Genomic DNA, 72,089 nt, shown 5'->3' on the forward strand with positions numbered 1-72,089 from the left:
AAGATTGCCAGGAGAAATATCAATAACCTCAGATATGCAAACGACACCACCCTTATGGCAGAAAGTGAAGAGGAACCAAAGAGCCTCTTGATGAAAGTGAAAGAGGAGAGTGGAAAAGTTGGCTTAAAGCTCAACATTCAGAAAACTAAGATCATGGCATCTGGTCCCATCACTTCATGGGAAATAGATGGTGAAACAGTGGAAACAGTGTCAGACTTTATTTTGGGGGGCTCCAAAATCACTGCAGATGGTGATTGCAGCCATAAAATTAAAAGACGCTTACTCTTTGAAAGGAAAGTTATGACCAACCTAGATAGCATATTTAAAAGCAGAGACATTACTTTGCCAACAAAGGTCCATCTAGTCAAGGCTATGGTTTTTTCAGTAGTCATGTATGGATATGAGTTGGATGGTGAAGAAAGCTGAGTGCCAAAGAATTGATGCTTTGGAACTGTGATGTAGGAGAAGACTCTTGAGAGTCCCTTGAACTGCAAGAAGATTCAACCAGTCCATCCTAAAGGAAATCAGTCCTGGGTGTTCATTGGAGGGACTGATGTTGAAGCTGAAACTCTAATACTTTAGCCACCTCATGCAAAGAGTTGACTCATTGGAGAAGACCCTGATGCTGGGAAGGATGGGGGGCAGGAGGAGAAGGGGACGACAGAGGATGAGATGGCTGGATGGCATCACCAACTCGATGGGTATGGGTTTGGCTGGACTCCAGGAGTTGGTGATGGACTGGGAGGCCTGGTGTGCTGCGATTCATGGGGTCACAAAGAGTCGGACACGACTGAACGGCTGAACTGAACTGAACTGAACTTTCTGGCTTGACAGTCAGCCAGCTGATTACCTTTGGCTACTTTACTCCCATCCCTGCTGTGCCCTTTGCAATGCATAACAGCTACTTCTTTAGGACAATATATAGCAGTTAAAAGGCGCTCGATCTTTCTGAAATGTTTAATAGGTTCTCCTGTTGCTGTTTTAAACTTTCTTTCCATATTGCAGTATGAGCATGTAAAGTCAACTAAGCACTGGTTCCCTGGGGGAGAGATTTTCTTCTAAAACCTGTTCAGCCATCACCACGGCGTAACCTGCTTTATGCTTCCCATCCTGAACTAGACAACTGCCATCTGTAAATATTTCCATGGCAGGATTGTCTAATGAGGTATACATTAGATCTTCCTGATCTGCATAAAGTTAGAAATTGGGAACAATTGTGATCAGGTGTTTCATTTTCCTTCTCAGGAAGGAAAGTGGTAGGATTTAAGTTTCCACAAACTTTAAGTTTAGTTATTGGTCCTTCTAACAACAATAACTGATATTTAAGAAGCCAACTGTCTGTCATCCAAGTATTAACCTTAGAGTTTAAGATTCCACTCACATCATGAGAAGTACAGTAAGATTTCATCCATTAATTATTTTGAGGGCTTCAGGTGTTAATAAAGCCATTGACCCAATTACTCTTAGACAGTGTGGCCATCCACGTGAAATTACATCTAATTCTCTACTTAAATAAGCAACAGGTTGCTGGTGAGGGCCTCGGGGATGTGTTAAAACTCCCAAGGCCATACCTTTTCTTTCAGTAACAAACAAATTAAATTCTGACCCTGTGGGCAAGCTCAAAGCGAGAGCTTGCAGGAGAGCAGTCTGAAGAGGCTTAAAAGCCTTTTGAGTATCTGGAGACTAAGCCAGTTTGTCGGTTTGGGCCTGCTGAGTTTCAGTTATAAGTTTATATAAAGGCCAGGCAAGTTCCCCATAACCTGGGATCCAAATGTGGCAGTGGCCTGTGATTCCTGAAAATCCTCTCAACTGTCTTAAAGTCATAGGTAGGGGGTGCTTTAGTATAGGCTTAATTCTCTCAGGGGCTGTGGCCCTAGTCCCTTCTGATATGATTAGGCCCAGATATCTAACAGATTGTTGACAAAGCGGAGCCTTTTCCCTTGATGCCTTGTAACCGCAGCCTGCCAGAGAGTTTAAGAAATCTTCTGAGGCTTGTGAACAAGCTTCCTCTGTCTTAGCACAGAGCAGAATATCATCTACATATTGTAGTGCCACTGCTTCCAAGCTATTGAAGTTTTGTAGATTTCATGACAAACTTTGCCCAAATAGGCGAGGGCTGTCACGAAATACCTGTGGCAAAAATGTTCAGATTAACTGAAAAGCTGGTTGCATAGGGTCTTCAAAGGCAAATAGAAATTGACTTTCCTCTGCCAAAGGCACTAAATGGAAAACATCTTTTAAATCAATTACTGAGAAATATTTGGCTTGTTCAGGAATTTCAGACAATAGAGTATAAGGATTAGGCACCACGGGTGTAAAGGAACTGCAGTCTCATTTATTATTTGTAAATCTTGAACTAGTCTCCATTTACCATTTGATTTCTTTATACCCAAAATAGGAGTGTTGCATGGACTGTTACAGGGAATTAATAGCCCCTGCTTCCTTAAATTCTCAGTGAAAGGTTTTAACCCTTCCTTAACCTCAGGTTTCAGTGGATACTGCTTCTTATATGGAAAGAAGTATGCCTTCTTTAAGCTTTGGGGATCAAATCTATCCCAGTTTTTCAGGATACATTTCAAAGGAGTGAGGCTGGAATTGCTAGTTCCCATCTGTAAGAGAAAGAAAAAAGCATTGGAGACTCCTGGCCTTCCTGCCTGTTACCCTCTCAGATAGATGGATGGATGCGTGGATGGATAGGTGGATGGATGGATTGATCGGTGGATGGATGGATTGATCGGTGGATGTATGGATGGAAGAAGGCGTAAACAGAATGTGGTCCATTCACACAGTGGACTATGATTCAGCCATGAAAAGGAGCGAAGCTCTGACACAGGCTACAACGTGGATGGACTTGAACACACAACTCTCAGCGAGAGCAGACACAGATGGACGTGCTGCCTTAGTCTGCTTGGGCTCATAGCAAAATAGAAGGCTGGGGGCTTCAGCAAGAGGAATGCATTTCCTACAGCTCTGGAGGCCAGACGTCAGAGATCAGGGTGTCAGGATGGTCAGGTTCTAGTGAAACTCGGTTCTTGGTGGGGGCCATAGTCTTCACTGCATTCTCACATGCAGGAAGGGCTGAGGAGGCTCTTTGGGGGTCTGTTTCATAAGAGCATTAATCCCATTCATGAGGTCTCTACTCTCATTACCTCATCACCTCCTTAAGGCCCCCCCTCCTCACACCATCACCTTGGGGGTTAGGTTTCAACATGTGCTTTTTGAGGGGGACACCAACATACAGCCCAGAATAGTCACAAACTATATGATTCCACTTATAATAAACATCCAGAACAGGCAAATCCAGAGACAGGGAGTCAGTAAGTGGGGCCTGGTGCTGGGGGAGGGGAAGGGCAATGGGAGGACCTGAATGAACCCTGCCCTTTAGGATGTTCAGGAATAAGCCAGTTCTGACTCCCTGTTGGAACTGTATCTTTGACTTGCTCTCGATTACTTTGTTACTAAAATCACACATAATGGCCTGCCTCAGAGAATCCTGCCCCTCTGCCTGACTGTTAAAGTGCCTTTGTTCAGAACCCTGTCCACCTGTGGATGCCAGGAAGGAAGAGATTAACACATCCCCCTGTCTGAGGTTTGGCATTCTCCCAAGGTATTTGCAAAATTAACAGCTTTTTTGGTTTGTTTCCTCACCTACTCCTCTAATTCATAAAAGAACCTGGCAGCCAGAACCCAACAACAGGGTTATTTGGAGGCTTTAATCATCACAATTTTGGTCAGCTGGCACTTAGGATGCAGTCGTATTCCTTGCCTCAACATCCAGTGTCATGTGGCGGGCACAGCAAGCTTGGACCCCTGACCCCTGTCCTCAGCTGATTTTAATCTGCATCCTAAGCAACTCTGTGCCAGCTGCTAAGAGAGGGAGGCTGTTCACACGCCCCTCCCAGGGCACGGAGCTCACATGGGCAGACCCCTCCCAGGGCAGGGGGCCCGTCTGGGCAGGGCTCAGCACACAGGAACTGTGCATGTAACCCTCATTGCAGAGCGCCCCCAGGCCTCCTCCCGGTCAGAGCTGGCCCTGGGCGCCTCAGAGCAGGACCTGGGCTAACAAACAGCCGCTCCTGGGCAGGTCAGTGACCCTGGCTTCACTCTGTGTGGCCTCTTTCCGGCAGGCCTTCCAGAGGCTTCCACTGCACCCAGGGCCCTGGGCCCGTCTCCACCCGCCAACCCTCCTCTCCCTGACTCCTGGGTTCCTCTCTTTAGGAGAAGATCTTCTTGAAATTCTCTCCCACTCATGGGCCAGAAAAAATGATTAGAAATCAAACCAGAGCTGCAGCCCATTTCTGGGAGGAAAAGGAAAGAAGAAAGGAGGTAATCCTTTTGGATTATCCATTTAAGATACAGATTTCTGTGTATGTGTTAGCCCTGACCTCCTAATTCACCACTGCTCTTTCAACTTTTTTGGATCCCTCTGTCTGTGTTTGAATTCTCAGAGTCTCTTTTTGTGCTGTAAAGTAGTTTGTCTACTTCCTTTTAATTTTTGCCTAGTATTCACATCATACACTATTTTCTCCCTCTGTCTGCCTGACTAATGTCTGACCCTCCAAGGGCCATCCTTGTGGTGACCAGTGGAATAATTTCACAATTGCAGTGGCGGTTTCTCATGGTTGAGTTGTGGTCCATTGTATGTATGAACCACATCTCCTTTAGGCTTTAATGTGTCAGTAGACATTTTACTGGATCTGTGTCTCGGCTACTGTAAGTAGTGCTGCAGTGAGTGTTGGGGTGCATGTGGGTTTTTGAATGATGGTTTTCTTGGGATATAGGCCCAGGTGTGGGAATGTCAGATCCTAGGCTTAGCTTTCTGGAAAGTTGTTGTTGTTGTTGTTTCCCTGACACAGGGAGGCTGTCCTTTCTAGTGGCTGTTACCAATGTCCATTCCCACGTACTGGGTAGGTGGGTTCTCTCTCCTCCTGGCTTGCTCCTACATTGTTGTTTGTGACATGTGAGAATGGCCATTCTGAGCAGTGGGATTTGATTTGTCATTGTCACTTTAATTTACATCTTCCTGTAATAATTAGGGATGTTCAGCATCTTATCCTGGAGAAGGAAATGGCAACCCACTCCAGCATTCTTGCCTGGGGAATCCCGTGGATGGAGGAGCCTGGTGGGCTGCTGTCCATGGGGTTGCACAGAGTCAGAGGCAACTGAAGCGACTTAGCATGCATGCATGAATATTGGAGAGGGAAATGGCAACCCACTCCAGTGCTCTTGCCTGGAGAATCCCAGGGACAGAGGAGCCTGGTGGGCTGCCGTCTATGGGGTCGCACAGAGTCAGACACGACTGAAGTGACTTAGTGGCAGTGGCGGCAACATCTTATCCTGTTGCAGAGTGGGAATTCCCACCCCCATCCCCCTTTATACTTTTCTTTAAAGGGTGTCAGGAAAATTTACCTGTTGCAGTTGGCTTCTTGAACATCCGTTCTGTTTGGAATTTACGTCTGCAATGTCAGCCCCAGATCCTTTCCTGAGGGCAGCTGTCATTCACAGCCCCACAGGCCATGGGAGGTGTGAGTAAGCACAGCCGGTCAGGTTGTACTTACCGGAAATGTCCACATGGCGGCAGCACTGTTTCATGCTCAACTCTCGTTTCTAGGGCAACCAGAGCCTTAGGGAATGTCTGCTTCCTGGGCTGGGAGTTAGAGGACTGTGCCTGAGTAAACACCCAAGGGCTGTGTCCCCCTGCCTCTTCCTCTAACGCTTCACTCTTCACCGTCCGAATCATCCCTGTCTCACCCACAGAACCCTGCTGAGGTGCCTAGGAGGCTGCACCCCCAGGACAGAGGATTGAGCTGGGGACCCCAGCACCAGTCGCCCTGCAGTCTCGGTTACTTTTCAAAGTTCAAGGCCAGAGGGTCAGGCGACCATCCTTTGGTTAAACGAAGGACTCTGGTCGCAGGCAGAGCAAACCTCACAGTACAGGTTCAAGACGGGGCTCAGTTAAGGGCACCCTGCCGGGCTGTTCAACCCTACTCCTGGCCAGTCACGGATCCAAGGCCGTTCAGACTCCAGGGATGGGATAGCAGCCCAGGTCCGGGAGGTGGGTGGAAATTAACTAGGCTTTGCTTTTCTTTAATCTAATGGCGATAGTATACGGGAGTATAGTTGACCCGCCATTTGGTGCTTGTCGTCATATACAGCCACCTGATTCAGTACAACATATATTAACATACAGCGTATCTGTTCTTTTATGGATTGTTTTGCCCTAGAGGTTCTTGCAGAATTTCAAGCAAAGTTCCCTGTGGTGAACATCAGGTGTTTGTGCAACATCTATTAGATATACAGATTTCTGTATAAATGTGGATAGGAAGGAAGGAGATAGTCCTTGTGGATTACCCATTACAGATAGAGCTTTTTGGGTATATCAACCTCCTAATTCATTCATGGTGTTTCCTTTTTTGTTTTTTGAAGTTCTTTGTTTTTCAATTCTCAGAGTCTCTTTGTGTATGGTAAACTACTTCCTCTGTATTTCTTTTTTTAAATTTTGCCTAGAAGGGACATCTCCTGTTGTTTTCTTCCTCTGTTGCTGACTTCACTTAGTATGTGATCCACCAAAATTCATCCTTGTGGGTTCATTTTCAGAATTTCATAATTTCAGTGGGAGTTTTTCATGTCTGAGTAATAGCTCATTGTATATATATACCACATTTCTTTCAGATTTGATTGTCCATGGACATTTCTTAGGTCTGTGTCTTCGCTATTTGAAGTAGCACTGGTGTGAACATTGGGGAGTATGTGTCATTTTGAATTATGGTTTTTTGTAATATAAGCCCAGGTGTGGGTATAAAAATCCTAGGCTTAGCTCTCTTGAAATTTTTTCTTCTGGACCGTGGAGGCTGTCGTTTCTAGGAACTGTTACCAAAGTCTGTTCCTAGGGAAGGTGTAGGGGGATTCCATCATCTCCCTGCTCTTTTCCCCCTTTCCTGTTTGTAGACAGATTCCCACTCTGTCAGATGGGATTAGATTTCTTGTCATTTTGATTAGCATTCTTCCTGTAATAACTCAGAATGCTGAGCTTCCTGTCCTGTGGCCGTTTGTGGTTTGTTTGTTTGTTTTCATTTCTTTCTCTTAAAGGGAGTGAGGTAAATTTACCTTTGCAGTTGGCTTCTTGAAAGTCAGTTGTGTTTGAAATTTATTTCTGCGATAGCTGCCCCAGGTCCTTTCCTGAGGGCAGGGGTAATTAATACTTCCAGGTGAAAGTGAAAGTCACTCAGTCATGTCCGACTCTTTGCGACCCCCTTCGAATTCTCCAGGCCAGAACACTGGAGTGAGTAGCCTTTCCCTTCTCCAGGGGATCTTCCCAACCCAGGGATCGAACCCACGTCTCCCACATCATGGGCAGATTCTTTACCAGCTGAGCCACAAAAAACTCCAGAGGCCTTGTTAATTGGAGGTGCTAGTAAACATGCAGTGGGCCAGAATGCTCAAACTACCACACAATTGCACTCATCTCACACGCTAGTAAAGTAATGCTCAAAATTCTCCAAGCCAGGCTTTAACAATGTGCGAACTGTGAACTTCCAGATGTTCAAGCTGGTTTTAGAAAAGGCAGAGGAACCAAAGATCAAATTGCCACCATCTGCTGGATCATTGAAAAAGCAAGAGAGTTTCAGAAAAACATCTATTTCTGCTTTATTGACTATGCCAAAGCTTTTGACTGTGTGGATTACAATAAACTCTGGAAAAAGAGAAGGGAATATCAGACCACCTGACCTGACTCTTGAGAAACCTGTATGCAGGTCAGGAAGCAACAGTTAGACCTGGACATGGAACAACAGACTGGTTCCAAATAGGAAAAGGAGCATGTCAAAGCTGTGTATTGTCACCCTGCTTATTTAACTTATATGCAGAGTACATCATGAGAAACGCTGGGCTGGAAGAAGCACAAGCTGGAATCAAGATTGCCGGGAGAAATATCAATAACCTCAGATATGCAGATGACACCACCCTTATGGCAGAAAGTGAAGAGGAACTAAAAAGCCTTTTGATGAAAGTGAAAGAGGAGAGTGAAAAAGTTGGCTTAAAGCTCAACATTCAGAAAATTAAGATCATGGCATCTGGTCCCATCACTTCATGGCAAATAGATGGAGAGACAGTGGAAACAGTGACAGACTTTATTTTTTTGAACTCCAAAATCACTGCAGATGGTGATTGCAGCCATGAAATTAAAAGACGCTTACTCCTTGGAAGGAAAGTTATGACCAACCTGGACAGCATATTAAAAAGCAGAGACATTACTTTCCAACAAAGGTCTGTCTCGTCAAGGCTATGGTTTTTCCAGTAGTCATGTATGAATGTGAGAGTTGGACTATAAAGAAAGCTGAGGGCCGAAGAATTGATGCTTTTGAACTGTGGTGTTGGAGAAGATTCTTGAGAGTCCCTTGGACTGCAAGGAGATCCAACCAGTCCATCTAAAGGAGATCAGTCCTGAATATTCATTGGAAGGAGTGATGTTGAAGCTGAAACTCCAATACTTTGGCCACCTGATGCGAAGAGCTGACTCATTTGAAAAGACCCTGATGCTGGGAAAGATTGAAGGCAGGCGGAGAAGGGGATGACAGAGGATGAGATGGTTGGATGGCATCACCGACTCAATGGACATGTGTTTGAGTAAACTCCAGGAGTTGGTGATGGACAGGGAGGCCTGGTGTGCTGCAGTCCATGGGGTCGCAGAGTCAGACACGACTGAGTGACTGAACTGAACTGGGCAAGTTGTAGTTACAGGAAATGTCCACAAGGCGGCAGCACTTCTTCATGCCCAACTCTGGTTCTACCTCAACCAGAGCCTTAGGGAAAGTGGGCTTCCTGGTCTTGAATGAGAGTGAAATGTGCTTGAGCAAACTTCCAAAGGCTTGTGTCTCACTGCTTCTTCCACTTAAAGTTTCACCCAGTCTCCCCTCCAGACTCACTCAAACCTGGGGCACTGCTCCTGCTGAGGTCCTGAGAGGCTGCGCTCTTAGGAAGGAGGCTTCAGCTGGGACTCCAGCACCAGTGAAACTGGATTCTTGGTGATTTTAACCTGGTCCTCAAGGCCAGAGGCTCAGGCCACCATCGTTAGGGGGCAGTAGGGATTCTGGCTCCAGCCAGGGCAAGCCAGACAGTGCAGGTTTAATAGGGGTGTCAATGAAGGGCACCTCCTGGCCTGTCGCGACCCCACCCCAATCCAGCCCTGGGACTCAAGTCTACTCAGGTTCCAGGAATGAGATATCAGCCCAAGTTAAGGAGGTGGCAGGGTATAAACTAGTGATTCCTTTTCTTTAATCTCATGGGTAGCTGTGCTGGGACAGTTTTCTGTTTTGTGCTTGTTGGCAGTGTACAGCCACCTGAGTCAGTTGGGACATATACAGACAGCTTATCTGTTGTTGTTGTTGTTGTTGTTTCCATTCTTTTTCCGTAGAGGATATTGCACAAACTCAAGTAAAGTTCCATGTGATGATCCTCAGGTCGTTGTGGAGTGTCTGTTAGAGATACAGATTTTCTGCACAATGGACGGAAGAAAGGAGATAAAGCCTTTACTCATTTATTTTTTTGGCTCACTTTGTGTTGGAAATCTCAAAGTCTCTCTTTGTCTTGTAAGTTAGTTCCCTGTATCTGTTTTTTTCTTTTGCCTAGAATGCTATTGGACAATAGCATATGGACTCATTTGCTGTGGTCTCTGTCCGCTGACTTCACTTCGTGTGTGATCTTCCAAGGTCCATCCCTGGGCTAGCAGCGGGGTTACTTCAGTTTCAGTGGCAGTTTCTCTGGGGGAGTAACAGTGCATCATCTACATGTCCCGCACCTTTTTTAAGTTTTAGCCCGTTGGTGGACATCTTGCTGGTTCTGTGTCTTGGCTATTGTAAGGAGTGCTGCAGTGAAGGTTGGGGTGCATGTGCCGAATCTTGTTTTTCTCAGGATATCAGCCCAGGGTGGGAATGTCAGATCCTAGGGTTAGCTGTCTGAAGGGGCTGTCTCTACCCCATGCTAGTCCTTCCTTCCTTTCTTATTTATCTTTATCTTTTTTTGGCCAGATGTGTGTTTCAATCCTTACCAAATTTTTTGGGGGGTTGTTTGGTATAATTTGAGTACAGATCCCTTATCTGATATGTGGCTTGAATACAGTCTCTTCCAGTTTGTGGTTCATTTTTTGATTTTCTGAATAAGGTGTTACATAGAGTAGAAGTTTTAATTTTTATAAATAACTTTATAATTTTTAATTTTCTGAGGAAGGTTTTAACTTTCTGAAGAAGTTTTTAATTGTATGAAAGTGAGTAATTGTATGGAAGTGAGTAGTTCTATGAACATTATTAATTATGAAAGATTTATTTTAAGAATGTTAATAATTTTATAAATTTGTTCAATTTATAGAAGTTATGCAAATTTTGATATTCAATTTATGAAAGTTATTAATTTTATGGAAGTTTTAATTTTGTGGAATATTTATCTACTGAGAGATATAAATATCTATCTACCTAGACATGTAAACATCTATCTACAGAGAGATAAACAATTCTCTATATATTGAGTAAATATCTATGTACATATCTGTTTATATTTTTTGGCCAGGTGTGTTTTTCAATCTTTATCAAATTTTAAGGAGCTGTTTGGTACAATTTGAGTACAGATCCTTTCTCTGATATGTGTTTTGGAAATAGTTTCTTTCAATTTGTGGCTCATCATTTGGTTTTCTGAATAAGATGTTTCATGTCATGGGTGCAGTCATCATCCACAGTGATTCTGGAGCCCAAGAAAAAATCTGCCACTGTTTCCATTTCTTTCCCGTATATTTGCCATGACATAATTGGACCAGATAGTATGATCTTAGTTTTTTGAATGTTGAGATTTATCCCAGTTTTTTCATTCTCCTCGTTCACCTTCATCAAGAGGCTCTTTAGTTCCTCTTCACTTTCTGCCATTAGGGTGGTATCATCTGCATATCTGACATTGCTGATATTTCTCCTAGCAACCTCATTTCTAGCTTGTGATTCATCCAGCCCAGCATTTAATATGATGTACTCTGCATAGAAGTTAAGTAAGCCATGTAGCAAGACACATCCTTGACATACTCCTTTCCCAATTTTGAACCAGTTCATTGTTCCATATCCAGTTCTAACCGTTGCTTTTTGACGCGCATACAGGTTTCTCAAGAAGCAGGTAAGGTGGTCTGGTACTCCAATCTCTTTAAGAATTCTCCAGTATGTTGTGATTCATAATCAAAGTCTTTAATTCTTTTTTAATTTAAGTTTTAAGTTTATGAAAGTTTTTAATTTTATGATATAAAAAGAGATACCTATATTTTGTGACATATATACCTATATTTTTGCATATGAGATATGTACCTACATGGTCATATAAGAGATATATACTAATATTTTCACATGACATACATACCTATATTGCTATGTATGAAATATATAACTTTATTTTCATATATGAAATACATGGAATACTACTCAGTAGAATAGCAAAATAAAAATGGGAAAGTTTTAAAAACAGGAGATGGCCTCAAGAAACAGGTTTTGATGAGATTTTTAAAAATCACGTAAAATTGTTTTACTCTTGATTTTTGCTTTACAAAGAACTTATCAGTCAAGTCAAGCCAATTAATATAACTACAGGATAAATATGTTTTTTTCAAACTTAAGTTGCTTCTGTCAATGTTCTCTGACAAAACATTTTATTTTCATTATTTTTCATGCCTACAAATTGATTTCAGTTCACAATGCCCTATAAGTAGAAGTCATTTAGCAATCTTCTAGCTTCAGATTAAGACTTTTGTATGTATTAAGATGGAAGACAGTATACTTAATTTGGAAGGGTTATCTTAAGTCTCTAAAAGCATTACTCAAAAGGCACAATGACTTTCATTATGGTCCATGGACTGGTATTTGCAAATCTATTAAATCAGAAGCTCTGGAAATGCCATCTGATGATTTTAATAAATAAGCCACCAGGTGAATCTGAAGCACTGAAGCAAACTGACTTTTGAGAACTTCAGTTTTCAGTTTTTGCCCTGAAAATCCTGGCAAAATACACATTTACAAAGCCCAAGTTGTAAGAATTAGTATCACTAGAAGTTATAGTAAAATTTTCATCCTTTTGGTTAAAGAACAATAGCAAAGGAGTGCACTCTGCAAATATATGTACATATATTTTCATATATGAAATATATACCTATGTTTTCTTATATGAAATATATACCTAGGTTTTCATATATGAAATATATACTGAATACTACTCAGCTAATAAAAAGATTAAAATAATGGCATTTTCAGCAGTATAATCCTAGAGATTATCATAATAAGTGATATAAGTAAGAAAGACAAAGAAAAATCCCATATAATATCACTTACATGTAAAATAGAGAGTATAACACCAATGAACTTATCTATGAAATGGAGACAGACCCATGGTTACCAGTTACCAGTGGGGATAGGGCAGTGGGAGGGCAAGATAGGTGTAGGGGATTAAGAGATAGAAACTACTATGTATAATATCCATAAGGTATAAGGACATATTATACAGCATCAGGAAATATAGCCTTTACTTGTAATACTTTAGATGGAGTATAATCCATATAAATATTGAATCACTATGTTGAATACCCAAAACTAATATAGTATTGTAAATAAACTACTTCAACTTAAAAAATTGTTGATGGCTATCTACAAAAACAATAGTCAAAAATTTTTAAAAAGTGAAATAAAAATGGGAAATTTTTAAAAATGGAAGCTTCCATCAAGAAATTAATTTTGATGAGAATTTTAAAAATCACCTAAAATAGCTTTACTGTTTTACTTCTTTCCAAGAATTTATTAGTCCAGTCAAGCCAATTAATCTGTCTAACACTAAAACTTCCCAAGCTAAGGGCAGTAAGCACATTTAGTCACCATGCTTTTCCAAGAAGCCTCTAGTTGGCAAAGGTTTTTTTTAACTTTAACCTTTCTTGTCACTAATTGTACCTATTTCAGGAGCAATATTGTTCTGCTGGCAATATCACATGGTATAACAGGTCCTAAAATCACATTACCAAGGGTTTTCTTTTTAATTGAGCAACTTTTTAAAAAGTTGTGCTGTACTTCATCTCTGAGTGTTAAATTCTCATTGGAGAGGAAGTCACTTGTGAATCTGTTAGCCCCAAAGCCTTCTGCTCTCATCCTAAAGTGCGCCTGTGTTGCCTTATTAGGAATCTGGGATCCTCAAAGTGAAGAGATTACTGTGTGGAAGGAGCTGGGAAGTGGCCCGTATGGAGCGGTTCCTCCTAGAGTATTCTGTAGGATCAACAGCCCTCTAATTGCAAAATCTATGTGATGACAGCATAATTGCCAGAGACTGGATGAGCTACATAATTGGGAGGGATCAGCACAAAATGAAAATGTCAGAATCCTTGTGTAAGAATTATTAAGAATTTGGATGGTGACAGCCCGCCTTAAACCAAGCACGGAGCCCTTCTAAGTGCTGTAATCAAACTGGGGGAGGGCCTTGATGTCAGAACAGAAAAATCCGGCAGAAACTGCCTCAGGCTCACGGTGTAACCCCCAGGTCCTAGTGTAACTTTAAAAACATATATTTTGCTAGTAGAGGGCTGTTGATCCTACGGGATCCTAAAATGTCATTAACAACTCACCTAGTCATACAGAAAGAGGTCAAGCTGTATCACCAGGGCGAACTGTTATACCGCAAGTGGAATGGTCAGTCTGCGGCCTGAGATGTGGGAAATGTCAACTGACACGGTGGTCTCATCATGCGCCCCTGGGCAGTGACTGAATGTGCTCAAGGAACAGCATTTACTGGGAAGCAGACCTTGGTCCCAACACAAGCCTTCCCTGTATAGGGAGCATGCAGGTCTCTAAAACTGCTCAAAGATGCACATGTGTGTGTGTGCGTGCTAGCTGCTCAGTCGTGTCCAACTCTGCGACCCCATGGACAATAGTCCACCAGGATCTTCTGCCCATGGAATTCTCCAGGCAAGAATACTGGGTAGCCATTCCATTCTCCCGGGGATCTTCCCAACCCAGGGGTCGAATTTGGGTCTCCTGCATTGCAGGCATAAGCAAGCCCATTGCCCTAAGTAATATGATAATGAGTGTCCCCTATAGTTAGACTAGGAAGACAGGAAATAACTAAATATTTAAGAAACCCTCATCTGTGGTCAAGTTGACAGGTTACACTTAACGTACTTCACGTATCTGAAAATTAAAGAATCATCCTGTAATGCTCCTCATTGTTAATTATTAGAGAAATGCAAATCAAAACTTCAGTGAGCTACCACCTCAAACTGGTCAGAATGGCCATCATTAAAAAAATCTCCAAATAACAAGTGTTACAGAGGGTGTGGAGAAGAGGGAACCCTCCAACAGAGTTGGTAGGAATGAAATTGGTGCAGTCACTGGAGAGAACAGTATGGCAGATCCTCAAAAAAAATAAAATAGAGTTACCATGTGATACAGCAATCCCACTCTGTCCATACAGACTAAGCTTTAATTTGAAACGATACATGCAGTATTCTAAAAGAATTTGTGCTTACAAGCTGCAGATCTGATAAGAAACCTTTATTCTCACATCTGAGATATCAAATTTGTCTTCACATATTGCTTGCTATGGGAGAAGGCAATGGCACCCACTCCAGTACTCTTGCCTGGAAAATCCCATGGACGGAGGAGCTTGGTAGGCTGCAGTCCATGGGGTCGCGAAGAGTCGGACATGACTGAGCGACTTCACTTTCACTTTTCACTTTCATGCATTGGAGAAGGAAATGGCAACCCACTCCAGCGTTCTTGCCTGGAGAATCCCAGGGACGGGGGAGCCTGGTGGGCTGCCATCTATGGGGTCACACATAGTCGGACACGACTGAAGCGACTTAGCAGCAGCAGCAGCATTGCTTGTTACATATAGACTCTTGGTTCATACTCCATGTAATCACACTCTGTCATAGTTTGAATCTGTCCAATTTGAGTTTTAAGATGTGGTTTCTCTCCAGAGCATAGGAGCATTCCCTTTTCTCCAGGCCCTGTTACCTGGCATGACATTTCAAACCTCAAAACTGTTACTTGTTGCTATGAGCATCAATTTCATTTTAGCTCAGTTTGAACAGAAAAGCAAAAAATCAGGGGGGCCTATGTTTTCTGTTTTCTGTTTTGTTTTGTTTTTTTTATGTTTTCTGTTTTCTTCATGGAGAAAAATGAAACTGTTAGAAGAAAAATTCCTGCAGCTCATGTGATCTTTGTCCCTGTTGGCAGGGATTTTCTTTTATTTTTAAGTGTGACCCTTCATTCATATAATAACAAATAACAGAATTAGAAGAAAGTAGTTTGAAAAGATGGCTTGAAAATCTGAACCAAAGGAAACAATGAAAACCACAAAGATCAGGGTGCCAAACTTTTAAGAATATTTTAGGTGTGCAAATAGTAATTAGTACACTTGCAATTTCAACAATATATTTTTATTCTGGTAAGGAATGTATTTTTCCAGAAGATTTCCAGTGTGACCACCTCCTGCTGGAAGCCTGGGATGCTGGAATCAGGCCACTTCCTGTCTGTCTTTACAGGACACTGGGCTGCACTCTAAGAAGTTCCTGGCTGTTCCCTGGATCCTGACCATCATGTGGCCAGAGAAATCGGTAATATTGTTGTTTTGCCTGTTGAAATGTGTAATGGGACAGATTCTTTCAGTTTCCCCAGTGATGACTTCTTCCTAGTTCCCACATGAGGGGGAGCCCCCATCCGACTCTGCGTGTGTGTGACCTGTGCCTCCTGGGAGACCAGCCCTCAACTCATTTGAACCTGACCAAGCTCTGTCTACATAGTAGATTTAGCCCTCTCTAAGTCCTGTCTACACCGATGATGTTTAGATGACCCTGTGTGCTTTCTCAAGGAAAGTTACATGGCTCAAAATGGCCTGGAGTTAAACTCCCCTCCAGGTCCTCCCCACCATTCTATGCAAAACAAAGAACTCTCTCATCTGAAGGAAAAAATGGACATTAAGTTTGATTACGACCAGCTCCCAGTCAGTCCAGCCTCTGGCTGATCTCCAGAATTCCTTGCCCCAGCCATTGAAGAGATAACTACTCCGAGCAAACTTGGAGAAGAACAGGCCCCCTTAAGACAATAGATTTCCACATACATGCCTATATATACTTACTCTTTTCCTGGGTTAGTGCAGCAGCTCGCTAATCTGATGGCTGCCTCTTCTCGCCTCTTTAAAGGTGATCTGTTCCTGTAAAGTGCCAGGCTTGTTCCTTTTCTGAACCTCGCCTTCTCTAACTCCATTCCCTACACTTTCTGCAATGAGAACATTCAGACCTGACCTTGTACTCTGTGCATGAGGACATGGAGACCTGGGTAGAGACCTGGTCTGGTTTCTGTTCTGGAAAACTCTGTGCCTGCGTCTGAATGTCAGTGCTCAGATGTCTGGGGTCTGGGGCTGAGGGGGCCTTTTCTGGGTAACCGTGCTCTTCTCTGGGTTCCATGGCCCTCCCGGGGTGGGGGGGGCTCTTAATCTTTCCCCCGCCAGGTTGACCTTCCCTGGGGATCTTGGAGACTCCTCAGGTGGGCTACCTGGTAATTATTCCAGTTTTCCAGCACATTCGGATTGAGTAGAGAAGCAGGTTCACCTGGTGAGTTGGTTCCAGGGCACAGGGATAGGGCAAAAAGTCAATGGGCAGCAGGTGAGGCTGTAGCTGTGAACTCCTTCCAGCTGACTCTCTCCTCCAAAGAGAACAGAGCAGCACCTCGTCTCTCAGCCCAGCTCTCCTGTTTTCTCAACACCTCAGTGGGACAAGAAAGATAGGGCCTGCCAGAACCAAGGTACTGTGTTTAACTCTCGCATGAGCTTCCAAACCAGTAAAAAAAAATTCACACAGAACCAAAGTGAAAACAGGAGGGCCCTGACTTCTCAGGGACAATTGTGCAGAGAGGAGACGGGCCCTACACTTCTTTCTAGGGTCCCGGGGGGTCCCACAGACCTGGCTTGTTTGCACATCGGGGTCTGGCTGACCACAGCCATGGTGTCCTGATCGAGGGGGCACATGAGCCCAGGTGGGGAGTCTGGGGACTGTGTGAGTCTCACCCCATCTGCACGGGTCAGGATCACGTGTGTGGGGGGAGGCCACACACACAAAGACAAGAAAAGGAAAGAATACATGAGAGCTTCACTTGTGTTTAGGAATCAGTACTTTATGGAATTCACTTTATACAGGCCTGTGCCTGTTTGCCTCTTTACCCTGCGAGGTTCACCCTCCCTGGGGCTCCTGGAGACTCCTCGGAGACACCACGCCCTAACCAAGGGTCGTGGGACCCCAGGTGCAGGCTCTGGGGATCGTGTGGGTCTCCCCCATCCACGTGGGTCAGGACCCTGTGTACACAGAGACCGCACATCTGCTCTTTGCCTGCAGTGCGTCCTGTCCCCTCGGAGATTCCGAATCTGAATTGAGGGCGTTGCCTGATCAACCTCTGGTCCTTTTCCTTCTCTTCACGTTGTCGCGTTCACACAAGGTCGGGCACCTTTGGGTGGGTTGCTGCTGCGTGCTCTGCTGAGTGACAGCCTTTGGTGGTGTTATATTAATGTCAGAGCAGATCACAGGTCTAGTTCATAGGTCACCTCAGCCTGGTGTCCCCTTCACCAAGCTCAGGTATTTTATTGTTATTTTCTATTGGAGTAGAGTTGCTTTCCGATGTTTTGCTTGTTTTAGGTATAAATGAACTTGATTCAAATCAAATAGATATACATAAATGTATATCTATTCTTTTTTTGTTTTTTTCCTCATATAGTTTATTACATTTTTTCAGTTTCCTGTTCTACTCAGGAAATTGATATATTACCAACATGATATATATTAGTGGGTATATTTTCATCCCAAACTCTTAATTTATCCATCCCTTCTAACTTTCTCTTGAAAATCGGAATTTGGTTTTCTAAGGCTGTGAGTCTGTTTCTGTTCAGCACATTAGTTCATTCGTATGAATTTACAGATTCCACCTGTATGTAGTATCTTGGGATGTTTGTCTTTTTCCATCTGACTTGCCTCATTTAGTGTGATGATTTCTTGGTTCATCCACGCTGCTGCCAATACCAATATTTCATTTTGCTTTATGGCTGAGTAGTATTCCAGTGTAAAGAAGTACCACATAGTCTTCATATTTCTGTCAATGGTCATTTTGGTGGATACTATGTCTTGGCTATTGTAAATAGTGCTACCCTGATAATTGAGATGCATCTGTCATTTTGAATGATGATTTTTTCCTGGACCTAAGTCCAGAAATGGGATTGCAGGACCATATGATACCTCTATGTTTAGTGTTTCAATGAACTGCTATGCTGTTTTCCATGGTGACTACATCATTTACATTCCCACCAAGATGGTAGTAGGATTCCTTTTTCTGTACATTCTCAATGGTATTTATTCTTTGTAGATCTTTTCAATGATGGCCATTGTGACCAGTGTAAGGTGATACCTTTTTGAAGTTTTGATCAGCATTGATTTAATAATTATTGATGTGGAGTATCTTTCCATGTGCTTTTATTATTTTACACCTTGTGAGAACAATTTACCTCTTGAAACTGACTTCTAGAAACTTGGCCCTGTTTGGAATTCTTTTTTTTATTATTAATATTTAACTTTTAAAGAACCCCCCTCCCACGTCCCTCCCCATCCCATCCCTCTGGGTCATCCCAATGCACCAGCCCCGAGCATTCTGTATCATGCATCAAACCTGGACTGGCGATTCGTCCAGGAATTCTGGACAGGAATTCTTTTGTGATGACTTACCCCAGGACATTTCTTGATGGCAAGTGTGCCATTTAAAGCCCTATAGGACTTGTGGCTATTTAGAGCCTTGTAGCACCTCTTTGGGGGCTCAGCGGTAAGGAATCTGCCTACAGTGCAGGAGACTTGCAGAGACATGGGTTCGATCCCTGGATAGGGAAGATCTCCTGAAGAAGGAAATGGCAACCCATTCCAGTATTCTTGCCTGGGAAATCCCAGGCACAGAGGAGCCTGGCAGGTTCATAGAGTTGCAAAGAGTTGGATACAACTGAGTGACTAAACAGCAGCACCTGTTTTAAGGTGTATATATTGATCTGAACCAGCTAATCACTTCCTGCCCCCCACCACATCTTTTTGGGTAACCATAAGTTTCTTTTCTGTGAATCTGTTTCTCTTTTGTAATGAAGTTCATTTGTACCCAGTTTTAGATTCCACCAGAAGTGATATCATATGACATTTGTCTTTCCCTGTCTCACTCACTTCACTTAGTATGATCACTTCTGGTTTATTCCCTGTAACTGGAAGTGTCATTATTTCATTGTTCTTTATTGTAATATTGCATTGTTTAAGGGTGCCCCATCTTCTGTGTCCATTCATCTGTTCTTGTATACTTAAGTTGCTTCTGTGTCTTTGCTATTGTACCTAATGCTTCCATGACCTTTGGGATGCAGGTATCTTTTTAAATGTTGGTTTCCTCTGGATCCACACCTAGGTATGGTTTTGCTGGATCACTTGGTACTTCTATGCTTAGTTTTCTAAGAACCTCCATAATGTTCTCCCTAGTGGATGTACCAATCTACATTCCCACCAACAGTGTAGGAGGGTTCCCTTCTCTCCACACCCTCTGCAGAATTTACTCTTGTAGGTTTTTTGACATGGCCATTTAATCAATGTGAGGTGATACTTCATTGTGTATTTCATTTGCTTTTCTCTAAGAACTAGTAAGGCTGAGCATCTTTTTATGTGCTTTATAGCCATCTGTATGCCTTCTTCGAAAAAATGTGCATTTAGATCTTTGGCTGATTTTTTATTGGACTATTTGTTTTTTGATATTGCACTGTACAAGTTGTTTGTATATGTTGGAGATAAATTCCCTGTGGGTATCTTCATTTGCAAGAATTTTTTCCATTTTGAGGGTTGTCTTCTTTCACCGATGATTTTCTTTGCTGTGCAAATGCTTTTAGCATTTATTAGGTCCCATTTGTTAATTTTTGTTTTATTTTTCATGATTCTAAGAGGTGGATCAAAAATGCTGCATTTTATGTTAAAGTGTGTTCTATTTTTTTCTTCAAAAGTTTCACATTGTCTTCTTATTTAGACCTTTAATCTACTTGCAGTTAATTTTGTGTATGGTGTCAGGGAGCAGTCTAATTTCATTCTCATTTTCATGCTAAGGAACCTGCCCCGTGTCCTCCACAGTGACTGCTCCCAATTTCCATTCCCAGCATCAGTGTGGGAGGGTTCCCTGTGCTCTACACTCACTCCAGCATTTATTGTTTGTAGAATTTATGCCTGTGGCCATTATCATCAGTGTGAGGTGATACCTCATTGAAGTTTTGATTTGCATTTTTCTCATATTTAGTGATGTTGACATCTTTTCATGTGTTTTTTTTTTAAAAATAGTGTGGGTTAAACTTACTTATTCAAGTTAGCTTCTTGAATAATTATTCAAAACACCTTCCCTGTTTTGAATATTTTTCCAATGACCTCCCCTAGGACATTTCTTGAGGGCAGCTGTTTTTTACTCACAGCCCTGCCAGCCTTGGGAAAATTAAGTGCCCATGAGCAGTGGTTTCAAAGTTGTTGTTATGGGAAATGGCCACAAGGTGGCAGCGTGTCTTTTTGCCCAACTCTGGTCACTGGGGGAACCAGAGTTTGGGGGAAAGTCCTGCTCCTGCATTGACAATTTGAGTGGAATGGGCCAGAAGAAGCACTTAAGGCTTGTGTCCCATTCTTCTTCCTTCCTTACCCCATCCCCTGGACACACCCCAGTTCCTACAACACCACTCTGAGGAGGGTGCTTTCATCCACAGGTGGGCCAACCCTAAGGAAGGATGCTGGAGGTGGGAAACCCACCACCACAAGACATGGAGTCCATGGGATTTTCAAAGCTCGTCCAGCTCAGACAGTCCACCCTCCTTTGGATGCAGTAGGCATGGTTTCACTGCAGGAGGACCCACCTGGATCTGGAGGTTGTGGGCCCGTGCAGAGGGGAGCAGGCATGCCGGGTCCATGGGGCAGCCCTTTGGCTGACGCGTCCTCCCCAGCTCCATCAGCCCCATGACCGTCCACCCTTGGGAGCCAGGCCTGCCCAGGCTTCAGGGATGTGACTGCAGCCCAGGTCACTGTGGCCTGAATGTAATAGAGTCAGCACCTTGGATTGTTTATTCTGTTTTTATCCAGTCATTTGAACTCTCTGTTTTCATTCAAACTTTGTCCCATTTTTTTCTTGTGGTGTATGTATTTTTGCTATTGAGTCCCAGGATTGTTTGTACATTTTGGAGATAAATTTCTTGCAGGTATCTTCATTTGGAAATATTTTTTCCTATTCTGAGTGTTTCATTTTTTATTTCCTTTGGTATTCAAATGCTTTTAAGGAAGGTTAATCAGTCCCTTTTTCTGGTTTGTAGTTTATTGTTCATTATTCTAAGATATGGATCCACAAAGAATTTGCTGTAGTATAGGTCAAATCATGTCCTGTTTATATTTTTCTCAAGAATTTCATAGTATCTGTCCTTACAGTTAGATATTATACTATTTGGAGTTAATTTCTGAGTATGGTGTCAGGGAGTATTCTAACCTTATTCTCAAATTCATGGCTGAAGAAACCTTCAGAGTGCCCTCATAGTGGCTGTTACCAAGTTACATCCCAAGCATCAGTGGAGAAGGGTTCCCTTTGCCTCCACACCCCCTCCAGCGCTTGTTGATTGTAGCGTTTGACAAGGGCCATTCCTGCCGATGTGATGTGATACCTCACTGCAGCTTAGATTTGCATTTCTCTTATTTAGCGATGTTTCCATCTTTTCACGTGATTTTTTCTTTAAAGAGTGTGAATTAAACTTGCCTCTTGAAATCGGCCACTTGAACGCCTGCTTTGTTTTGAATTCTTTTTCGCTAGGACATTTCTCCAGAGCAGGTGTTTTTACTTACATCCCCCATCCTTGTGAACATTAAATACCCAGCAGCTCTGCTTTTCATGGCTTTGTGCAGATAAAGATCACAAGGGGGCAGCACAACTTCATGCCTCACTGTTCTTTGTTTCCCCCTCTTATTCCCCTGTTATTTTATGTTGGAATAGAGTTGATCTCCCTGTCTGCCTTACTTTTCCTGGAATGATCATCTCTACATTCTTTCCCGTGGTTAGACTTGACATTATTTCCTGCTTCCTTATGTTTGAGTAACACTGCACTGTGTTTATGTACTTCATCATTTGTGTTCATTCATCTGTAATTTCTACAGTTAGCTTGCTTCCCTGACTTGGCTGTTGAACCCGGTGAGGCCAAGAGGACAGGGAGACCCTCATCTTTTATGAGACTGACGCACTACCTACTGCGCTAACGAGGCATCTGACCCTCATCTTTTAAATTTTTGATTTTCTCCAGATTTATGCCCTGTTGTGGGATTGCTGAGTCTAAAAGTATTTCTATGTTATTTTTTACATGAACCTCTATTGTCTTCTCCCTACCAGGTAGATCTATGTACACTGCAGGTACATAGGTGCAGGAGGGTTCCCTTCTCTCCATACCCTCTCCAGCCTTTTTTCTTTAAGATGGCCTTTCTGAAAAGTGTGAGCACCATCCTCATTAGAGTTTTGATTTCCATTTCTCTAACATTAGTGATGCTGAGCATCTTTTCATGTGCCAAATTGCAGCCTGTTGGCATTCCTCAGAGAAATATCCATTTCAATATTTGGCCCATTTTTCGGGGGAGATGCATTTATTTTTAACATTGAGTTGCAAAAGCTTCTTGCATGTTTTTGAGATGAATTCCTTGTAGGCATCTCATTGCAAATTATTTTTTTCCTATTCTGAGATTTGTCCTCTTTTGTTTAGGGTTTTCCTTGCTATGTAAATGCTTTTAAGGTTAGTTTGGTCTGGTTTCTGATTTGTGGTTTATTTTTCTTTATTCTAAAAGTGTGGATCCACAAAGAACTTGCTGCATTTTATGTCAAATCAGGTCCTGTTTATATTTTTCTCAAAGATTTCATAGTATCCGCCCTTTTATTTAGATATCTATAATATTTGGTGTTTATTTTTGTGTACGGATAGGGAGTATTCCAACCTCCTTCTTCTTTTCGTGGTTGAAGGAACCTTCTTGGAGCCCTTCCTAGTGGCTGTCTCTAACTTCCCTCCCAAGCGTCAGTGGAGGAGGGCTCCCTTGTCCGCATCCCTCTGCAGCACTGACTGTTTGCAGAGTGTTTGGCAACGGCCGTTCCTCCTGCTGCCATGTGATACCCCATTGTAGTTTACAATTGCATTTCTCTAATGTTTAGTTTGAGTAAACTCCGGGAGTTGGTGATGGACAAGGAGGCCTTGCATGCTGCGATTCATGTGGTCGCAAAGAGTCGGACACGACTGAGCGACTGAACTGAACTGAATGTTTGGTGATGACGTATTTTCATGTGATTTTTTTTTTTAAAGGAATTAAAATTGCCTCTTGAGGTTGAGTTCTTGAACACCTTCCTCATTTTGCATTCTTTTTCAGAGACCACTCTTAGGAAGTTTCTCAAGGGCAGGTATTTTTCACTTACAGGCCCTTAATCCTTGTGTATATTCAGTACCCAGCAGGACAGCTCTTCACAGGCTTCCCTTGTGTGGCTCAGCTGGTAAAGCACCCGCCTGCCACGCGGGGATCTGGGTTCGATCCCTGGGTTCGGAAGATCCCCTGATCAAGGGAAAAGCTACCCACTCCTGTATTCTGGCCTGGAGAATCCCGTGGACAACAGTCCCTGGGGTTGCCAAGAGTGGAACACGCGTGAGTGATGTGCACTCTCACAGCTCCTCATGGTGTCGTTACAGAGAATGGCCACAAGGCGGCAGCACGTCTCCATGCCACAATGCTTATTTCTTTTATTCAGTAATTTTCTTGTAATTTTATATCGGAACATAGTTGATTTCTGACTGGAAGTTTCCCTTCTAAGTCTTTGAGGCTGTGTCTCTGTTTGAAAGACATTCATTGGTATCCATTTTCAGATTACACCTAGAAGTGATATCGTGTGGTACTTGTAGCTGCCTGTCTCCCTCACTTCACTTGCAATGACCGTGTCTACTTTCTTTTCTGTGGCTGGACTTTGCATATCCTACTTTCCATGGTGGAGGCATGCTGCATTGTGTACATGAACCCACCTTCTGTATGCATTCGTGTCTGCTCCGATGCTTAGCTTGGCTATTGTACCTTGTGGGGTCAAAATCGCATAGATACACTTCTCTGCTAAAGTTTTGGTTGTCTCGACCCAACTGCCTGGACCCCACCCCAGTCCAGACAAGAGACCCAAGTCTGCCCAGGCTCCAGGGATGGGGGAGCAGCCAAAGTCAGAGAGGTCGGAGGGAATAAAATAGGCATTACTCTTTTATTCCTTTTCTTTAACATCACGCCTCTGCTGTGTTAGAGTATAGTCCATTTCCAGTGTTTTGCTGGTGGTCAGGGTACAGCCACCTGATTCAGTTATGACATAAACATACAGCGTGTCTCTTCTTTTTTAGATTCTTTTGCCAAAGAGGTTATTGCAGAAGGTCGAAACTGTGCTGAACATTAGGTCTTTGTGGAGTATCTGTTAGAAATACAGATTTTGGTTTTTGTATATGTGGAAGGAAGGAGGTAAGTTTTATGGATTATATATTAATATTACAGACACAGCTTTCTGTGTACACATTGCTGCTGTTTGGTTGATGAGTTTTGTCTGACTCATTTCACCCCTATAGACTGCAGCACACTGGCTTCCCTGTCCTTCACTATCTTCTGGAGTTTGCTCAAGTTCATGTCCACTGAATCAGGGATACTATCTAGCCATGTCATCCTCTGCCTCTCCTTTTTCCTTTTGTCTTCAGTCTTTCCCAGCATCAGGGTCTTTTTCAATGAGTCAGCTCTTCACATCAGGTGGCCAAATATTGGAGCTTCAGCTTTAGCATCAGTCCTTCCAATGAATATCCAGGGTTGATTTCCTTTAGGGTTGACTGGTTTGATTTCCTTGCAGTTCAAAGGACTCTCAACAGTCTTCTCCAAACCACAGTTCAAAAGCATCAATTCTTCAGCACTCAGTGTTATTCATGGTCCAACTGTAGCATCCATACATGACTATAAATACCATAGCTTTGACTATAAAGACTTCTGTCAGCAAAGTGATTGTCTCTGCTTTTTAAAACACTGTCTAGGTTGGTCAGAGCTTTTCTCACAAGGAGCAAGTGTAGTCCGCCAGGCTCCTCTGTCCATGGACTTCTCCAGCAAGAATACTGGAGTAGGTAGCCATTCTCTTCTCCAGGGGATCTTCCCAACCCAGAGATCAAACCCAGGTCTATATTTCTGTATTTCATATATGGACATATAGGTGCATCTACTTATAGGATTTTCTATATTTTATATATGAAGATATAACTGCTTATTTCACATATGAAAATAAAATTTTGTCTATTTTACGTATGAAAATATAGGTATACACATTTGTAGAGCGAACTTGTTTGCTATGTTCTTTAACCAGAAGAATAAAAATTTTACTATAATTTATGATACTAAATCTTACAACTTGGACTTGGTAAATGTGGAGTTTTGCCTGAATTTTTAGGACAGTAGTTCTCAAACGTCAGTGTGGTCCCATGCCTCAGAATCACCTGGAGGGCTTGTGAACTCAAATTGTCAGACGGCGGTTCCAGAGCTCCTGATTTAGTAGATATGCAAATACCAGTCCAGGGACCATAATGAAAATCACTGTGCCTTTTGAGTAATGCTTTTAAAGATGTAAAATAACTTTTCTAAATCAAGATAATCTAAATTATCTTACATCTTAATACATACAAAAGTCTTAATTTGAAACTAGAAGATTGCTAAGTGACTTCTATTTTAGGGCACTGTGAACCGAAATCAACACAAAGGCATCAAAAATAACATCAAAGTGTCTTATCAGAGAACATTGACAGAAGCAACTTAACTTTAAGAAAAGCATGTTTTTTTCTGTAGATTAATTGACTTGACTTGACTAATTAGTTCTTTGTGAAGCAAAAATTAAAAGTAAAATTACTATATGTGATTTTTTAAAATCTCATCAAAGTTAGTTTCTTGATGCAATCTCTTTTATCTTCTCTTTTTAAAAAATCCCATTTTTATTTTCTAACTTTTTTATTTTTGATTATGTTTGTGTTTGTAGCTAGACATCAACTATCTTTTAAATTGAAGTACAGTTGATTTATATTACTATATTTGTCTTGGGTGTACAACATAGTGATTCAATATTTTTATGGAATATACATCATTTAAAGGTATTAAAAATAATGGCTATACTTCCACTGCTTTACACAGTAACCTTAGAGCTTGTTGATTTTACACCCAGAGGTTTGTACCCCTTACTCCCATAGCTCTATCTTGTCTCTCCACGTCCAGCCTTCCTCTCCCCATGGGTAACCATCATTGTCTGTATCAGTGAGTCTGTTTTTGTTTCATAGGTACGTTCATTTGTGTCACATTTTAGATTCAACATATAAGTCATATCACATGGTATTTGTCTTTGCCTTTATGATTTACTTCACTTAGTATGATAGACTCTAGGTTCATATTGCTGAAAATGGCATTATTTTAATCTTTTCTACATTTCATATATGAAAATATTGATACCTATTTATATGTTAAAATAGAATTTTCTGTAAATCACATTTGAAAATATCAGCATATCTTTCATATATGAAAATAAAATATTTTGTATTTCACAAGTGAAAATATTGGTGCATATTTCATATATGAAAATACAGGCATATACATTTGTATCGTGAACTCCCTTGCTATTGTTCTTTATACAAAAGAATCAAAATTTTACTATAACTTAAAATGATACTAATTCTTACAACTTGCGCTTGGTAAAATGTGTGTTTTTCTGGCACTTATAGAGCAATAGATCTCAAACTTCACTGTGCTTCTGTGCTTTAGAATCGCCTGGAGGGCTTATGAATTCAAATCGTCAGACCTCAGTTCCAGAATTTCTGATTTAGTAGGTTTGCAAATACCAGTCCAGGGGCCATAATGAAAATCACTGTGCCTTTTGAGTAATGCTTTTAGAGACTTAACATAACTCTTCTAAATCAAGTATACTATCTTACATCTTAATACATACAAAAGTCTTAATTTGAAACTAGAAGATTGCTAAGTGACTGCTATTTATATGGCATTGTGAACTAAAATCAATATGTAGGCATCAAAAATAACATTAAATAAAGTGCTTTTTCAGAGAAGACTGAAAAAAGCAACATAACTTTCAAAAAAACCATATTTATTTTGTAGTTAGATTAATTGGCTTGACAGATTTGTGAAGCAAATTTTAAAAGACTAAAACTACTTTATATGATTATTTTAAATATCATCAAAATTAATTTCTTGATGGAATCTTCTGTTTTTTAAAAAAAAAACCAGTTTTATTTTGCTAACTTTTTTTGTTGATTATTTTTATATTTGTAGCTAACCATCAACTGTATTTTTTAACTGAAGTACAGTTGATTTACATGCCTATGTTTGTTTGGGGTGTACAACGTAGTGATTCAATATTTTTATGGAATACACTCTATTTAAAGGTATCACAAAATAATGACTGTATTTCCCCCTGCTGTAGTAGCTTATTTATCTCACAGATAGTAGTGTGTGCCTCCTCTTCCCCTACCCCGATCTTGCCCCTCCCACCTCCCTCTCTGCACTGGTAACTATCAATTCTCTACCAGTGAGTCAGTTTCAATGCAGGGGACTTGCAGGAGACACGGGTTCGATCCCTGGGTCAGGAAGATCCCCTGGTGGAGGAAATGGCACCCACTCCAGTATTCTGATCTGGAGAATCCCGCGGACAGAGGAGCCTGGGGGGCTACAGTCCCTGGGGCGGCACAAGCTGGGCACGACTGAGGGGCTAAACAACCACAGCGCCTGTTTTAAGGTGTACATTGACCTGAACCAGCTGATTACCCCTGTCCCCGCTCCACATTTCTTTTTTGGTAACCCTAAGTTTCTTTTCTGTTAATCTGTTTCTCTTTTGTAAAGACATTCATTTGCATCCATTTTTTGATTACCTAGAAGTGACATCATATGATACTTGTCTGTCCCTGTCTCCTTTACTTCACGTGGAATGATCATCTTGACTTTCTTTTCTGTGGCTGGGCTTGGAATTATTTCCTACTTCTTTATGGTTGAGAAATATTGCATTGGGTATATGTACCCCATCGTGTATCCATTCATCTGTAATTTCATCAATTAGCTTGCTTCCCAGACTTGGCTGTTGTACCTTATGGGGCCGAGATGGCAGGCGTTCCCTCAGCTTTTAAATTTTTGAATTTCTCCAGATTTATGCCCAGACATGGGCTTGCTGGGTCCTGAAGTACTTCTATGTTATTTTTTAAATGAACCTGCATATGTTCTCCCTACTGGATGAACCTATGTACATTATGATCAACAGCACAAGAGGGTTCCCTTGTCTCCACACCCTGTCTAGCATTCATTCTTATAAAATAATGTTATTTATTCATTTTTCTGTGGTTGCACTGGGCCTTGGTTGCTGAGTGCAGGCTTTCTCTATCTGCAGCAAGCGGGGCTACTCTCCAGCTTCACTCTGCAGGCTTCTCCCTGTGGTGCCTGCTGGTTGCAGAATGTGGGCTCCAGAGCACCAGGCTTCTGTCTCCTGCATTTGCAGGCGATTCTTAACCATGGCACCACCAGGTAAGTCCTAGGATTTATTCTTTTTTTTTTCTAGCATTTATTCTTTAAGATGTTTTGAAATGGCCATTCTGACCAATGTGAGTGCTTAGCTTATTGGACATTGAGTCTTGCTAATATTTAGTGATGCTGAGCATCTTTTCATGTGCCTAAGTGCAATCTGCAGGCCTGCCTCTGAGAAATATCATTTTCAATCTTTCGCCAACTTTGTTTTTGGTTTGTATTTATTTTTGATATTGAGTTGCATGAGCTGTTTGTATGTTTTGGAGATGAATTCCTTGTGGGTGTCTTGGTTTGCAAATCTTTCTTCCTATTCTGAGGGTTGTGGTTGTATCTTGTTTAGGGTTTCCTTTGGTAGGCAAATGGTTTTAAGGTTAATGAAACCCCATTTTCTGATTTGTGGTTTATTTTTTATTATTCTGAGAAGTAGATCGCAACAAACTTAGTGCATTTTATGTCAAATCATGCCTGTTTATATTTTTCTCAAGAATTTCATAGTATCCATCATTACCTTTAGATATTTATACTATATTTATTTTGTGTATGGTGTTAGAAGTTTTCTGATTTCACTCTCATTTTCATATCTGAAGGAACCCTCACTGTGTCCTCCATTGAGGCTGTTACCAGTTTCCATGCCAAGCATCGGTGGAGGAGTGGGTGGAGGAGTGTTCCCTTGTCTGCACAGCCTCTCCAGCACTTACTGTTTGTGGATTGTTTGGCAATGGCCATTCTGACCAATGTGATGTGATGCCTTGGTGTAGTTCAGATTTGCATTTCTCTAATATTTAACGATGTTGACATCATTTCATGTGATTTTTTTGAAGAGGGTGTGAATTATACTTATATCTTGAAGTTGGCTTCCTTAATTCCTGCCTTGTTTTGAATTATTTTTCCACGGCCACCCATAAGACATTTCTCGAGGGCATGTATGTAATTTTTTGCAGCTCCTGGATCCTTGTGAATTTTAAATGTCCAGCAGCACAGCTCTTCATGGTGTTATTACAGAAAATGTCCACAAGGCGGCAGCATTGTTTCTCGCCAACTCTGGTTCTTCAGGCAAACTGAGCCCTTGGGAAAGTTGGCTTCCAGGGCTGTGAATTAGAGGAATGTGCCTGCGCAAACACCCAGGGCCTTGGGTCTCACTTTTTCCCCTTAAGGCTTCACCCCTCCCCTCCAGACTTATCCCAACCTGGGGCACCGCTCCCCGCTGAGGTGCCTAGGAGGCAGCACTCTCAGGAAGGAGGCTTCAGCTGGGGACCCCAGCACCAGCAGACCTGGAGGAAGGTGACTTTACCAAGGTCCTGTGGCCAGAGGGTCGGTCCACCATCCTTTGGGTGCACTAGGGTCTATGGTCCCAGCCAGGGCAAACCAGATGCTACAGGCTTAAGAAGAGGCTCAGTTAAGGGCACCCAGTCTGGCTGTCTCAACCCCTCTCCACCCACTCTTGGGACTCAAGCCTGGTCAGGTCCAGGTATGGCAAGTGGCCCACATCAGGGAGATCAGCGGGAATAAAAAAGGTATTACTTTTCTCTTTAATCTCATGCCGATGAAATGCTGACCTATATTTGATCTGCAGTGTTGTGCTTGTCAGCGTACAGGCTCCTGATTCAGTTATGACACATACACACAGCATATCTGTTCTTTTTTCACTTCTTTGTCATAGATGTCATTGAACAAGGCGAGTAAGCTCCCTGTGATGAACATTCTGTCCTTCTGGGGTATCTATTCTGACTCTATGTGACCCCAAGGGCTGTAGCCCAGCAGGCTCCTCTTTCCGTGATTTCCCAGGGAAATACAGAGTGGGGGGCCATTCCCTTCTCCTGGGGATATTCTGACCCAGGGTTGAACCCAGGTCTCCCTCATTGTTTTCAGATTTTTTACACTTTGAGCCACCAGGGAAGCCCACAATTAGAGATACAGATACTTATTTATGTGGAAGGAGATAGTCCTTTGAATTACCTATTATGGGTACAGATTCATGTGTATATGTTAGAATATGGATTTGTGTGTACATGCTAGACATACAGCTTTCTGTGTATTTGTGGAAGGAAGGAATAAGGAATGAAGGAATAAGGAAGGAGGGCAGGGAAGAAAGGAGATAATCCTTGTGAATTATCTATTACAGATACCGTTTCTGTGTATATGTAGTCCCGAATTTCCCAATTCATCCCTGGCCCTTTATTGTTTCTTTTCTTTGGAATTCCTTGTTTGTGTTTGAATTTTCGGAGTCTCTCTGTACTGTATATTAGTTTCTTTGTTGTTTTTTTTTGTCTAGAAGGAACATCATATGCTATTTTCTTCCTCTATTTTCTTCCACTTAGTGTTTGATTCTCCAGCCTCCATCATTGTGGCAAACTATGGCCTAATTTCATCATTGCAGCGCTGCTTTTCATGGCTGACTAATAGTCCAGTGTATTTATTTACCACATTGTCTTTAAGCTTTAATCTGTTACAGGATTTTGTCATTCTGTGTCTTGGCTATCGTAAGTAGTACAACAGTGAATGTTGGGGTGCATGTGTCTTTTTGAATGATGTATTTCTGGGGATATAGGCCCTGGTGTGGATGTCAGACACGAGGCTTAGCTCTCTTGAAAAGTTTATCTTCTGGCATGCAGAGGCTGTCTTTTCTAGGGGTTCAGTCATTTACTGGATCTCTCCCACATTTACTCTTTGTAGGCCTTTGAGGGTGTCCATTCTGACTGTTGGGATTTGATTTCTTGTTATCATTTTGATTGTCTTTCCTCCTGTAATAATTAGATGCTGAATGGTTTGTCCTGTGGCCATTTTTTCTTTGTTTTTCCCCACAAAGGATTTGAGGAAATTTATCCGTCGCAATTGACTTCTTGAGTCGGTTATGTTTGGAATTTATTTCTGCAATACCCACCCCAGGACCTTTCCTGAGGGCAGCTGTCATTAACCACCCCACCGGCCTTTTGAATTGGAGGTACAGGTAAGCGCTGGTGGGCAAGTTGTAGTTACAGGAAATGTCCACAAGGCGGCAGCACTCCTCCATGACAACTCCGGTTCCACCTGCAGTCAGAGCCTGCGGGGAAATGGGCTTTCTGGGCTGTGACTTAGAGTGGGATGTGCCTGAGCAAACACCCAAGGGCTTGTGTCTCACTATGCTTCCCCCTGAAGCTTCACCCCAGCCCGCTCCCCTCATGCCTACTGGCGTACCGCTCCCTGGTGAGGGGCCTAGGAGGCTGCACGCGCTCCTGGGACCCCAACACCAGGGAACTGGAGACTAGGAGACTTTTAGAGGTCTTTGAGGTCAGAGGGTCATGCCACAATCCTTTGGGTGCTCTAGGGTGTAAGGAACCAGCCAGAGGAAACCACAAAATACAAGTGTCATAGGTTTTACATTAAGAGCACTCTTCCTAGTGTTATGACCCTCCCAGGCCAGTCAGAGGAACCAAGCCTCCTCGGGCTCCAGAGATGGGACAGGAGCGCAAGTCAGGGAGGGGAGAGGGAGTGAAATAGATCCTGCTTTTATTTCCTTTTCTGTAATCCCGTGTCTGCCGCGTTGGAATACAGTTGATCTGCAGTTTTGAGCTTGTCCTCAGTGTTTGCTATTGCTATGTCAGTTCGGTCGTGTCCGACTCTGTGCGACCCCACAGACGGCCGCCCGCCAGGCTCCCCCGTCCCTGGGATTCTCCAGGCAGGAGCACTGGAGTGGGTGTCCTCAGTGTACGCCGCGTTTTTCAGTTATGATGTATACACACAGCATACCCATGCTTTCTTGGATTCTTTTTCCATAGAGGTTATTGCAGAAGGTAGGGGAGAGTGCTTATGCTGAACTTCAGATCCTTGTGCAGTATCTGTTAGAGACACAGTTTTCGTTTTTTTGTTTTTTTTTTTTGCATGAATGTTGAAGGAACAAATGAGGGAAGGAGATAATCCACATAGATTATCATTACAGATAAAGAATTCGGTGTATGTGGTAGTGCCAGCCTCCTCTGAATTCATCCTGGCCCTTTATTTTATTAATTCTTCATTTGTGTTTGAATTCTCAGAGGCTCCTTTTGTGTTGTAAATTAGTTTCTTTTTATCTCTTTTTCTGTTGCCTGGAAGGTTCTTCCTCTGGCTGATTTCACTTAGGGTATGGTCCTTCAAGGCCCGCCTTTGTGGAGACCTGTGATGTAATACCACCATTTCAGGGGCACTTTGTTATGGTTGAGTAATAGTCCATGGTAAGTATGTAGTATATCTTGTTTAAGCTTTAAGCTGTGGGTGGAAATTTTGTGTTTCTGTGTCTTGTCTATTGTAAGCAGTGCTGTAGAGAAAGTTGGGGTGCATGTGTCTTTTGAATGATGGTTTTCTCAGGACATAGCCCAAGTGTGGGAATGTCAGGCCTAGGCTTAACTATCTTGAAACTTCAATTTCTGGCATGCAGAGGCTGTCTTTTCTAGTGACTGTTGCCAATGTGCATTCCCACTGACCATGTAGGGGGGTTCCCTCACCTCCTGGCTCTCTCCTACATTTATTTCTTGTAGACTTGGGTGGATGGCCATTCTGACTGGTGTAGGGTGATATTTGTTGTCATTCTCATTCTTCCTGCAATAATTAGGGGTGCTGAACATCTTGTCTTGTTGCAGTTCGGGATAGTTTTTATTTCTTTTTTTTTCCTTAAAGGGTGTTAGGAAAATATACCAGTTGCAGTTGGCTTCTGCAATATCCACCCCAGAGAGTGGTCAGAGAGTTGGGGCACGATACTTTGGGTGTGCTGGAGACTTCGTTCCCAGCCCAGCAAACCCGACAGTACAGGTTTAAGTGGGGGCTCGGTTAAGGCCCCCTGCCCAGCTGCCTCTACCCCCATGCATTCCAGCAGTGGGACCCAAGCCTGCTCAGGCTCCAGGGATGGGATAGCAACTCAAGTCAGGGGGTTGGAGGGGGAAAAAAGGGATTCCTTTTCTTTCTTTCTTTAATCTCCAATTTTGTGCTTCTTGTCAGTGGACAGCCGTTTGATTCAACTATGACATAAACAAACAGCATAGCTCTCGTTTTGGGGATCCTTTTGCCATAAAGATTATTGCAGAAGGCTGAGGAAAGTTCCATCTGCTGAAAATCATGTTCTTCAGGATGATCTATTATTACAGATGTTTTGTATTTGTGAAAGTAAGGAAGGGAGGAGATAATCCTTGTAAATTATCTATCACAGATTTAGTTTTCTGTGTATATGTTAGAGATAGATTTCTGAATATATTTGGAAGGAAGAAAGGAAAAATATAATCCTTGTTGATTACCTTTTACAGATAGAGATTCATATGTATATTTAGTCATGACCACTGAATTTATCCATATCCCTTTATTGTTACTTTTTGAGGACTGGTTGTTTGTGTATTATCAGGGATTTTTTTGAGTTTTTGATGAGTTTCTTCATATATTTTAAAAATTTTCCCTGTAGGGGTATCATATTCTTTTGTCTTCCTCTGGCTGATGTCACTTATTGTGTGATCCTCCAAGGTCCATCCTTCTAGTGATTGATGACATAGTTTCATAATTTCAGTGGTGCCTCTTCATAGCTGAGTAACACTCCATTGTATATATGCACCACATGTTCTTTAAGCTTTAATCTGTCACTGGACATTTTCTTGGGTCTGTGTCTCAGCTACTGTGAGTAGTGCTTCAGTGAACATTGGGGTGCAGATGTCTTGGAATGACAGTTTCTCGGCCCAGGTATGTATATGTCAGATCCTAAGCTTAGCTACTTTGAAAGTTTTTTCTGGCATGTGGAGACTCTCCTTTCAGTGGCTATTGCCAATGTCCATCCCACTGATTGTGCTGGGTCAGAGAGGGAAGTGTTACCTGTCTTACTGGCTCTGTACTGCATTTATTGTTTGTGAATTAGTGTGATTAGATTTCTGGCTATTTTCATTGACTTTCCTCCTGTAATAATTAGGGATGCTGAGTATTTTGTCCTATGGCCGTTTGGGGATTGTTTTTTCTTTATTTTCTTCCTTAAATTGTGTGAAGAAAATGTACATGTTGCAGCTGGCATCTTGAAAGTCGGTTGTGTTTGGGATTTATTTCTGCAATACCCACCCCAGGACCTTTCCCGCAGAGCAGGTGTCATTAGCAGCCCCACAGGCCTTGTGAATGGAGGTGCAGGAAGCAAGGTGTTTAAGTTGTAGTTACAGGAGATGTCCACAAGGCGGCAGCACTGTTTCTCGTCAACTCTGGTTCAGGCAAACAGCCTTTGGGAAAGTTGGCTTCCAGGGCTGTGAATTAGAGGAATGTGCCTGGGCAAACACCCAGGGCCTTGGGTCTCACTTCTTCCCCTTAAGGCTTCACCCCTCCCTTTCAGACTCATCCCATCCTGGGGCACCGCTCCCTGCTGAGGTGCCTAGCAGGCTGCACTCTCAGGCAGGAGGCTTCAACTGGGGACCCCAGCACCAGCGGACCTGGAGGAGGGTGACTTTTCCAAGGTCCTTGTGGCCAGAGGGTCGGTCCACCATCCTTTGGATGCACTAGGGTCTATGGTCCCAGCCAGGGCAAACCAGATGGTACATGTTGAAGAGGAGGCTCAGTCAAGGGCACCCAGCCCGACTGTCTGGACCGCTCTCCACCCACTCACGGGACCCAAGTCTGCTCAGTTTCCAGGAGTTGGAAAGCAGCCCAAGTCAGGGAGATGGGAGGGAATAAAATAGACATTGCTCTTTTCTTTTCGTTAATCTCACGCAGATGCTACGTTGGCCTACATTTGATCTGCAGTTGTCAGTGGCCAGGCTCCTGTTTCAGTTATGACACTTACATACAGCATATCTGTCCTTCAAGTCTTTGCCATAGAGATTATTGAACAAGGTCAAGTAACCTCTCTGGGCTGAATATTATGTCCTTCTGGTGTATCTATTCTGAGTGTATGTGACACCAAGGACTGTAACCTGCTATGTTCCTCTTTCCATGGAATTCTCCAGGCACAAATACTACAGTAGGTAGCCACTCCCTTCTTTGGGGGATATTTTGGCCCCAGGCATTGAATCCAGGTCTCCTGCATTGCCTTCATATTATTTACCCCTTATGTCACCAGGGAAGCCCATAATATCTATTATATATATGTGTATGTGTGTGTTTGTATGTGTGTGTGTGTGTGTGTGTAAGGAAGGAGATAATCCTTGTGAATTATCTATTACAGATTCAGATTTTGACTGAGTCCATTTGTGTTTATGTGTGACACTTTCCTTAAGCTTTAATCGTAGGACATTTTGTGGTTCTGTGTCTTGGCTGTTGTAAGCAGTGTAGCAGTGAACGCTGGGGTGCATAAATCTTTTTAAATGATGGTTTTCTCTGCACATTGATCCAGGTGAAGATGTCAGATACTACGCTTAGCTTGTTGGAAAGGTTTTTTTGGGTTTTTTGGCACGCAAAAATTGTCTTTTCTAAGGGATGTTGGCAATGTCCATTCTCACCAACCATGCAGTGGAGTTCAAACACCCCCTGGCTTTCTCCTGCATTTACTGTTTATACACCTGTGATGATGTCCATTTGGACAGGTAGGATTTGATTTCTTGTTGTTGTTTTGATTGTCATTCCCCCTGTAATATTTAAGGATGCTGATCATCCTGTGCTGTGGCTGTTTCGGTTTTTTTTTCCATAAAGAATTTAGGATCCTTACCTGTCACAATTGGCTGCTTGAATGTCAGTTCTGTTTGGACTGTGTTTCTGCAACACCTGCGCAAGATCTTTCCTGAGGGCAGCTTGTCATTACAGCCCCCTAGGCCTTGCGAATTGGAGGTGCAAGTGGGCACTGCTGGTCAAGTTATAGCTACAGGAAACGTCCACAAGGTAATAGCAATTCTGCCTGCCCAACTCTTGTTCCCCTTGCAAGGAGATCCTTAGGGAAAATCAGCTTCCTGGGCTATAAATTATAATGGAAAGTGCCTGAGGAAACACACAAGGGCTTGGTCTCAGTACTTCTTCCCCTAAAGCTTCACCCCTCCCCTCTAGCCTCCTCCCAGCCTGGACCACAGCATCCTGCCGAGGGGCCCAGGAGGCTCCGCTGCCAGGAAGGAGGCTTGAATTGGGCACCGGAGCACCAGGAGACCTAGGGTTAGGTGACTTTCCAAGGTCCTGGAGGGCAGAGGGTTGGCCACCATCCTTTAGGTGCCCAGGGACTCTGTTCCCAACCAAGCAAACCAGACAGTACAGGTTTTGGGGGGGGGGGGCTCTATTTCCAGCACCTTCCAGGACAAGCATGGGCACCCACGCCTGCTCAGGGGCCAGGGACGGGATCGCAGCCCAAGTCAGGGAGGTTGGAGGGAACGAATGGGCCTTCCTTTTCCTTCTTTTACTTTTATCTCCATTTTTATGCTTTTTGTCAGTGTACAGCTGCCTGATTCAATTATGACACATACATATAGCCTATCACTTCTTTGGGAGAGTCTTTTGCCATAAAATTTATTGCAGAAAGTTGATCCAGGTTCCCTTTGCTGAAAATCATGTCTTGGATTATCTATTAGATAGACAGATTTTTTTGTGTGTTTGTGAAAGGAAGGAAGGGAGGAGATAGTCCTTGTGAATTACCTGTTACATAAGAGGTAGGTTTCTTTGTATAGGTTAGAGATACAGATTTCTGTGTATATTTGAAAGGAAGAAAGGAAGTAAAGATGATCCCTGTGGATTATCACTGTCATTGTTGTTGTTCAGTTGGCCAGTCATGTCCGACTCTTTGAGACCCCATGGACTGCAGCACACAGGCATCTCTGGCCCTGACCATCTCCTGGAGTTTGCCCAAGTTCATGTCCATCACCTTGGTGATGCCATCCAACTATCTCATCCTCTGACACCCTCTTATCCTTCTGCACTCAATCTTTCCCAGCATTGGGGACTTTTGCAATGAGTTGATTGTTTGCATCAGATGACCGGAATCCTGGAGCTTCAGCATCAGTCCTTCCAATGAGTATTCAGGGTTGTTCTCCCTTAAGATTGACCGGTGTGATGTCCTTGCTGTCCAAGGGACCTTCCAGAGTCTTCTCCAGTGCCACAGTTTGAAGGCGTCAGTTCGTTGATGCTCTGCCTTCTTTATGGCCCAGCTCTCACAACCACACACGACCACTGGGAGACCACAGCCTTGACTATACGGACATTTGTCGGCAGAGTAACGTCTCTGTTTTTCAATACACTCCCAGGTTCTGTCATAGCTTTCCTGCCAAGAAGCAATCGTCTTCTGGTTTCATGACTGCAGCACCATCCACAGTGATTTTAGAGCCCGAGAAGAGGAAATCAGTCATTACTTCCATACTTCCCCTTCTGTTTGCCATTAAGTAATGGGGCCAGCTGCCATGATCTTAGTATTTTTAACATTGAGTTTTACGCCAGCTCTTTCACTCCCCTCCTTCACCCTCATCAGGAGGTTCTTTAGTTCCTCTTCACTTTCTGCCATTAGAGTGGTATCATCTGCATATCTGAGATTGTTGATGTTTCTCCCAACTATCTTGATTCCAGCTTGTAACTCACGCAGCCCGGCCTTTCTCACGACATGCTCAGCATACAGGTTAAACAAGCAGGGTGACAGCAGACAGCCCTGTCATACTTTCTCAATCTTGGACCAATCAATTGTTTCATGCAGGGTTCTAACTGTTGCTTCTTGACCCACATACAGGTTTCTCAGGAGACAGGTAAGTTGGTCTGGTTTTCCCATCTCTCTAAGAGCTTTCCACAGTTTGTTATGATCCACACAGTCAAAGGCTTTAGCATAATCAATGAAACAGAAGTAGATGTTTTTCTGGAATTCCCTTGATTTCTCTATGATCCAACGAATGTTGGCAATTTGATCTCTGGTTCCTCTTCCTTTTCTAAAGCAGCTTGGACATCTGGAAGTTCTTGGTTCGCATAATGCTTTGCATGCAAGTACGATTTTAAGCATGATCTTACTAGCATGGGAGAAGAATATAACTGTCCGATAGCACATCTTTATTGCTACCCTTCTTGGGAATTGGCATGAGGATTGACTTTTTCCAGTCCTGTGGCCACTGCTGGGTTTTCTGGATTTGCTGACATATTGAATGCAACACATCAATGGCATCATCCTTTATGGTTTCGAATAGCTCTACTGGAATTCCATTGCATCCACTAGCTTTTTAAACAGCAGTTCATGAGTTTCTCATGGCAAGTATCTGGGGTGGTTTGCCGTTCACTCCTCCCGTGGATCGTGTTTTGTCAGAACTCTCTGGTATGACCTGTCGGTCTTGGGTGGCCCTCCACGGCATGGCTCATAGCTTCACTGAGTTATACAAGCCCCTTGGACTTGACAAGGCAGTGATCCATGAAGGGAGGATTATCATTAAAGATACAAATTCCTGCGTATATGTTTTTCGGGACCTCTGGTTTTATCCCTGCCCCTTTCTTGTTACTTTTCTGAGATTGATTCTTTGTGTTTGAATTCTCAGCAATTTTTTTGTGTTTTAAATTGGTTCCTTTGTATATTTTTTAAATTTTGCCTGTAAGAGAAATCAAATTCTTTTGTCTTCCTCTGTCCAGCTGACTCATTTAATGTATGATCCTCCAAGATCCACTCTTGTTGTGACTGACGTCATACTTTCAGTGGTGGGTTTTCATGAATGAGGAAGAGCCCATTGTGTCTGTGTACCACATTTTCTTTCATCTTTAATCTGTCGGTGGACATTCTCCTGTGTCTGTGTCTCAGCTGCTGTGAGCAGTGCTGCAGTGGACGTTGGGGAGCATGTGTCTTTGGAATGATGGTTTTCATAGGACAGATGGCCAGATGTGGCTGTATCAGATCCTAGGCTTGGCACCCTTGACAGGTTTGTGGTTTTTTCTTTTTTTTTTTTTTTTCCTGGCATACAGGGTCTGTCCTTTCTGTGGCTGTTGCCAATGTCAATTCCACTGACCGAGTCAGGTGGGGCGCGGGGGGTAGACATGGTATGTAGACATCTTAGAATGGCCATTCTGACTAGTATGTTGCCATTTTGATGGCATTCCTCCTGTAATAATGAGGGGTGCTGAGCATCTTGTCCTGTGTCCCTTTGGGGGTTTTCTTCTTTACTTTTCCCTGAAAGTATGTGAAGAAAATTTACCTGTTACAGTTGGCTTCTTGAAGGTCAGCTGTGCTTGTAATTTATCTGCAACACCTGCCCCAGGAACTTTCCTGAGGGCCGCTGCCATTAGCAGCCCCACAGCCCTTGTGAATTGGAGGCACCATTATGCACGTGTTCAAGTTGTAGGTACAGGAAGTGTCCACAAGGCGGCAGCACTTCCTCATTCCAACTCTGGTCCTCCTGCGACCTGAGCCTTAAGGAGAGCTGGCCTCCTGGGCTGGGATTTAGAGTGGAATGTGCGTGAGCAAACACTCAGGAGCTTGTGTCTCATTAATTCTTCCACCTAAAGCTTCACCCCTCCCCTCCAGACTCATCCCAACTTGGGCCACAGCCCCTGCTGAGCTGCCTAGGAAGCTGTAGTCTCATGAAGGAGCCTTGAATTGGGGACCCCAGCACCAGGAGACCTGGAGGCTAGGTGACTTTTCCAAGGTCCTCGAAGTCAGAGGGTCATGCCAGCATCCTTTGGGTGTCTAGGTCATATGGTCCCAGCCAGAGAAACACCACAGGTGTCATAGGGGTCTAAATTAAGTACACCCTTCCCAGTGTCAAGACCCCATCCCAGTCCAGCCATGGGAACCAAGCCTCCTCAGACTCCAACGATGGGATAGCAACCCAAGTCAGGGAGGAGGAGGAAATGAAATAGATATTGCTTTTATTTTATTTTCTTTTCTGTAACCTCATGCCATTGCTATGTTGGAATATGGTTGATTTGAGGTTTTATGCTTGTTGTCAGGGTTTATACACCCTTGATTCAGTTATGACATATCCATATAGCATATCTGTTCTATTTTTGGATTCTTTTTTCATAACAGTTATTGCAGAAGGTAAAGGAAAGTTCCATTTACTGAATATCAGATCCTTGTGCAGTATCTATTGGAGTTACAGATTTTGTGTGTGTGTATGTCAAAGAAAGGAATGAGGGAGGGAGATAATCCTCATGGATCTTCTATTACAGATACAGATTTCGGTGTATATGTTGAAGTACTGGATTTCTGTGTATTTGCCAGTCCCAAGCCCCTATGAATACATCCTGGTCCTTAACGTTTTAAAAAAAATTCTTTGCGTTTGAACTCTCAGAGGCTTCTTTTGAGCTGTGAATTAGTTCTTTTTTTTTTTTTTTAATCTTTTTTTATGTTGCCCTGAAGGTTCTTCATCTGGTATTTTCTTCTTTTGTCTGGCTGATTTCACTTAGTGTATGATCCTCTAAGGATCACCTTTGTGATGACCAATCACAAAATTTCATAATTTCAGGTGTAGTTGTTATGGCTAATAGTCCATGGCAAATATTTCCCTACCTTGTTTAAGCTTTAAGCTGTGGGTGAAATTTTTGTAGTTCTGTGTCTTGCCTGTTGTAAGCAGTGCTTCAGTGAACATTGGGGTGTCTTTTTGAAAGATGATTTTCTCAGGATATAGTCCAAGTTTGGGAATGTCAGATGCTATACTTAACTTGAAATTTTATTATTATTTTTTGGGGGGATGCAGAGATTGTTGGCCATTCTGACTGTATGGTGTGATATTTGTTGTAGTTTTGTCATTTTTCCTATAATAAGTAGGGATGCTGAGCATTTTGTCCTGTGTCTGAGGTTTTTTATTTTTTTCTTAAAGGGCATGAGGAAATTTACCTGTTGCAGTTGGCTTCTTGAAAGTCGGCTGTGTTTGGAATTCATTTCTGCAGTATCTGCCCCAGGGCCTTTCCTGAGAGCTGCTGTCCTTAGCACCCCCAAAGTCCTTGACAGTTGGAGGTGGTATTATGTGTTCAAGTTGTAGTTACAGGCAATGTCCACAAGGCGGCAGCACTGTTTCGTGTTAACTCCGGTTCTTAGGGATTCCCTGGAGGCTCAGACGGTAGCGAGTCCGCCCTTAATGCGGGAGACCTGGATTCGATTCCTGGGTCAGGAAGATCCCCTGGAGAAGGAAATGGCAGGCAAGCTGAGACTTTGGAAATTGACTTCCTGGGAATGTGCCTGAGCAAACACGCAAGGCCTGTGTCTCACTGCTACTTCCCCTTAACACTTCACCCTCCCTTTCGGACTCATCCCAACCTGGGGCACCGCTCCCTGCTAGGGTGCCTAGGAGGCTGCACTCTCAGGAAAGAGGCTCCAGCTGGGGACCCCAGCACCAGCGGACCTGGAGGAAGGCGACTTTTCTAAGGTCCTCGCGGCCAGAGGTTCAGGCCACCATCCTGTGCGTGCACTAGGTTCTATGGTCCCAGCCACGGCAAACCGGAGAGCACAGGTTTAAGAGGGGGCTCAATTTAGGGCCCCCCGCCTGACTGTCGGCTCCTCTCCAGTCCAGTCATGTGACTGAAGCCTGGTCAGGGTCCAGGGAATGGAAAGCAGCCCAAGGCAGGGAAATCGGAGGGAATAAAATAGACATTGCTTTAATCTCATGCGGATGCTGTGTTGGTCTATATTTGATCTGCGATGTTGTGCTTGTCAGCGTTCAGGCTCCTGATTCAGTTATGACATCTACATACGGCATATCTGTTTTTTGGTTTTTTCCAATTCTTTGCCATAGAGATTATGGAACAAGGTCAAGTAGCCTCCCGGGGCTGAATATTATGTCTTCCTGGTATATCTCCTCTGACTCTATGCAACCCCAAGGGCTGTAGCTTGCTGGGTTCTTCTTTCCATGAATCCCCAGGGATGAATACTGGAGTAGGTAGACATTCCCTTCTTCTGGGGATTTATTGGACCCAGAGGTTGAACCCAGGTTTCCCACGCCCAGAGGTTGAACCCAGGTTTCCCACGTTACCATCATATTATTAACCCTTTGGCCACAAGGGAAGCTCTAAGTAACTATTAGAGATACAGATTTTTTTACATATATGGAGGGAAGGAGAAAGGAGATAATCCTTTGAATCATCTATTATGGGTATAGATTTCTGTGTATACGTTAGACATATGGGTTTGTGTGTATAGATATACAGCTTTCTGTGTATATGTGGATGGAAGGAAGGAAGGAGATAATCCTTGTGGATTATCTATTACAGATACAGATTTATGTGTATATGTTCAACATACAGGTTTTTGTGAATATGTAGTCCTAAATTCCTAATTAATCTGTGGCCCTTTATTGTTTCCTTTCTTTGGAATTCCTTGTTTGTGTTTGAATTTTCAGAATCTTTTTCTGTGCTGTATATTAGTTTCTTTGTATTTCTTTTTTTATTTGACTGAAAGGAACATCATATGCTGTTTTCTTCCTCTGTCTGTTGAATACACTTAGTGTATGATCCTCCAATGTCCATCTTTGCAGCAAACAGTGGCATAATTTCCTGATTTCAATGCTGCCTTTTCATGGCTAATAGTCCAGTGTATTTATTCACCACTTGTCCTTGAACATTAATCTGTCAGAGGACATTTCCTCATTCTGTGTCTTGGCTGTTGTAAGTAGTGCAACAGTGAATGTTGGGGTGCATGTGTCTTTTTGAATGATGGATTTTGGGGGATATAAGCCCAGGTGTGGATGTCAGATACTGTGTTTAGCTGTCTTGAATGTTTATATTCTGGCCTGTGGAGGCTGTCTTTTCTAGGGGTTGTTGGCAACGTCCGTTCCCACCAACCTTGTATAGGGGTTCAGTCAGCTCCTGGCCCTCTCGAACATTCACTGTTTGTAGACTTTTGTGGATGTCCATTCTGCCTGCTGGGATTTGGTTTCTTGTTGTCGTTTTGATTGTCTTTCCTCCTGTAATAATTAAGGATGCTAAATGTCTTGTTCAGTGCCATTTATTTTTTCCATAAAGGATTTGAGGAGATTTACCTGTCGCAATTGGCTTCTTGAGTCGGTTGTTGTCATTTATTTCTGCAATACCAGCCCCAGGACCATTCCTGAGAGCAGTTTTAACTGCTTTACCGCCTGAGCCACCAGGGAATCCCTTAACTGCCCCACAGGCCTTGTGAATGGAGATGCCCCTCAGTGTCCAAGTTGTAGTTACAAGAAATGTCCACAAGGCGGCAGCACTGAGACTGAACTGAGCGAAGGTAATGCTGCCGCCTTGTGGCCACTTTCTGTAACAACAGCTTGAAAAGCTGTGCTGATGGGCCTTGAGTATTCTCAAGGCCGAAGTCTGTAAGTCAAAAACAGCTCATCTCAACAAACGTCCTAGGGGTGGTCCTCAGAAGAGATTTAAAACAGGGCCAAGTTACAGGAAGTTGCATTGAGAAGTAACATGAACTCATCCTTGAAAAGAAATCACATGAAAAGAGGTCAATTGCACTAAATATGAGAAATGCAAATCAAAACCACAGCAAGGAATCACCTCACGGCCCTCAGAATGGGCATTGTCAGAAACTTGACAAATACTAACTGATCGAGAAGGCATCAAGAAAAGGAAATATTCTTCCCCTGATCCTGGCAATAGACATTGGTCAGAGACTCTGTGAAGGATCGTAGGAGGCTTATTAAAGAAAATGAGAATGAGGTTAGAACACTCTCTAACATCATACACGAAATGAACTCCAAATCATAAATATCTAAAGGTCAGGAGGGATTCTATGAAAGTCTTAAGGAAACATAGGCAGGACACGTGAGGATATAAACTACAAGTTCTTTTTGGGTTTGAATGACTTTTTTCCTTTTTGTACATTCTCAACAAGGACATGCCTTACCGATTCTGTGCCAAAAAGGGGGAGACATATGGGGCCCTCTAGCTCACTTATCGAAACAACTCGATCTCATCATGCTTGGATGGCCACCTTGTCTCCAAGCCTTAGCTGCAACCGCCCTCTTAATACCTGAAGGCCCAAAAAAATAACTCAAAATGCTCCTCTAAATGTATGCTCACCTCATTCCTTCAAAGATTTACTCTCTCATCGGGCTTTCCTTTCTCTGCCCCCTGCTCAACTACAAATCCTCCACACACACCTGTTCGACCCACCCCTTTCTTTCATGCCTTGTAAACCTCTTAATCCTGCTAGCTTACTCCCTACACCAGATCCAGAAACAGAACACCTACCTCATGACTGTGTTCAGACCTTAGATATGACACTTAATCCCTTTGAACATATAACTGATCGGCCCCTTACTGACCCCAAAGTCCCATCCTGGTTCATAGATGACACTGCCCAGAAACAAGCCCCATTTGGGGCTGGATACGCTCTAGTTCAGGGACAGCCCGACCAAGTTATCCCCCCGTGCCTCATCAAGCCAGCCACACTCCCAGCTCACACATCCTCACAGCAGGCTGAACTGATAGCTCTTGCACAAACTTTGACCCTAGCCAAAGAGCAGAAGGTAATCATTTACACTGACTCCAAATATGTCTGTAATGTGTTACATTCAAACATATAATCTGAAAGGACAGAAAATTGCTCACTTAAAAGAACACACCTGTTCTCAAAGCTTCTTTTATTTCTGAATTCCTCCATGCGGCTCAGCTCCCAAAACAAGCTGCTGTAATACACTGCCAGAGGCATCAGCGACATAGTCCCATCTCCTTTTACAACAATATAACAGGTCACGAAACAAAGTGGCAAGCCGCCTCTTAGTCCTGTCTTTACTGTAGCCCAAATTGGTGAGCCTAACATCCACACATTACTCTCATATTTACATTCCCTTTTCCACCCCTCTGCAAAAGTACTTAAGGCTTTCCTTCAGAACTTTATTAAACTGACTAGGACGATATGACTTATTTAAATAATCTGACCCAAATTTATATCATGTGTCAACAAACAAATCCTAATTCTAACATTCGCCCCCCTCCTTTCCCCACCCATCAAATTCACAGACATATTCCTGCACAAGACTGGCAGGTAGATTTCACCCACACGCCACCTGTAAAAAGGGTTAAATTTCTCCTAGTCTTTGTAGATACATTTTCTAGATAGATTGAAGCTTTCCCGACTACTAACAAACGAGGCCCTACTGTGGGTCAGCTTATTCTTACTGAAATCCTCCCAAGGTCTGGAATGCCTTCCTCACTCCAGTCTGACAATGGGCCCAAGTTTACATCCCAAATCACCCAAAATATTGCAGGAGCCCTTCTAGTTCCTCGGAGGTTTCACATTCCTTATTAAAAGGTCGGGTATGTTGAGGCATGCCCCAGGAAAAAGTGCCGCAGACAAGTTCCGGAGGCTGGCTAAACTTCCGGGGACCGACCCCCCCCCCCCCCATGCAGCCTGGTCTGATCAGGAACAGAGCCCTTGGACACCCACTGCCGCTGTAGCCCGCGCTTTCTTCCTTATATAGAAGGACCTGGCCTGGACGCCTGGCCTTGGCTATAAAACCTCTCCCCACCTCTCCTTCCTCGCAGACTCCCCTTGTCTCCTCGCTCACCCGCCCCTCCCCGGGAGATCTGCCCAAGAGCGCCCGCCCAAGAAAGGCCTTCACCACCGGTCCTTAGAGGTGGCTCTTTCTTCCCGCCGCATTTTCTAACATCTGGCGCCCAACGTGGGGCCCAAGGTGAGGGTCCCCGGCACTCGCCGTTGAGGCCCCCTCGAGCTCCACCGCCGCGGAAGCCTCGGACCCAGGCGGCTGACCAACCCCCCGGATGGCAGGATACGGAGTAAGTCCCTTCGGCTTTGGAGCCTGCCCTCCCTGGCGACCACCTCCTAGGGCCCCGTAATGGGTGTGCACTTACTGGGCCCTCCCGGTCACCAGCTGGTGGGGAGACGTCCCCAGCGGCTGAGTAGACCTCTGGCTTCGGCCTTTCTGGGTCCCTGCGGTCGTGAGGAAGACGTTCCCCATGACTACACGGACCTCCGGCTCCCCTTGACTCGTCCGAAGACGTATGGACAGTGGGGGTTGCCTCCACGCCCCGTGGTCGCTATGGGATCGACAGCCTCCAAACCCAATCCCCAATACTCCACCCCCTTAGAATGCCTGCCGGCTAACCTGCAGACTCTAAGACTAAAGGGAGATATCCGCCCCAAGCAGCTCACTTTTCTGTGTTCACAGGCCTGGCCTCAGTATTCCCTAGATAATGGCTCACAATGGCCAGCCACAGGGACATTAGACTTTGACGTCCTCCGTGATTTAGATAATTACTGCCAGAGAACGGGAAAATGGTCTGAGGTCCCCTATGTTCAGGCCTTTTGGGCGTTGCGCTCTCGTCCCACCCCCTCCTCTCCGGTTCCTACCCCCTCCCCCTCCACTCCGGCCCCTCCTGCCCCCTCCCCCTCTAACCCTACTCTGGCCTCTTTTGCTCCTGCTCCCGCCCCCGAGATTCCACCGCCGGCCCCAGATGCTCCGGCTCCTAACCCTATCTTGTACCCTCCCCTTTCCCCCGTCACTCCCTCCGCTTCTCCTGTTAGCTCCCACACTCGCTCCCATAGCAACCCTCCAGGAGCCTCCCCTCCCCCCTCCCCAGTCCCGCTACTCCCTCTGCGACAAGTAGCCGGAGCTGAGGGTCTAGCCCAGGTCCACGTCCCCTTCTCTCTCCAGGACTTAGCACAGATTGAGGCCAAACTGGGATCCTTTTCCTCCAACCCCACTCAGTACATTAAGCAGTTTACTAGTCTGACCCGTACCTACGCCCTAACATGGCAGGACATATATGTCATCCTGGGGTCTACCACCACCCCCAAAGAGAGGCAGGCCATTTGGACGGCAGCCAGGGCGCAGGCTGATCAGCGTCACTGTGCCAGCCCCTCCCCCGAGCGTCCCCCGGGAGCTCAGGCAGTTCCTGACACCGACCCTGATTAAAACTACCAGGAAGGGGGTGGTGGCCAGCTGCAGGTATGCCATATGATAGAGTGCATCCTCAATGAGATAAAAACGTCCTCTCATAAAGTTGTAAACCTCCTCAAACTAGATGAGGTGACTCAGGGGCCTGACAAAAACCCAGTCATGTTTCTTAATCGGCTGACTGAGGCTCTTGTTCAATACACTAGACTGTCCCCTGAGTCCCCCATTGAGGCAGCTACCTTGGCCAATCGTTTTATCTCGCAATCCACACCTGACATCCGAAAAAAAGCTGGCCAAGGCCGAGGACGACCCTCAGACCCCTATTCGAGACCTGGTAAAAATGGCCTTTAAGGTTTACAATGCCCGTGAAGAAACTGCTGAGACCAGTCAAAAGGCAAGGCTCAAGCAAAAGGCCGAATTTCAGGCGAGCCTCCTAAACCAGCAAACCCAGGCCTTGGTAGCGGCCCTGCGGCCGGTGGCGGGCTCTGGGCCCCGAAACCCCCCTCTGGGGGCCTGCTTCAAGTGTGGCCAAGAAGGACACTGGGCCAAGATGTGCCCCAATCCGCGGCCTCCTTCCAAGCTGTGCCCGTTGTGCAAACAGCGAGGACACTGGGCTAGCGACTGTCCCCAGGCCTCTCGGGCCCCGACCTCTAGGGACCGGAGACCAGAGCGCCCCAGGGAGACCTCCTGCCCTCCTCCGACCTTAGAGCTGCTGAGCTTCGATGATGACTGACGCCGCCCAGACTCGGGAACCCCGATAACCCAAGCCGAGCCCAGGGTAACGCTCCAGGTAGCGGTAAGTCTATCAACTTTCTAGTTGATATGGGGGCTACCTATTCGGTCCTTTCCTCTTTCGGGGGCACTTTACGTCCCTCCCAGGTTTCGGTTATGGGCATTGACGGCCAACCCTCGTGTCCGCTCCAAACCCAACCACTATCCTGTCAATTAGATTCCTGCCTATTTACCCACTCCTTTTTGGTCATCCCCTCCTGCCCTACTCCTCTCTTGGGAAGAGGTATTCTCGCTAAGCTAAAGGCCACTCTTCACCTAACTCCAGAATTGGCTCCCACGTCAGGGGCCTTCCTGATGCTACTTGTTGACCCTCCAACCTCTTCTGTTAATCCTGAGGTCTGGGACACCCAAGTCCCAGTGGTGGCTTGGCACCACCCTCCAGTCCTCATCTGGCTAAGGGACCCCACCTGTTTCCCAGCCCGGCCCCAGTTTCCTCTGTCTACCCGTAACCTCAGGGGGCTAAAGCCCATCATCGACCGCCTCATGGGACAGGGTCTCCTGATTCCCACGACTTCCCCCTATAACACGCCCATCCTCCCTGTTCAAAAGGCTTCAGGAGACTACCAAATAGTGCAGGATCTCTGCCTGATCAATGCGGCGGTGGTCCCTGCCCATCCACTCGTCCCTAACCCCTACACCCTCCTTTCTTCCATACCTCCCCAAACCTCTCATTTCACCGTTATTGACCTCAAAGATGCCTCTTTGCTTTCACCTGGACTGACCCCGACACCCAGTTGACCACACAACTCACATGGACCGTACTCCCTCAGGGGTTCAGAAACAGTCCCCATTACTTCGGGCAGGCTCTGTCCCGGGACCTGGCCAGATGCTCGCTCCGTCCTAGCACCCTCCTCCAATATGTAGACGACTTGCTCCTCTGCAGCCCCTCAGAAGAGACCTCCCAACAACATTCTGCGACTCTTCTTAATTTCCTCGGTTCCCAGAGCTACAGAGCCTCACAATCCAAAGCTCAACTGACTCAGACTTTTGTTGTCTATCTAGGCCTCCAAATCACCCCTACCACTAAGGCCCTGACAGCAGATCAGTGTAGCCTCCTCAGGTCCCTCTGCTCTCTGGCCAACAGAGACCAGATATTGTCCTTCTTAGGACTGACAGGATTCTTCCGACACTGGGTCCCAAATTATGCCACCCTGGCCAAACCCCTATATGCCGCCACTAAAGAGACTCCCACAGGACTGCTGTCTTCCCCCACCGAAGTGGCTCAGGCTTTCCACGCTTTACGCTCAACCCTATTGGCTGCACCCCCTCTCTTTCTTCCCAATCCCAACTATCCATACCATTTATACACTGATGAAAAGGGAGGGATAGCCTTTGGAGCCTTGGTGCAGCCGATTGGCCCCGAACTGCTGCTATTGCTTATATATCCAAACAACTTGACCCCACAGCCAGGGGATGGTTCCCCTGCCTGCGGGCACTAGCAGCAGCGACAACATTGTACGCTGATGCTAAAAAGCTGATTCATGGTCAACCCCTGACCATCTTCTCACCTCATCGCCTTGGTGATCTTCTAGCCTCTAGATTTCTCTCTGACCTCAGCAAATCCAGGCTCCAGCAGTTTCACCTGGTATTTTTGGACAATCCGTAAGTTTCCATGGGTCGTTCTTCACAATTAAACCCGCTTTCCTCATTGCCCTCCCTCCCCCTTTCCTCAAAACCCCCAGCCCACTCAGGCCCAGAAGTCCTTGAGTCCCTTATGCAACCACCTCACAACCTGTTTTCCGAATCTCTACCAGATCCAGAGCTAACTTTGTTCGTCGATGGGAGCTCAAAGCAAGATCCCGACGGGAACCAAAGGGCGGCTTATGCTGTGGTAACCACCCTAGAAGTCCTGGAGGCTCAGCCCTTGCCACCCAGGACGACCTCTCAGAAGGCTGAACTAACAGCCCTAACTAGAGCCTTACACCTAGCAAAAGGAAAAAGGGCCAATATTTACACAGACTCCAAATATGCCTTCTTGATTGCCCATTCTCACGCGGCAATCTGGAAAGAGCGGGGCTTCCTGACCACTAAAGGATCCCCCATCTGTAATGCCCCCCACATTATTCAACTGTTAGATGCCTTATCCCTGCCCAAAGAGGTCGCTATGATACACTGCAAGGGACACCAAAATACTCAAGACACTGTCGCTCTGGATAATAATATGGCAGACCAAGTGGCTCGACAAATCACCTTACAACAAGCCCCCGAGCCCTTGTTGACTTTGAGATCCACCCTCAACCCAGATTATTCCAGCAAAGAGGCCAGAGCCTTGCTGGCACAGGAAGGGGCTCAGAGGCACCCGTCGGGATGGATATTACTCCATAATAAACCGGTGCTTCCTGAGCGCCAGGCTAAGGCCATAATATCCCAAATCCACAATACCCTCCACATCGGACCAAGGGCTCTCTTTTCCTTTCTCAGCCCTGTCTTTTCTCCCCTACATCTCAGACAGACCATATATGCTGTCCACCGCTCCTGCCTAACATGTGCTTCCACCTCTCCTCAAGGAGGACTCCGACCCCCACAAGAGACTCACCAGCTAAGGGGACATATGCCCGGGCAGGATTGGCAGATAGACTTCACCCACATGCCCAGACATCGAACCTACCACTATCTGCTGGTCTTAGTAGACACCTTTTCAGGATGGGTCGAGGCCTTCCCCACCGCCCGAGAGACGGCTGCGGTGGTGGCAGAGGTCTTGACGACCCATCTCATTCCCAGATTTGGGTTGCCAAACTCTCTCCAGTCTGACAATGGGCATGCATTCATCTCACAGATCTCCACATCCCCTATCGGCCCCAATCGTCAGGCAAGGTAGAGCGGGTAAACGGCATCATCAAGACGCACCTGACCAAGCTTGCCTCAGAACTGCGGCTGTCTTGGGTCGACCTCCTCCCTCTGGCGCTCACTCGCATTCACACCACACCACACTCCAAAACAGGTTTGACCCCTTTTGAACTGCTCTACAGCAGGCCCTACCTCCTGACTCACCTCCCAGAGGGAGAGGCTCCCCCACTCACGGGATACCTCCCCCTCTTCTCCCTCTTACGATCCTTGCTGAGAAAACACGCAGACCGGGTCCTGCCACAACCGACAGACGACGAAGGGTCGGCTCAGCCTCTGGCCCCGGGAGATCAGGCTCTTGGCCCTTATCAAACAACGGCTCAACACGGTCCAGCTGATGGTGTTGCGACAGCAGTACCAAGGGCTTCCAACAAACACTCCGTGACAAAATTAGTGGCAGACGCTCCCTGTCATCCTGGCCACACCCTACCCCTCGCCGCCCCCGTTCAGCAGGAAGAAGCCAGAAAAAACTGGCACCCCTTGTCCTATAGCAAAAAGGCCGGGATGAAAGGTTGGGTATGTTGAGGCATGCCCTGGGAAAAAGTGCCGCAGACAAGTTCCGGAGGCTGGCTAAACTTCCGGGGACCGACCTCCCCTGCAGCCTGGTCCAATCAGGAACCGACACAGAGCCCGTGGACACCCACCGCCGCTGTAGCCCGCGCTTTCTTACTTATATAGAAGGACCTGGCCTGGACGCCGGTCTTGGCTATAAAACCTCTCCCCACCTCTCCTTCCTCGCAGACTCCCTTTGTCTCCTCGCTCACCCGCCCCTCCCCGGGAGATCTGCCCGAGAGCGCCCGCCCATTAAAGGCCTTCACCACCGGTCCTTAGAGGTGGCTCTTTCTTCCGGCGGCATTTTCTAACGCTTATCATCCCCAGTCTTCCGAAAAGGTTGAGAGAGCCAACCAAGTCCTAAAAGAAACTCTGACCAAATTAATGATCGAACTTCATCAAGACGGAACTAAACTCCTCCCTTTAGCCCTCTTAAAGGTCTGGGTCTTACCAAAAAAAACCCTTAAATGGCAGTCCATCTGAGGCCACGTATGGGAGGCCCATAATACCTTTGGGTCTCCCCCTCCCAGGACAGTCCTGCCTTCCCGCCTTCGTTTTCCTTTACTTGCCCAGATACGAGATGCCCTCTGGCAACATATGGATAACTTACTCCCTCGACCACACCGCAATCTTCCATATCCATCCCTTCAAATAAGAGACAAAGTCTATATGACAATTCAGTCCCACTCAGATCTAACCCCAAAATGACAAGGACCCTACATGGTAATTCTGCTGACCCCTACCGCTACAAAATTAAAAAAAAAAAATCACCCCTTGGGTACACATCACCCAGTTAAAAAAAAAAAAAAAAAAAGGTTATGCAGCCCAATGATGAAAATGCTTGCCAGACTAATACTCATCAAGTTTCTCACACAGGCCCTACAACTCTATACTTCTCACGGCTTCCACCGGCCCCAACTGGCGACAGATAAGCCTGTCAGTTTCACGGCTACAATTATTCCTGGAACAACTTCTGACAGATATCTGGGTCTCGAGTCCTCAAGGATCCACACTCAAACACATTGAAGATTACATCTCCACCCTGTGGCTACAGGAAACCTTTTATAACTTTTACCCCTCCTCAGACCATTCATTTTTATCATCCTTCTAACTCACCTTTGGGCCTTGTTTGTTTAATCTTTTCCAGAGATTCCTCCAAGACCGAATCCGATCCATTTACCAAGACCAAGTCAAGACTCTTGAGACCCTGATGGCTAAAATAGAAAATTGATACTACGGGCCTTGGACTTCCTCCCAGACCACAAACCCCAGATCCTCATTTATCAGCATGAAAAAGCCCTGAACAAAACAGCGCCCACCTCTCTTTTTGTGTATATTCCTTAGGATCTGGAATGAAGGAAAGTTGCATGGCTCAAAATAGACTGGAGTTAAAATTCCCCTCCAGGTCCTTCCCACCATTCTATGCAAAACAAAGAACTCTCTCACCCAAAGAGAAAATGGACATTAAGGTTGATTACGCCCAACTCCCAGAGGGTCCCAGCCCCTGGCCGATCTCCAGAATTCCTTGCCCCAGCCGTTTAAGAGATAACTACTCTGAACAACCTTAGAGAAGAACAGGCCTCCTTAAGACACATACATGCCTATATATACTTACTCATTTCTTAGGTTAGGGCAGCAGCTCGCTAATCTGATTGCTGCCCCTTCTCGCCTCATTAAAGGTGTCTGTTCCTGTAAAGTGCCAGTCTCATTCTTTTTCTAAACCTCGCCTCTCTAACTCCATTATCCTACATTATGAACTCCATATAGTTTCTAGGATATCTATATTAGTAACATTTACCATACAATATAACCCAAGACTTATTACTCACTTGACAATATTCTTCATGTAATTCTGTATACAACATGAACCTAATTAATGTAGTATCTCTCATTGGGATATTTCAGGGGCCCTCTGAACCATCCCAAAGTTAGCTAGAAATCTTCATTAGAATGATTTAGGAAGTTTTGTCAACAATCGAAAAGGTTTGGCAGACAGGATTGTAGGTCATTGTGAAACAATACTAATTACTTAGCCAAACTCACAATAAGGGATTTCAGAACAGGTCATTTAAGAGATAAAGAAACTTAAATCCATTATCAAAGGCAGTTCAACATCTGAAGAAAAGATGTCCTCTTAACAGAGAGAAAAGCTAAATTCAAGTTTTTGCACCAGCTTACTTCATTTAAAAAGTAAACTTAATTTTAAACTTATTTTAAGCCATGTACAAAACTCTTTTCTCTTAGTTCACTTTCCACAAAGCTTCCTATCACTTTCTGTACCCATTACTTTGTTCTTCCATCCTAAAAAGTCACCTGTAAGTCAGTATTACTTTTCTCCCTTCACAAAATGCAGTTCCATTCCTCATACCTTCTTTGCCGAAAACACACTTCTTACTTTCCTTAAGCAACCAAGAACTGACTTTTATATTAGCATTTTACAGATTGGTGAGCATAAATACCAGTGATAATTTCTAAAACCTTTGTTTTCTTAAAGAGAACACTTCAGGATGGCACCAAACATCATTCATTTTTAATCCAAATTTCTTTAGTTTCTCTGTTAGAAGAAATTAGTATTCAGTAGTAAATGTTTCAAAATCTTATTTTATTTGGAAATGACCTAGCTATTCAATAGCTAGCTATTCCAAAACTTAGTTTAGCACAACCCTTAGAAATTCAAGTTATCCCAGTCTGGAGGGACTATTTTAAACAGACTTTCCTTCAGCTTGTCGTACATGTCTCGGATTCTGCCTCCGGCTATCTAAGACCACCATGGCTGCTCAGGTTGCTGAATGGCCAGTTCTTATGTGTGACCCCGTCAGACGAGCAAGTATTTTGATTAATAAGTGTGTTTCCCTATGGGGCCACTGCACAGTATGAGGACTAGGCCTCCAACATGCCATAAATTTCTCAGTCACCTGAGAAAACCTAAACTGACTGGGAGGTGTCTTGTCCCTTTTCTTCAGAGCAAAGCTCCCATGTATTGTCCTCACTTTTATCCTGACAAATTCTATAATGGCAGTCAAATTGAGGGAAAGTGTCAGATCAGCCTCTTACTTAGCCACTCAGCCAAGACCATTCAGTCCCCTACAACAGAGTGACCGCGGCATCTTTCAGCCAAGCCCTGGGTATTCCTCAAGTTTTTCCCAATTGAGCCCCCCACCCAGCACCTTTCCAACGGGCGGGCAATTCTCCTGGCATCTTTCAGCCAGCCAGTATCTTCCAACTGAGCCCCACTCGTGTCTAGACCATGAGTGGGTGTGCCCTGGATGTTTCACCTGGGCTCCGCCCTCCCCAGCTCAGTATCTTTCCTACTGGGAGGGGGCAGGTAACCTGCTCCACCACCAAATAAAACTCAGAACCTCAACCAATATGGGAGATTCGAGAACCAGGAGAGACTTACCCAAATTCGTCTGCACTCCCCAAGGAGGCAGATGGGCGCAAGGGGCCGCTGCTGGTACCAAAGCTCCAGTTCCTCATGGAGTCCAGTTGAAGGAACGAAGTCCACCCTGGGTCCCTTCGTGGTCGCCATAACTGTTGACTAAAAAAGATGTACAACTTGAGAGTTGTGAGTTAAGTTTTATTTGGGGCAAAATGAGGACTGCAGTCCGGGAGGCAGCATCTCACATAGCTCTGAGAGACTGCTCCAAAGCGGCAGTGGGAAAAAGTCAATACATAAGGTTTTGGTGAAGGGGGTGTTCAATGCCATGAAGCACTCATTTTACAAAAGGATTTTGTTAGTCATGAGGATCTGATGTCACCATGAAGGGATTTAGTGCTTCTCTAGATATGACGAGATGCATGGATTGATCATAAAATGTGTTCCTAAAAACATCCAACTACCTAAAGACCTGTCCCACCAGATTCCCTGGAGCAGAGTGCCTCACTCCACCTGAACTCCCTCAGGGGTTGTTTTAGGTCAGCAGCTATAGCAGCATGGGGTTCAATCTCTGTAGAGGCAGATGACAAATGCCTTTGTTGTCCGGTCATTGGCAGTGCTCTTGGTAAGTGCCAACTTGTAGTTGATAATACAGACAATGGAGTACATCTACACAATGCAATATTTCTCAACCATAAAGAAGTAGGAAATAATGCCAAGTCCAGCCATAGAAAAGGAAGTTCATTCCAAGTGAAGTAAAGGAGACAGGGAAAAGTAATATCATATGATATCACTTCTAGGGGTAATCTAAAAATGGATACAAATGAACTTCTTTCCCAAAGAGACGCAACCTCAGACTTTGGAAAGAAACTTCTAGTAACCAAGAAAGAATGATATGGGTCAGGAGAAATGAGCTGCTTCAGACCAACATATGCACACTACTGTTTATAAAAAGTCACCAGACCCACTGTGCAACACAAAGAAACATGTAACTCTCTGAAATAATGTTCATGGAAAAATAATCCCCATGGAGAAGTGATCACGTTGCATTAGATTGAAAAGGAAAAAAAAAGACCCACAAGAATGTAAATCACCAGTATACTTCAATTCAAATTATAGGATAGAAACATTTAAAAAATGCTGACTCTACTTCCCTCAGGCCATAGTGACATGGGCTGGTCACATCTCTGGAGCCTGATTGCCTTGGGTTCCGAGGCTGGAGTGTCTCGGGACTGAGGGAGCTGGGACTCCGGCAGCATGACTCCACTATAAACCTGGAGTGCCTCTTGTCCTCTGCAGAGACCAGATACAGATGCAGGCCAGATAAATTAAGAGTTTGGAATTAACATGTACACATAGATACATATCAAATAGATGACCCATCAGTTCAGTTCAGTTGCTCAGTCGTGTCTGACTCTTTGTGACCCCATGGACTGCAGCACACCAGGCTTTCCTGTCCATCACCAACTTCCAGAGCATGCTTAAACTCATGTCCATAGAGTCGGTGATACCATCCAACCATCTCATCCTCTGTCATCCCCTTCTCTTCCCGCCTTCAATCTTTCCCAGCATCAGGATGTTTTCAAATAAGTCAGTTCTTCACATCAGGTGGCCAAAGTATTGGAGTTTCAACTTCAGTATCAGTCCTTCCAATGAATATTCAGGACTGATTTCCTTTAGGATGGATTGGTTGGATCTCCTTGCAGTCCAAGGGACCCTCAAGAGTCTACTCCAATACCACAGTTCAAAAGTATCAATTCTTCAGTGTTCAGCTTTCTTTTTTTTTTTTTCAGCTTTATTTATAGTCCAACTCTCACATCCATACATGACCACTGGAAAAACCATAGCTTTGACTGGACGGACATTTGTTGGCAAAGTAATGTCTCTGCTTTTTAATATGCTGTCCAGGTTGGTCCTAACTTTTCTTCCAAGGAGCAAGTGTCTTTTTATTTCATGGCTGCAAATCACCATCTGCAGTGATTTTGGAGCCCAAAAAAATAAGGTCTGTCACTGTTTCCACCATTTCCCCACCTATTTGCCATGAAATGATGGGACCGGATGCCATAATCTTAGTTTTCTGAATGCTGAGTTTTAAGCCAACTTTTTCACTCTCCTCTTTTATTTTCATCAAGAGGCTCTTTAGTTCTTCTTCACTTCTGCTATAAAGGTGGTGTCATCTGTATATCTGAAGTTATTGATATTTCTCCCGGCAATCTTGATTCCAGCTTGTGCTTCATCCAGCCCAGCATTTCTCATGATGTACTCTGCATAGAGGGCTTCCTTCATAGATCAGTTGGTAAATCATCTGCCTGCAATGCAGGAGACCCGGCTTCAATTCCTGGGTTGGGAAGATCCCCTGGAGAAGGAAATGGCAACCCACTCCAGTATTCTTGCCTGGAGAATCCCATGGACAGAGGAGCCTGGCAGGCTATAGTCCATGGGATCGCAAGAGTCGGACATGACTTAGCCACTAAACCACCACCACCACCACCACTCTGCATAGAACGTAAATAAGCACGGTGACAATATACAGCCTTGAGGTACTCCTATCCCAATTTGGAACCAGTCTGTTGTTTCATAGTAATTACTAAAAAGCAGAGGGAAGGTTATTGAACACACCTTAATCATCTATATGTGAAAAAGAACCCAAAACAAAGTAGACAAACAAACACGATGTCAGATATTGACTCTATTCCAATGTAAAATTACGAGGAAATTATAGGAAAAAACTAAAAGGAAGTGTGAGGTATGAAGAAGCGCTGCCGCCTTGTGGCCATGTTCTGTAACAACACCATGAAGAATTGTGATGCTGGATATTTAACATTCACAAGGATCCAGGGGCTGGAAGTAAAAAACACTTGTCCTCACGGAATGTCCTAGGAGTGGTCATAGAAAAAGAATTCAAAACGAGGCAGGTGCTTATGAAGCCAATGTCAAGAGGTAAGTTTAACTCACATCCTTTAAAAAAAATCACAAGAAAATATGTCAACATTGCTAAATATTAGAGAAATGCAAATCTAAACTACAGCGAGGTATACATCACACCGGTCAGAATGGCCATTGCAAACACTCTACAAACGATAAGTGTGGAGAGGATGTGGAGACAAGAGAACCCTCCCGCACTGTCCCTCCCAATGTACATAGGTACATGCAATACGGAGAACGGTACAGAGGTTCATTTGAAAAATAACATAGAAGTACCTTAGGACCCAGCAATCCAATACCTATGAAAAAATTCAAAGCAAACCTAAAATTTAAAAGACATGGTTAACCCTCGATCTCAGTTCCACTAGGCAAGACAAGAAAGCAAGCTAACTGTAGAAGGGCAGATGAATGGATACAGAAGATGGGGTACCTATATAAAATGCAACATTCTGCAACTATATTCCAACATAAAATAATAGGAAATTAAGGGAAAAAAAGAAGAGGGAGGCATGAAGAAGTGCTGCTCCCTTATGGCCTTTTTCTGTAACAATACCATGAAAAGCAGTGGTGCTGGGAATTTACTATTCACTAGGATCAAGGGGCTGTAAGTAAAAAAACACCTGCCCTCGAGGAATGTCTTAGGGGTTGTCATCCAAAAAGAATTCAAAACAAGGCAAGCATTCAAGTGGCCAATTTCAGGTGGTGGTTTAACTCACACCCTTTAAAAAATAAAATCACATGAAAAGGTATCAGCATCGCTAAAATATTAGAAAAATGCAAGTCAAAATTACAATGAGATATTTCCTCACATGGTTCACAATTGCTATTGTCCAAAAGCTGACAGACAATAAATGCTAGAGAAAGTATGGAAAAAAGGGAACCCTCCTACACTGTTCATGAAAAAGTCAATTAATAACAGCCACTATGGAGAATGGGGTGCTGTTTGTTTTTTTTTTTTTAAGAAATCATAATTTCTTAAAATTAGAATATTCCCTGATAGCATACATAAAAATAAACACAAAATAGATTAAAGATCTAAATAAAAGGACAGAAACAATGAAGTTCTTGAAGAACAGAACTGAACACATTTTGACATAAAATGCAGCAAGTCATTTTTTACTCACTTCTTATAATTATTAAAATAAAAATAAATTAATGGGACCTAATTCCCCTTAAATGTTGGCACAACAGAGGAAACCAGAAACACACACAAAAAGACAGACCTCATAATTGAACTAATATTTGCAAACAAAGATACCCACAAGGAATTTATCTCCAAGATGTACAAACAGCTTATTTCACTTCAATATCAAGCAAACAACCTAATAAAATAAGGGCACAAGATTTAAATGGACATTTCTCCAAATGAAGCACATGAAAAATGCTCAGCATCTGTAAGTATTAGACAACTGTGAATCAGAAGTACAATGTGGCATCTCCTCACACAGGTTAGAATGGTCAGCATCAAAAAAATCTAGAAGAACAAATGCCGGAGAGGGTATGGAGGAAAAACAACCCCCCCTCCCTGTTGATGGGAATGAAAGTGAGTAAATTTCAAGAAGGAGAACAGGACAAACGTTCATTAAAAACTGAACAGAGAAGTACCATAGGACCCAGGAATCCCATTCTTGGGCATACATTCAGAGAAAACCATTATTTTAAGACAGGTGCACCTAACATTCATGGCAGCTCTATGTAGAAGAGCCAAGACAGGGAAGCAGCCTAAATAGATAAGAACAGATGAGTGGGTAAACGAGATGGGGTACACACACACAGTGCACTATACTCAGCATACTAAGGGCGACATCAAGCCATGTCCAGCAACAAAGACGGAAGTAGAGATGATCATACTAGGTGAAGTGAGACAAGAAAGAAATATCAGAGGATATCTCTTCAGTTCAGTTCAGTTCACTCAGTCATGCCCGACTCTCTGTGACCCCATGAATCGCAGCACGCCAGGCCTCCCTGTCCATCACCAGCTCCCGGAGTTTACTCAAACTCATGCCCATCGAGTTGGTGATGCCATCCAGCCATCTCATCCTCTGTCATCTCTATTAGCATATTGGGCACCTACCGACCTGGGGAGTTCCTCTTTCAGGATGTCACCTAGAGGTGGATTTTTTAAATGGATACAAATGAACTTCTTTACCAAACAGAAACACCCCACAACATAGCAAAGTACCTTATAGTTACCAAAAGGGTAAGGTGGTGGGCAGAGATGAGCAGGTGAGCAGGTGGAGTGAGCAGGTGGAGATGAACATACTACCACTACTCTTTATGAAATACACACATACACACTACTCTTTATGACGTAATCAACAAGGACTCCTATTCAACACTGCATAATAAACGATATGAGAAGAAAATCCAAAAAAGGACACGTACACGTCTATGCATAAGTGAATCATGTCGCTGTCCACCTAAAACTAAAAACAAAAATAAACACCCCATACAACATTGTAAGTCACCTATACACCAATACAAAATACAAACTATAGAAGGAGAATGCTGACTCTATTCCCCTCAGGCCTTGGTGATCTGGGCTGCTGTCACATCCCTGAAGCCTGGGCAGGCTTGGTTCCCAAGGACGGACTGTCATGGGGCTGACAGAGCTGGGGAGGATAAACCAGCCAATGAGTCCTGCCCCATGGATCTGGTGAGCCTGTTCCTCTCTGCATCAGCCCACAACCTCCAGATCCAGGCGGGTCCACCTGCAGTGAAACTGTGACTACTGCACCCAAAGGATTTGGCGCCTCTGGGCTGGAAGAGCTTTGACAAGCTCCATCGGCTCCATATCTCCGGATGCTGGGGTTCCCACCTCCAACCTCCTTTCTTAGGGTCACCCCACCTATGAGTGTCCTGGAGAAGGAAATGGAAACCCACTCCAGGATCCTTGCCTGGAAAGTCTCCTGGACACAGGAGCCTGGTGGGCTGCAGTCCATGGGGTCGCAGAGTCAGGCACGACTGAGCAACTAACGCCCAACCCCCCACCCCCACTATGAATAACAGCACACTCAGTGTGGTGTCGCAGCAACTGGGGTTTGTCCAGGGGCTAGGGGTAAGGAGGAAAGAAGGATTGGGGCACAAACCTTGGGTATGGTTTGTGGTATGTTCCACTCTGACAATCCAGGAACAGGACTTTCCCTTTAGGCATAAAGACACGCTGCCGCCTTGTGGCCATTTCTCATAACAACCCCTTTGAAACCATTGCTGATGGCACTTACTTTCCACAAGACCTGTAGTACTAAAAGTTAAAAAACACCCTCCTCAAGAAATGTCCTAGGCGAATTCATCAGGAAAATATTCAAAATAGGGCAGGCATTCAAGAAACCAATTTGAATAAGAAAGTTTAACTCACAGTGTTTAAGCAAATCACATGAAAAGATGTCAACATCACTAAGTATGAGAGAAATGACAACCAACCTTCAAGCAGGTATCATATCACACCACTCAGAATGGTTGTAGGCAGAAGCTCTACAAACAATAAATGCTGGAGAGGGTACAGAGAAAAGGGATCCCTCCTACCCTGATGCTGGGAATGCAAATTGGGAGCAGCCGCTGTGGGGGACACCGGGCAGGTTCCTTAGCATGAAAATGAGAATGAAATTAGAATACTCCCTGACACCATACACAAAAATAAACTGCAAATAGATTAAAGGTCTAAATAAAAGGACAGATGCTATGAAATTCTTAAGGAAAATGGCAGAACACACTTTGACATAAAATGTAGCATGTTCTTTTATGATCCACCTCTTAGAATTAGGACAAATAAAATAAACAAATGGCACCTAATAAATATTAAAAGCATTTGCACAGCAAATGACATGATCAGTGAAAGAAAAAAAAGGCAACCCTCAGAATGGAAAAAAAATCTTGCAAATAAAGATACCCACAGGGAATTTATCACTAACACATACAAACAACTCATATAGTATAATATCAAATAACAATCCAATAAAAATTGCCCAAAGATCTAAACGCACATTCTCCATAGAAGGCATAGAGATGGCCATAAAGCACAAGAAAAGCAGCTCAGCCTCACTAGTTCTTTGTTGTTGTTCAGTCGCTCAGTCGTGTCCAACTCTTTGTGACCCCATGGACTGAAGCACGTCAGGCTTCCCTGTCCTTCCATCTCCTGGAGCTTGCTCAAACTCATGTCCATTGAATCGGTGATGCCATCCAGCCATCCTATGCTCTGTCATCCCCTTCTCCTCCTGCCTTCAATCTTTCACAGCATCCAGGTCTTTTCCAGTGAGTCAGCTCTTCACATCAGGTGGCCAAAGTATTGGAGTTTCAGCCTCAGAATATATCTATCCAATGAATAGTTAGGATTGATTTCCTTTAGGATGGACTGGTTTTATTTCCTTGTTCAAGGGATTCTCAAGAGTCTTCTCCAACACCACAGATCAAAAGCATCAATTCTTTGGCGCTCAGCCTTCTTTATGGTCCAACTCTCATGTCCACACATGACTACTGGAAAAACCGCAGCTTTGACTAGATGGACCTTTGTCAGCAAAGTAACATCTCTGCTTTTTAATACACTGTCTAGGTGGGCATAGCTTTTCTTCCAAGGAGCAAACGAATTTTAATTTGATGGCTGCAGTGGTTTTGGAGCCCAAGAAAATAAAATCTGTCACTATTTCCATTTTTTCCCTATCTATTTGCCATGAAGTGATGGGACTGGATGTCATGATCTTAGTTTTTCTGAATGTTGAGTTTTAAGTCAGCTTTTTCACTCTCCTCTTTCACCTTTATCAAAAGAAAGGCAAATCAATTGTCCAATAAGGTATTACTTCACATGGATCAGAATTACTTCAATGGATCACATCTCAAAAAATCTACAACAATAAAATCTGCACAAAGTGTGGAGAGCAGAAAACCCACTGTGAGTGGGAATGTAAATGGGTACATCCACTAGAGAGAACATTATGGAGCATCTTTAAAAAAAACCACATAGAAGTACCAAGTGACCCAGCAATGCCATCCCTAGGCATAAGTCCAGAAAAAAACAAAAATTTTAAAGATAACTGTATGCCAATGATCATGGCAGCATGAGGTACAATAACAAAAACAGGGAATCAGCTTAAATGTACCAGGACAGATGAATGGATACTGAAGATGGGGTACATATACACAATACAATGTTACTCAGAAATAAACAGGATGAAATAATGCCACTTCCAACTGCAGGGAAGAAACTCGAGATGATCATACTAAGTGAAGTAAGTGAGACAGGAAAGGCAGCTATCATAGGACATCATTTCTGATAGAATAAAAAATGGATGCCAATGAATTTCATTTCAAAAGAGCAACAGCCTCACAGACTAAGAAAAGAATCTCATGGGTACCAGAAAGTTCAGAGGGGGCAGGGAGCAATTAGCTGGTTAATTCGATTAATACATCCACCGTAAAACAGGTGCTGCAAGTCTCATAATAGTCAGAAGTCCAACAGGGTGTAATGACACCTGACTCAAGAAACGTCCTGGGGTAAAACATTGGAGAAGAATTCCAAACAGGGCCAAATTTCAAGAAGCCAGTTTCAAGAGGTAAACTGTACTCATAAGGTATAAAATAATATAAGCACATGGAAGGATACTCCACATCAATAATTAGCAAATCATTACCAATCAAAACTACAATGAGGTATCACCACACTGGTCACAATGGCCATCATCAAAAAGATCTACAAAAAATACTGCAGAGGATGTACAGAAAAGGGAGCTCTCCTACAATCTCGGTGGGACTGCAAATGGTGAAGCCACTATGAAAACAGCATGGAGGTTCCTTGAAACGCTAAACATAGAAGTATCATATGAGCCTGCAATCTCACTCCCAGGTTTAGATCTGAAGAAATTAATCATTCAAAATGACACATGCTCCACGATTTTCAGGGTAGCACTATTTATAATAGCCAAGACACAGAATCCACCAAAACGTCCACTGAAGAAAAATGAAGACTACATGATACAACTATACACTGGAAAGCTACTCAGCCATGAAACAGAAAACAATAATGATATTGACAGGAACATGGACGGCCTGAGAAGTTTTCATACTAAGTGATGTAAGTCAGAAACAAAAAGACAAATATCGTAAGATATCATATACAAGTGGAATCTATAAATTCATCAGTTCAGCCACTCAGTTGTGTCCAAGTCTTTGCAACTCCATGGACTGCAGCACACTAGGCTTCCCTGCCCATCACCAGCTCCCAGAGTTTACTCAAGCTCATGTCCATCGAGTCGATGATGCCATCCAACTATCTCATCCTCTGTCGTCCCTTCTCCTCCTGCCTTCAATCTTTCCCAGCATGAGGGTCTTTTCCAATGAGTCAACTCTTTACATGAGGTGGCCAAAGTATTGGAGTTTCAGCTTCAGCATCAGTCCTTCCAATGAACAACCAGGACTGATCTCCTTTAGGATGAACTGGTTGGATCTCCTTGCAGTCCAAGGGACTCTCAAGAGTCTTCTCCAACACCAAAGTTCAAAAGCATCAATTTTTCTGTCTAGGTTGGTCATAACTTTTCTTCCAAGGAGCAAGTGTCTTTTAATTTCATGACTGCAGTCACCATCTACAGTGATTTTGGAGCCCAAGAAAATAAAGTCTGTCACTGTTTCCATTGTTTCCCCATTTGCCATGAAGTGATGGGATCAGATGCCATGATATTAGTTTTCTGAATGTTGAGTTTTAAGCCAATTTTTTCACTGTCCTCTTTCACATTCATCAAGATGCTCTTTAGTTCTTCTTTGCTTTCTGCCTTAAAGGTGGTGTCATCTGCATATCTGAGGTTATTGATATTTCTTCAAGCAATCTTGATTCCAACTTGTGCTCCATCCAGCCCAGAATTTCACATGATGTACTCTGCATGTAAGTTAAATAAGCAGGGTGACGATGTACGGCCTTGACATACTCCTTTCCCTATTTGGAACCAGTTTGTTGTTCAATGTCCAGTTCTAATTGTTGTTTCTTGAGCTGCATACAGATGTCTCAGGAGGCAGGTCAGGTGGTCTGATATTCCCATCTTTTGAAGAATTTTCCACAGTTTGTTGTGATCCACACAGTCAAAGGCTTTGACATCAATAAAGCAGAAGTAGATGTTTTTCTGGAACTCTTGCTTTCTCGATGGTATAAATTCATACCAATGAACTAATGTACAAAACAGAAATGGACTCACAGACTGAGAATGCCAAATTATGATTATCAAGAGAATATTAAAAAGGAGGGATAAATTAAGAGTTTCAGATTAATATATACAAACTAATAATCTATCAAACTGATAATCAAATAGGACCTATTGAATAGAATCAGAAACTCTACTGAAAAAACTGTAATAACCTATATGAGGAAAAAAATGGAAAAAGAATAGATGTACCTCTTCTCTTGCTGATCCTGCTCCCAGCATTAGTTATCACACTGTACCTCACTATGCGCACAGTTCTTTGAACCCATGGCAGGCAAGGCGCGCGCAGGGGAGAGCTGGAAGAAGACGCGAGGAGCTGTAGGAACTGCAGATGTGTTTATCCTCTCCTGGTTGACGCAGCAGCCATAGCATCAGCCACAACATAACCTAATACAACCGCAAGGGATTTCCAGGTGGAGCTTGGCGAGTACTCATGTCGCGCATGTGCAGAACTATAAGCGAGCTCAGCTGTTACATAATCAGTATTTACGAAACGTGGGGCAAAGCAAGAGGTCGTGGGGTGAGAGAGCCTGATCAAGCCGTCTTGGCTAATTTACTCTTTCCCTGCTGCTCCTAAGTCGCTTCATTCGTGTCCGACTCTGTGCGACCCCATAAACGGCAGCACACCAGGCTCCCCAGTCCCTGGGATTTTCCAGGCAAGAACACTGGAGCACTGGAGTGGGTTGCCATTTCCTTCTCCAATGCATGAGAGTGAAAAGTGAAAGTGAAGTCGCTCAGTCGTGCCCGACCCTTAGTGACCCCATGGACTGCAGCCCACCAGACTCCTCCGTCCATGGGATTTCCCTAGATCTGTGTAAAATCGAGTCAAGTTCCTATACACCTAAAACAAACAAAACAATGAAAATCAACTCTACTCCAATATAAAATAAAAATTAAATTACAAATTAAATTACCTGAGTTTGGTGTAGGAGAACCAGACTGTGGTGACCCTATGAATTAGGTATGGGATATGCTACAGTATTAATATGACACCACCAAAGGTTTTCACTCAGCGGAACACACAGCGCAACCCACTCAAAGGTGCCTGACCGCATAGGAATGCCAGAAGATGAAGAGAAGAAAAAGGCCATGGGTTAATCAAGGCAACACCCTCAATTCAGACGTTGGGAATCTCCGAGGGGACAAGACACACTGCAGGTGAAAAGGAGATATAGGGTTTCTGGGTACAGATTCCTGACCATGTGTGGGTGAGACCCACACAATCCTCAGACCCTGCACCTGGAGACACACTTCCACACTTTCCAAGGTGACACCACCTCCCCAGACCCTGCACCTGGGGTCCCACAACCCTTGGTTAAGACACCAGGTCTCTGCTGGTTGGGCCCCTAAGGTGGAAACGAGTGGGTTCCTGTAACCTCCTGGGATGGTAGAAAGAAGGGGGTCAGTCTCCTCTCCCCACACTTGGCCCTGAGAAGTCCTCCTCTCTTCCACTTGGTTCTGTGTGAAATTAACTGTTTTCACAGCTCTCATGATAACGTTGAACACACTACCTTGGTTCCGGTAGACAAGGTCCTTTCTTGTTCCACTGGGGTGTTGAGAAAATACACCAGACGCAGGGCTAGGAGACGAGGGGCAGGTCTGGTCTCTGCTGAGTAGGGACGGTCGCCCAGAAGAAGATCACAGCAGCAGCGTCACCTGCTGCCCATTGGCTTCTTGCCTGATCCATGTGCCCTGCAATCAGTTCACCAGGTAAACCTGCCTCCTCTCTTGCCATGCTCAGGCTGGTGAATTGGGATAATTCCCAGGTAGCCCACCTGATGAGCCTCCAGGAGCCCCAGGGAGGGTGAACCTCCCAGGGGTAAAGAGGCAAACAGGCACGTGCCTGTATAACGTGAATACCACAAAGTATTAATTCCTAAACACAAGTGAAGCTCTCATATATTATTCCCCTTTTCTTAGCTTCATGTCTGGGGTCTCCCCCTACACATCATCCTGATCCATGCACATGGGGTGAGACTCACAGTCCCCAGACTCCCCAGCTGGGGTCACATGTCCCCTTGGTCAAGACCCCACAGCTGTGGATGGTGGGTTCCCGATGCGTAAACAAGCCAGGAGCTTGGGACCTCCTGGGACCCTAGAAAGAAGTGTAGCGTCCGTCCCTCTCCTCACAATTGTCCCTGAGAAGTCAGCACCCGCCCCCCACCCCTCCTGCTCATTTTCACTTTGGTTCTTTGTTATTTCTTTACTGGTTTGAAAGTTGATGCCAGAGGTGAGCACACTGCCTTGGTTCTGGCAGCCTCTGTCTTTCTTGTCCCACTGAGGTGTTGAGAAAATAGGTGACAGCTGGGCTGAAAGACAAGGGGCAGCTCTGTTGCCTTTGGAGGAGAAAGTGGACTGGAAGGTGTGCGTAGCAGCAACTTCCCCTGCTGCCCATTGAGTTTTTGTCCAATCCCTGTGCTCTGCAATCAATCCACCAGGTGAACCTGCCTCCCTACTAACCTGAATGTGCTGGAAAATTGGAATAATTACCAAGTAGCCCACCTGAGGAGTCTCCGGGACCCCTAGGGAAGGTGACCCTGGTGGGGGAAAGACTGCAAGCCCTACCGCAGCACTGACCCTGGGAGGGCCATGGAACCCCGCTCAGAGAAGAGCACGGTTACCCAGAGAAGCCCACCTCAGCCCCAGACATCTGAGCACTGACGTTCAGACGCAGGCCCGGAGTTTTCCAGGACAGAGGCTGGGGTCAGGTCTCTACCCAGGTCTCCATGTCCTAGTGCACACAGAACAGGTTGAGGTCTAAATGTTCTCACTGTAGAAAGCACACAGTCTCGTCTAAACATCATCGATGTAGACAAGACTTACAGAGGTCTAAATCATGTAGACGGAACTTGGTCAGGTTGAGACGAGTTCAGTGCTGGTCTCCCAGGAGGCACGGGTCACACACATGCAGGGCTCTCATCATTGAATGGGGACTCACCCTCGTGTGGGAACTAGGATGTACATTTCTTGAAGAAATCATCACTAGGCTCCACACTTCACCCACATCAGGAAACTGAAAGGATCTGCATTATTAAACATTTCAACAGGCAAAACAACAGTGTTACCAGTTTCTCCGGCCACATGATGGTCAGGATCCAGGGAACAGCCAGGAACTTAGAGTGCAGCCCAGTGTCCTGTAAAGACAGACAGGAAGTGGCCTGACTCCAGCATCCCAGGCTTCCAGCAGGAGGTGGTCACACTGGAAGTCTTCTGGAAAATTATATTATTTATCAGGATAAAAATATATTGTTGAAATTGCAAGTATAATAGTTATTGTTTGCAAACCTAAAATATTCTTAAAACTTGGCACCCTGATTTTACACTTTCCATTGGTTCAGATTTTCTACATAGAAGCAAGCCCTCATTTCAAACTACTTTCTTCTAATTTTGTTATTTGTTATTAAACAAATAAAAAGTCACACCTGGAAGAAAAATGAAAGAAAATTCCTGCAAACAATAAGTGACTTGAAGAGCACGTGAGCTGCAGGTACTTTTTCTTCTAAAAGTTTCATTGTTCTCCATGAAGAAAACAGAAAACATAGGCCCCCTGATTTTTTGATTCTGTGTTCAAATTGATCTAGAATGAAATTGGTATCATATCAACAAGTAAGAGTTGTTGAAGTCTGAAATGTCATACCAGGATAACAGGACCTTGAGAAAAGGGAATGTTCCTACGCTGCTGGAGGGAAGCCACATCCGAAAAATAAAGCTAACATTCAAATTGGATTTAATTATGACAATATGGGGTTACACGGAGTATGAACCAAGAGTCTAAACATAGCAGACAATATATGAAAACAAATCTGATATCTCAGATGTGAGAGTAAAAGATTGTTGTCAGATCTGCAGCTGGCATGCATATACTGCATGTATCTTTTTGAATTAAAGCTTTGTGTGGATGTATGGCTAGAAGTGGGATTGCTGGATCATATAGTAACTCTACTTTTAGTTTTTTTGAAGAACCACCATACTGTTCTCTACAGTGACCACGTCAATTTACATTTCCACCAACAGTGTAGAAGGGTTTCCTTTTCTCCACACCCTGTGAAACACTTATTATTTGGAGATTTTTTAATGATGGCCCTTCTGACCAGTTTGAATTGGTACCTCATTGTAATTTTGATTTGCATTTCTCAAATAATTAACAGTAAAGAGCATTATAGGATGATTCTTTAATTTTCAGATGTGTAAAATAAAGTTAATATAACAACTTGACAATTTTTTCACAAATAAGGATTTATTACATTTTAGTTATTTCCTTTCTTCTTAGTCTAACTATAGGAACATGTGTCATCATGTTCCTCAAGGTGATGAACTTGGCTATGCATCTTTTTTTTTTTCAACTTTTTGTTTCGTTTTTTTTAATTGAAGGAAAATTGCTTTCAGAATTTTGCTGTTTTCTGCCAAATATCAACATGAATCAGCCATAGGTATACATATGTCCCCTCCCTCTTGAACCTCTCTCCCATCCCCCTGCCTATCCCATCTCTCTAGGTTGTTACAAAGCCCCTGAGTTCCCTGAGTCATACATCAAATTCCATTGGCTATCTAGTTTGTATATGGTAATGTAAGTTTCCATGTTACTCTCTGTATACATTTCACCCTCTCCTTCCTCTCCCCCAACCGTGTCCTTAAGTCTGTTCTCTATGTCTGTTTCTCCATTGATGCTCTTCAAATAAATTCATCGGTACCATCTTTCTAGTTTCCATATATATGTGTTAGTATACGATATTTATCTTTCTCTTTCTGACTTACTTCACTCTGTATAATAGACTCTAGGTTCATACACCTCTTTAGAACTGACTCAAATGCATTCCTTTTTATGACTGAGTGATATTCCATTGTATATATATGTACTACAGCTTCTTTATCCATTCATCTGTCGATGGACATCTAGGTTGCTTCCATGTTCTAGCTACTGTAAATAGTGCTGCAATGAACATTGGCGTACATGTGTCTTTTTCAATTTTGGTTTCCTCAGGGTATAAGCCTAGGAGTGGGATTGCTGGGTCATATGGTGGTTTTATTCCTAGTTTTTTAAGGAATTTCCTTACCATCTTCTGTAGTGGCTGTATCAAAGTGATGAGCTCAGTTATGCATCTTTAAGCAGTTTTTAAAATGTGCACTTTGTGTAATGGTGTGTTAAATTTATTTAAACTTCAAATATTTGTGTCAGTGATATGTGGACTTTTTCTATCGAAAACTGGTGCATTTTGAATTGAAGAATAGTTGTTTTATGCTGTTGTGTTAGTTCCATGTATATAGCAAAGGGATTTGGTTATATACATATTAAATATATATATAAAATACATTATATTTATTATATATAAGCATATATAATACATATATACAAAAACACACCCACATACATGCTTTCAGATTATTAGGTTATTACAAATATTGAATATAGTTCCCTGTACTGTACTGGAGGGCCTTGTTTATCTATTTTATATATAGTAGTGTGTATCTGTTAATACCAAATTCTTAATTAATCCCCATCCCTTTCCCCTTCAGTAACCCTAAGTTTGTTTTCTGTGTCTGAGACTGCTTCTGTTTGTCAGGAAGTTCATTTGCATCATAGTTTAGAGTCCACACATAAGTGATATCATATGATACTTGTCCTTCTGTGTCTTCACTTAAAGGGCTAATCTCTACATCCATCCATGTTACTGAAATGGCATTATTTCATTTTTTATGACTGAGTAATATTCCATTGTATAGCCTATGATATGTGGACTCTTGATTCAGGCCTCAGAGATGTTACAGACAGACCTGTTAGCATGAACGTCCTCTCATGGTGAGGGCTAAACCATGATTCCCCAGAAGAAACTTACCTCATGGTCTGGCCTCCTGGAAGAATTCATCTGACAAGGAGCACTCCCTGATCACCTTAACAGAACATCATACTGTCCCCTCCACCTGCCCAGATGAACTGCTCCAAACTGGCCACTTCCCAGCTCCTTCAACATGGTAATCTCTTCAATTTGCAGTTCCTAGATTCCTAATAAAGCAACACAGGTGTGCTTTAGGATGTGAATAGAAGACTTTGGGGCTAACAGCTTCAAAAGTTACTCTGTCCAGTGAGAATTCAACATTGACAAGATGAAGTACAGCATGACTTTTAAGTTGCTCAGTTAAAAAGAAAACTCTTGGTAATGTGATCTTAGGACCTGTTAGATCACATGATATTGCCACAAGAACAATCAAGTCAGTTCAGTTCAGTCACTGAGTCACGTCCGACTCTTTGTGACCCCATGGACTGCAGCATGCCAGGCTTCCCCGTCCATCACCCACTCCTGGAGCTTGCTCAAACTCATGTCCACTGAGTTGGTGATGACATCCAACCATCTCATCCTCGGTCGTCCCCTTCTCCTCCTGTCTTCAATCTTTCCCACCATCACAGTCTTTTTCAAGAGTCAATTCTTCATATCAGGTGGCCAAAATATTGGAGCTTCAGCTTAAGCATCAGTCCTTCCAATAAATATTCAGGACTGATTTCCTTTAGGCTTGACTGGTTTGATTTCCTTCTAGTCCAAGGGACTCTCAAGAGTCTTCTCCAACACTACAGTTCAAATGCATCAATTCTTTGGTGCTCAACTTTTTATGATCCAACTCTCACATTCATACATGACGACTGGAAAAATGATAACTTTGACTAGATGGACGTTTGTCAGCAAAGTAATGTCTCTGCTTTTTAACATGCTGTCTAGGTTTTTCATAGCTTTTCTTCCAAGGGGTAAGCGTCTTTTAATTTCATGGCTGCAGTCACCATCTTCAGTGATTTTGGAGCCAAAGAAAATAAAAGTCTGTCACTGTTTCCATTGTTTCCCCATCTATTTGCCATAAAGTGATGGGACTTGATGCCATGATCTTGGTTTTCTGAATGTTGAATTTTAAGCCAACTTTTTTTCTCTCCTCTTTCACTTTCATCAAGAGGCTCTTTAGTTCCTCTTTGCTTTCTGTCATAAGTGTGGTGCCATCCACATGTCTGAGGTTATTGATATTTCTCCCAGCAATCTTGATTCCAGCTTGTGCTTCATCCAGCCTGGCATTTTGCATGATGTACTCTGCATAGAAGTTAAATAAGCAGGGTG

General features: G+C 43.8%; 1 long non-coding RNA gene across 1 annotated transcript; it reads left to right on the forward strand.

Moving 5' to 3' along the window:
* Positions 1-3,969: 3,969 nt before the first annotated feature.
* On the forward strand, positions 3,970-53,117 carry LOC136147489 (uncharacterized). Its single transcript, XR_010659196.1, has 3 exons — positions 3,970-4,084; positions 15,542-15,613; positions 52,661-53,117. It is a non-coding gene; the product is annotated as an uncharacterized lncRNA (long non-coding RNA).
* The last annotated feature ends 18,972 nt before the right edge of the window (positions 53,118-72,089 follow it).

The sequence above is a fragment of the Muntiacus reevesi genome, chromosome 15 (genome assembly GCF_963930625.1).
Source record: "Muntiacus reevesi chromosome 15, mMunRee1.1, whole genome shotgun sequence".
NCBI classification, from domain to species: domain Eukaryota; kingdom Metazoa; phylum Chordata; class Mammalia; order Artiodactyla; family Cervidae; genus Muntiacus; species Muntiacus reevesi.